This window comes from Podarcis raffonei, chromosome 4 (genome assembly GCF_027172205.1).
Source record: "Podarcis raffonei isolate rPodRaf1 chromosome 4, rPodRaf1.pri, whole genome shotgun sequence".
NCBI classification, from domain to species: Eukaryota; Metazoa; Chordata; class Lepidosauria; order Squamata; family Lacertidae; genus Podarcis; species Podarcis raffonei.
The window spans coordinates 106070287-106142375 of NC_070605.1; positions in this window are offsets into that span (position 1 = coordinate 106070287).

The window sequence follows — 72089 nt, forward strand, 5'->3', positions numbered from 1 at the left end:
TAGACTTAAGCATGTTGTTTGTTTGAGGCTAATTACCCCCCAAATAGGAAGTGAGTGTTAAGGTGATAAGCAGAAATGCATCACTACCCATTCTATTTTCATTTTGCATAAAATACAGAAATGTTTTTATCACCAGCTATCCTAAGTACAGTGTGCTTTGAATTGCCAGAAGTTCTGCAGAAATCTGGCCTTCAGTTTCTTAAAATGTTCTTTGCCAATGAAAGATGCTTCTCTCTTTCTTCTTCATTCACAGGGTACTTTAGAATTTCTGTTAATACTAGTTTTAGATTGATAAACTCTTTGCATAATAAATCAGTATTTGAACTTGCTTCTAACCATAGAACAGCCAACTTAGGAAGCTCTTGGTTTTAAAATCCTTGTTTATATGGGTGTATTTTATGGGGATTTTGGAATGATGGTCAAGGCTGCAATCTCCAACACTTGTACTTGGAAGCAATTCCCATTGAAGTCCATGGCCCTCTCTTCCCAATTAAAGGTGTTGCTATAAATGCACATCTTAATCATAGGGATATGAGAGCATCATAGGCTTTCAACAGCAGTTTGAGAGCCTGTGCTTTTAAAAAATTGGTCCTTTGGTACAATAAATTCGCATCTTTTGAATGAAGGCCAGGAAATTCTTGAATAAATTGCCTAATGGTCTTCCTTGCCTCCTCTTAACAAGGAAGATGGAATCAGTTCCCACAATTAATCTATACACAAGTACACTTGTCAACTAAAGGACAAGGTTATTTGGAGCAGGGATGATTATGCATTCTGTTGAAAGATGTGGATGTGGATGTGGATGATCTAAGAATAATAGAAGTATCAAGGAGAATGGAAAATGTAAAGAGGTGAAAACATAACTTTTCAGGAACTCATCAGCAGCACTGGAGTGCCCCAGTCTCAGTTCAGGCAAGAATGTAAATTATGGCTATTTGGAGAGTTGTTTATAAATAACAATTTCCAAATTTAAAACTATTACTATATAATTTTCCTTCCTTGTTAATCTGTTCATAGTATCATTGAGCTGAACTCTGACTAATACCATGTTGTACCTTTTATACTTGGGTACGAAAACACTATTTTTATTATTTTTACCCCATCCATCTGACTGGGTTGTCCCAGCCACTCTGGAGGGCTTCCAACAAAATCTAAAAACACAATGAGACATCAAACAAAAAGAATCTTTGCCAGTTTTCAAAGCCAAATAAGTCTACACATTTATCCACAGAGAGGTTTGGGAATGTTGCTATGTTTAAGACAAAAATCCCTGGGCATGTGTGCATAGGAATATTATTCACAACTGGAGCTTTAAATTAGGCACTTTGGACCAGAGTTTTAATGAATAAAGCATAATTTGGCTCCATGATGATCCTGGCCTAATTGACATGGCAACTGCCATTTTGTAATCCTCAGATTTCTTTTGGGGAGTCAGCAAAGTGCATCTGTCTGATGTGCATCCCTGTGTCTGTGCCTAAATATCTTAAGGAGTTGCACCTCCAAGTTTATTACAACTTGTCTCCTAGGAGAAGAAATGAAAGTTCCCAGGTGAGAGCTGGGTCTGGGAGGGTCGACCACTTTCAGTGGGCAGCAAGCTACCTTTGAGAGAGGACTCTCTGTTTTCTTCTCTCTCTCTGTTTTTGTTTTTATTTAGATTGGTTTCTTTTCTTTTCTCTTATTTTATTCTGAAAAAGCCTCTTAATAAAATATTAAGGGTGGGGGAAGCATGGGATAGCAGTGGAATGAAAAGGACGTCATATGGATGGCAGAGTTAACACAAGTGCAAACCGCTTCCAATCTACATTTAATTCTGGCATGGATGAGTGCAGGGTAAGAGCTTTATAATCGAATTTCTGCATGCATTGTATTTGCCTTCCTTTGCCTCTGTCCCTATCCAAATGTAGACTGTAAACTTTACCGCACAGAAACCTGCCTTACATTTGTTTTTTGGTGATGTTACTCTAAGTGTCATGTGTACTGATGAGGCTATATGAATATGAACTAAATTATTGTCCTCCAAAACATAGGGGTTGTGGTATTTGGAGCACCTTTTACTTGACTTGCACAGGATTCTTTAATCCCTTATTAAACTGAAAAAGTTGGACTTTCTTTCTCCTGTAAACAGCTCTCACCTTCACCATGTATTCATCGCTCTGCTTTTGAAACTAAGATAGTGAAAAAGGATAATTTGGGCTTGACAGCACTGTTTGTAACTGGACGACTCTATGTTGCTAGGATACCACTTTGGTGGTCATCTGCCTCTAGAAGTGCATCTATTACTTGCTAGACTGACAGATATAATATAGCTTTTATCCTCTCTTAATGCTCGGACTATGAGAAGCCTCCATTTGCTCTTTATATTCTAACTGGACGTGTTTTTGGGTTATTTTCTTGTTCTTTTTCTTTGTGCTTTGCAAAGGAAAAAAGGAGGAAGGAGATGGGGAGGAAACTAACTTCTTTCTCCCCCTTTTATGGTCACCTGGTGCCAAGAAACATTAAATCTACAATATGTCATTGATCCAAGAATGGAGGCTCCAATACCCATTGAATCCAAACTGAAGCATTTCTATTGATTTCACTAAGCATCAAATACGGCTCATGTAGAATTTTTCATAAGCTTCTAAGAAGAACGAGGAAGAAATCCATTGTACTAGGAAAGAAAAAAACAGCATTAAGGTTTTTTATTAAAACATTTTTAACTCCTTTTCTCTGGAATTGCCATTTTTGTTCACTTATGTCAGGTGTGGCTAACCTGTGGCCCTCATAATACCTGTACTGGCTGGAGCTGGTGAGAATGGACTCCAGAAGCATCTGGGGGGGGGGGCGGGCAACATATTTGCTACCCCTGACTAATGTTTTACAGAGAACCCAAAGGACATTATTCCCGGTCCATTTAATTCCAGCATTCTTGATTATCCTCCCATGCTTTTCATACCTGATTTGCAACATTGTTTGTTATCGTTCAGCCTTGACACTGAGGTCCTCCTCCAAGGGTCTTCTGGTGGTTCCCTCACTGTGGAAGGCCCTCTCCTAATGTGCCAAGGAGATAAAGAACTACACAACTTTGAGAAGACATCTGAAGACAACCCTGTATTGGGAAGTTTTTAATGTTTGATTTTTTATTATGTTTTGATATATGCTCTGAGCCACCCAGAGGGGCTGGGAAAACCCAGCCACATGGACGGGGCATAATTAATAATAATAATAATAATAATAATAATAATAATAATAATATTATAAAGTGCTGTTGGACCCCTAGTTTGTTTAGCATGATCAAGCAAAGCTCTACTGAAGCTTTTACATTTAAAGGGATATTATGGTTTAATGAAAACATTTCCAGTTTGTAGTTTTGGTTTGCTTTACTGCATTCTGATGAGGTAAGTGGGGGATTAAGGATGACTGGCCTATTAATTGCCCCATTGTTTTCTGCTACCATGGACCAAAGACTTCAGTGAGTTATTTCTCTGCAGTATATATAGTTTATTTTTCCATTTTTAGCACTATTGGTATTGTTATGACTGCTCTTGCCAGGAGTGTTTCTGCTGAGTTTCCACTGGGGCATCAGTTGAACCCCTTCCTGGAGAAGGTACCGTATATCTGGCCACAGTCATCCATGCTGCAGTCACCTCTCATCTCACCTCTGAAGGCTGTTTGAAAACTGCAGCTACTTCAAAATCAGGATATAGCACCAGTCTTTTATCAACTCTGTTGCTGTCCCATTTGTTTCTGAGCACAATTTGGATGCTACCTTTACCTGTACAGCCCTAGATGATGTGTGGTCAAGATATTTGAAGCACCCCCCTTTTCCCTATGGGCCTGTCTGAAATGTACAATTGCCCTCAGAGGCCTTGCTCCATGCCCCCCACCCCCTCCCACCCAGAAAGGCTAGCGTGGTGGAGACTTGGACAGGGCCTTTTCTGCAGTAGCTCCTGCCACCTCCACCTGTGCAGTTGCCCCCCTAAGGAAGTCAGGCCAGCCTCAAGTTTGCCTTCCTGGGCTCTGCAAACAATTCTGCCTTATCTGGTTTTGGTGGGTTTTAAATTATCACCGTCATGGTCTGTTCTTAAATTCTGCTTTTGATTTCTATTGTTGTTTTTAACTATTCTTTATTACCTCGGTGGCTGGGAAAACCCAGCCAGATGGGTGGGGTATAAATAATAAATTATTATTATAATAAATTTATTATTATTATTATTATTATTATTATTATTATTATTATTATCTTTAATAATAATTAATAATAATTAAGAGAGCCTGTCCAGTGAGCAATTCAATACTAGGCTGTTCCTCACTAACCCCCAACCACAAAGCAGGAAGGAGTAAAATGGACAGCACCTTTAAGGAGAAAACTCCTAATTTATGTTACGAGGGGCGGGGGAGAGAAAACATTGCTGAACGGGACTGTCGTATGAGTAATTGTCAGTGACTTCAGAACTGGATTACTGCAACACGCTCCTTGAGGGGCTTCCGTTGCACTTAATCCAGAATCTGCAGCTGATGCAGAATGCTGTAGCACAGTTCCTGACAGTAGTGAGGCCTTGTCAGGATATGACATCCCTGCTCAGAGATCGGCACTTGTTGCTAATTTGCTACCGGGCCAAGTTCAAGCTGTTACTATTAGTAGACAAAGCACTTAACAACTTGGGGCTGAATAAGAATATGTTGCCCATCTGACTGGGTCGCCTCGGCCACACTGGGTGGCTTCCAGCAAATCACTGAACATAGTAAAGCATCTAACAATAAAAACTTCCCTATACAGGGCTGCCTTCAGATGTCTTCTGAAAGTCAGATACACTTGTACCTTGGTTGTCAAATGGAATCCATTACGGAAGTCCGTTTGACTTCCGAAAATGTTCAAAAACCAAGGTGCGGCTTCCAATTGGCTGCAGGAGCTTCCTGCACTCAATCGGAAGCTGTTGAAACCGCGTCAGACATTGGCTTCCAAAGAATGTTTGCAAACCGGAACACTCACTTCCAGGTTTGTGGCGTCCGGGAGCCAAAACAGACAAGTACCAAGGCGTTTCACAACCAAGGTACGACTGTAGTTCCTTTTCTCCTTGACATCCGATGGGAGGGTGTTCCACCGGGAGGGTGTCACCACTGAGAAGGCCCTCTGCCTGGTTCCCTGTAACTTTACTTTTTGAAGGCAGGGAACTGCCAGAAGACCCTTGGAGGAGGACCTCAGTTTCTGCGCTGAGCAATAGGAGTGGAGACACTCCTTCAAGCAAACCAGGTCAAGGCTGTTTAGGGCTTCAAAGGTTCACTATCACTTTGAATTGTACTTGGATTTACCTTTGAGATTACGTTACCCCACATTCTTGTTTAGTCATGCCTACCCAGATACTTAGAAAGTTGATGGGAATTTTAACCTTAGTATTTTAACTCTCTGAATGTTTAAAACTGGTAACACGGTAATTTGACTTCACCCTCAGAGGCGTACTCCATTTTTTCTCAAGAGTGACAGATGCCAACCACAACATATTGTAGATTTTTCTTGATCTTACTATTTTAGTTTTTTGTAAACCATTTTGAGCCCCCCCACCCTTCTTTTTAACACCTAGTGTCTACATTTGATGAACCAAATAAAAAATAAATTAGGAGGATCTGGGCCATGGAGAAGGATGTGGCTGGAAAATAGGTGCTTGGGTGGAATGTTCGTTTGTTGTTTTAACTGTAGAAAAGCTATGTTTCAGCAGCACTAAAGCACTGTAGAGTGGAAGCATCTCTGGATTCAAGGAGGTTCTGGCTTGAGGTTCCTGCTACCTAGCTCAGTGTGCCCATACAGTTCCTACTGTGTCACAGTGAATTCAGGAGCAACTCCTAGTCCCTTAACGTTTTTCATATTCATTCTCTTCTGCACCAAAGCCTGAGTGTGTCCACAACTTGCAGTGAATACACACGGTATAGCAAATCTTTTTGCGAACAGTGCGTCTTCTGCATTGTAGCATTCAGTTGTTAAGGCTAGCAATGCAAACATTTCACTCTTATTAATAATTGCTGAGAATTAATATACAGGTGAAACAGCAATGCAAAGGCCACCGACAGCTAGTGGTTATTTACATAGGAAAGTGCAACTGTGTGCTGTGTGTCTTGTCTCAAAATAATTGGCTCATTAACCTTAAGCATATCATTAACGTGATAGTAGTATTAAGGTCAAATGCAAGAGCAGATAAGTATTGTGGGATCATGTTCTTTCATAGTCAGGTACGTGCGATTTTTAAGGTTGAGTGTTACTAGGCACTCAGCAAGAGCTGTTCAAGATGAAGAAAATTGCAGAGTACAATTTAGAGATACAGGACAAGAAACACTTAGAACGATTTGTTGATTTGAATGACAATCCATGCGGACTGGCTGGCTGCTGGCTTTACTACTGCACTGGCATCAATTGCAGCGAGAACTGCATAACACACCTTCAGTGTCACATTTTTGAAATGGTGTAGGGGAAGCTGTAGGGGGAGGGGAGGAATGGGCCAAAGTGGACCTGATTGGATTTGGGTGGATCATGAAGTGGATCTGTTCATGCATTCACTTCAGAATCCACAGTTCAATGGATTCCTTTATGCAATGTTCCAAGGGTTGCAACTCTGCCTCCATTGCTTCAGGGCAGGGTGGTCCAACTCATTATGTTTGGTCAGTTTGGTCAGCTACAACCCCACCCCACCCCACCCCCGGTTACTTAGTATGGCAGCCCCCTCCTTGCATTGTTTATTCTTTTTTCACCAGGTTGGGTACTGCTTTTGTTTTGGGTGAAGACAGAGGCAAAGTAGGGGTTGAGCGTTCTGCCTTCTCTCTGTCACCCAATGGCATTTCTCTGGCTTCTCCACACAGAGAACCTAACACTTGTTTGTTCTTCCTCTTGCTTCAAACATAGCTGAAGAAAGCATTTTAATTATTTTTAATCTCTCTTGCAAGCCTGAGCTTATTATGATCTTTAGTCTATCTAATCTTCTCCCTGAAACTGTTGGCTGCTCATGTATCCTCTACTTTCATAATTTTCCCTTTCTTCTACAGTATACAAGTTTGACAAGTTAATGGTTTACTTACAAACTCTCCAAAGGTCAAATTCATGTGCTTTTCCATACTGCAGTCAGAAAATACAGAGCCATGTGGCTAAGCTGTGGCAACCAGCTGAGCTTCTTCACATGCTGAGCTTCTCTGATAGTCTGAGGTACAACAATAGGCTTGATTACCTTTCTCTGTACTCTATGGCATTACAGTACTCTATGGAATTAACTCCTTCACGCATTAATCAGACGTAAGGAAGTTGGTTATATGAAGCTAGTTATCTCACAGTTCCCCCACCCCCACCCAATGATCCACTCATGCATATTCCTCAGGCCAATCAGGGAGGCCAGTTGTAAGGAAGAGTCATGCATGTGTACAGCTGTGTGTGCCTAGTGCCCTTTTATTTTATTTTTATTTTTTTGAATTTTTTTATTTTCAATGCAGAATCATAACAAAAATTACAAACATTGAATCCAAAATAATACTATACAAACAAAAATCCCCGGAACATATAGAAAAAAAAAACAGAAAAGGAAAAGGAAAAAAAAAGCAAAGGAAACAAAACTAAACTAAACAAAAACGAAAAAGCACACATCTACAGAAAAAAACCATATCATTACATACATAAACACAAATTGACTTCCTTCCTTTGTTCTAAGACCTCAAAAAATTTACTCTTACTGTATTGTTGTGTCTTATTAGATTACTTCCACCTTGGTACTTTTTATTTTTTTTACACCATTTTTCTTTTTCTTTAACCCTGTAAAGCATCATTCATTACATACCAATATACTAACTCCAGAACAATGTTTTTTCATATACTCTTTAGCACAACCCCATTCTTTTAATAATTTCTGGTCCGATTGTCCCCTTATGTAAGCTGTGAGTCTTGCCAGATTTATGTATTCACATAATTTAATTTGCCAATCTTTCAGTGATGGAATTTTTCTGCCTTTCCAGTTTTTAGCTATAAGCATCCTGGCAGCTGTTGTTGCATAAAGGAATACTTTCCTTTGATTTTCGGGGATATCATTTGTAATTAAACCTAAAAGGAATGCCTCCGGTTTTTTACTGAAAGATATTTTAAACATCTTTTTGAGTTCTTCATAGATTTCATTCCAGAATTGTTTAATAGGTCGGCATTCCCACCACATGTGAAACATTGTTCCTATTTCTTTTTTACATCTCCAACAGGTATTCGATTTTAATTTGTAAATTTTAGCCAATTTTACCGGAGTTAAGTACCATTGGTACACCATTTTCATAAAATTTTCTCTTATTGTATAACATGCCGTGAATTTAATATCATATTTCCATAATTTCTCCCATTGGTCCAGCCGAATTACATATCCTATATCACATGCCCATTTAATCATAACTTCTTTTACTTCTTCATCCTTTAATTCCCATTCTAATAATAAATTATACATTTTGGATATATATTTTTTTGAGTTTTGTAATAATACTTTTTGTAATTTTGATTCTTCTTTTTCAAATCCTATTACTTTATCCTGGTTGAATATTTGTGCAATTTGGTGATATTGTAACCATGTGGTACAGTATTGGGTCACCTCATCGTATGGTCTTAGTTTTAATTGGCCCTGTTCTTCCTTTAGGAGCTGCTGGTATGTTGCCATTCTTCCTATAGTATTTTTCTTTTTAACCGATATTACTTCTAGCGGTGAGACCCACCATGGGGTTTTTGGTTCTAACAACCTTCTATGTCTCACCCAGACCTTTTATAATGCATTTCTAATTACGTGGCTTAGAAATTCTTTATGGACTGCCACTTTGTTATAAATTAGATAGGCATGCCAACCATATCTGTTATTCCATCCCTCCAAATCCAAAATGTCACTGTTATCCAATTTGATCCAATCCTTAATCCAAGTAAAGCATGCTGCATCGTAATATAGTCTCAGGTCTGGGAGTCCAAAACCTCCCCGCTCTTTTATGTCGGTTAATAATGTATGTTTGATCTGTGGCTTTTTGCCTTGCCATATAAACTTTGTTAGGTCCGTTTTCCATTTTTTAAAACAATCATCTTTACCTATTATGGGAATCATTTGAAAAAGGAACAGAAGTTTTGGTAAGATATTCATTTTAGTAGCCGAAATTCTACCCCAGAGTGTTAATTTCAATCTTGTCCAAGTTTCCATTTCTCTTTTTGTTTCTTCCCAAATTTTTTTATAATTATCTTCAAACAAATTTATATTTTTCATTGCTGTTTGTATACCTAAATATTTCACTTTTTTTACAATTTGTAATCCAAATTTTTCTACCAGTTCCTTTTTCTCTTGATCTCCCATGTTTTTTACCGTTAGTTTTGTTTTTTCTTTATTCAAAGCAAAACCTGATACCCTTCCAAAGTTTCCCATTTTTTCTAGAGCCTTTGCTATGCTTTCCTTTGGATTTTCCACCATTAAAACTAAATCATCTGCAAATGCCCTTATTTTGTATATTTTCTCTCCTAGGGATATTCCATTTATTTCTTGATCCAATCTGATTTCTTGATTTAATATTTCCAAAACCAAAATGAATAATAAAGGTGAAAGTGGGCACCCTTGTCTGGTGCCCTTCTGTATTTTAAAATAATCAGTGGTGTCATTATTTATTATTATATTTGCTTCTTGTTGTTCATAAATTGCTTTTAGCCCTCTTGTAATTTGGTCTCCCATGTCCATCTGGTCTAATAATATTTTTAGAAATTTCCATGATACTTTGTCAAACACCTTTTCCGCATCCACAAAAACAAAGGCTACCTTCTTACTTGATTTCATGTCTAAATACTCGATCATATCAATCAGCCTAGTGCCCTTTTAAAAAAGTCAAATGCTTGGCCGCTGTGGGCACAGATAACACACAGGATGGCATTGGGGGATGTGGATAGTCGTCACAATCCCTTCCATGTTCACACATTTGATAAATGGGTCAGGGTGGTCATTGAATACCTCTAAAGGTAGAACTACTACTGTAGAACAGACATAAGAGAAACAAAATACACTCGGTTGCAACATTTTTTTTGTTTTTTGTTTAGCTGCACAAAACTGTCATGTTATTAAGGTTTCAGCTTTTATATGAGATGTTTAATTACTCTTTAAAGACAGAGTTCAGCATGCACTTTTGAAAGAGTTTCCCTCCTTGTCTATAATTGAAGGAGATTAGGATATCGTTTCTGCTACATGGAAGCATAATATTGTTATCTGGTGCCATCTGTCCCCTTTCTGAAATATTTACAGCAAGTGCTTTATTTATACCTCTTTTGAGGAGATGCACCTGGTGGAGCACATAGAGGTGGAGAAAACGGTTGTGTAGATACGGGAAGGCTAATTACCTTCAGTATAATTAGCTGAGAGTTCCCATGCAGCCTAAAAGAGGTCAGGCAAAGGAGGCTGACATAGTTTAAAGCATATTTATGTATCTTTGTTAGTCAAGGGACACTTGGCCACATGCTGTCAAACACAGGCTAAGAATGGTCAGGAACTCATGTACCTCACATTCATTTTAAATATTGAATTGTTGTCTTTCCCAAGCAGTGTCATCACCGCACATTTTGACAGTCAGCACAGATACCACATTATGGGCTGCAAATGGAGCTCCAACACCACACACTTTCCAAAGGACTTTCCAAAGGTTGTTTTCTGCTGCTCCAGAGAAGCGGACACGGAGCAATGGATCTAAGCTACAAGAAAGAAGATTCCACCTAAACATTAGGAAGAACTTCCTGACAGTAAGAGCTGTTCAACAGTGGAATTTGCTGCCAAGGAGTGTGGTGGAGTCTCCTTCTTTGGAGGTCTTTAAGCAGAGGCTTGACAACCATATGTCAGGAGTGCTCTGATGGTGTTTCCTGCTTGGCAGGGGGTTGGACTCGATGGCCCTTGTGGTCTCTTCCAACTCTATGATTCTATGATTCTATGAATGGAAACTGAAGCCCCCCGATGTCTTCGAAATCATCACTGAGCAAGTTAATATAGCTTGCCAGATACGTTTCAGCTTCCACAGCCTCAGAAAAATCTGTGATTGAAACAGTAACAGAATGAGATTCTTACTTCTGAGAAATAAAATTAATGGATAAGGACACAAATCTCTGGAACTGAAGTTTTTCCTCCAACTGAAAAGTCCCGAGTCAATTACTAGGCAAATGCTGCAGCTGGCAGGAAGAAGCACCAGAGAAATAACTGTGCAAAAGGAGCTTGGAATGATTCCTTACTTTATTGCCTAGAAAAGTTGACATAGCCAACTTAAGATAACATTGGTAATCAAACCACACGGGTGCTAATTGCACTTTAAAATGAAAAGTACTCTATTTCATTCACTAATTAACAAGGCCATCACCTAATGATGATCAGGAATTTAAATGGCCTCTTTGGTTCACCTTAGAAACATTGGGTGGGAGATGGCAAATGCACAGAGAAAGTAATTGTGGGTTTCTTTATTTCTTTATGCATAATATATTAGAAATGTTCAGAAAATGTCAGCTGAGAAATTTGGAGTGTCAGTTATGGAAGTTTCCATGAGGATTAATTAATCATGGAATATGGACCCGCGCTATACATTTGTATCAATCACATTCAAATCGTTGACAGGAATTGAAACTATAAAGCACATTGTCTTTCCATGTCAACATAGACAAATTACTTAATTTCACAATAGCTAAATATGGGTGTTCAGCATTTTTTATTTTTTTACTTTGAAATGCGTCTAGCATTGTAAACTGTAGAAATATATCCTAATCAAAATAAAATAAAATAAAATAAAAAACAAAATAAACGCCTGCAGTGTTGCTTTAATAAACGATAGCCCACAAATGTGCATATTAGCCTTTGTTACTCCTGCTGCCCCTGCTGGTTATGTAGGCTTGCGAATTGCCACTAGGACCTCAGGGCACTTTCACCTCTCTTGGCAGCCCCGGCAGAAGAGTGTTTTGCCACAGTAAACATCCACAGAATAGGCACCAGGGGCCTGGTAGTGGGCAGCCCTGGGGCCTGAGCCCGGCATCTTTTGCCCTGGGCCCCGTATCTCCTTCTCCAAGCGCCTCTGCTTTTTGAATGAGAGTTTGTTTTTGTTTTTTACTTTGCTCACAGGGTAGTTGGGTGCACCTTTGAACACACTGTGTTCACAGTCTCTTTTTGTTTTCTTTGGTTCTATCTAGCGGCAGAGCATGCTTTCATGGTGCCTGGGGGGCGTGCGCATGCACACACGGCAGGGGGCCGGGGCCCAAAATGGCACCAGCTCAGCCTTTGCCACTGGAGCAACACCAGCCCCAACTAGAGATGGGAAGGCCTGAATAAAACCCCTGTTTTTTTCCAAAGCCATTTTTTCTGGAAAAATAGGGAGGGGAGGAAGTGTGTGGAATAGTCAAACTATATCAAACTGTTTCTCTCTCTCTCTCTCTCTCTCTCTCTTTTTAAAAAAAGGCTTTGGGAGGAAAACAGTCCTCCCCCCCCCCAATTTCCTTGGTTTTTTCCCCCCAGGCCTTCCCACCCAAGCCAAGCAGCACTGCCATCTCCTTGGGGTACTCAGAGCAGGAGCTAAGGAGGAAAGATGCACAGTGTGGGGTGCTCACACCCCAGCCCCACTCCTTGGATTCTGTCTGACAACCAGCTACAAATCCAATTTACCTCAATCAACCCCACATTTTACCAGCTTCCTTATCAACTTATTGTTGGGATTTTGCCTACATGCAGCTTCACACAAAGCAATTAAGAGTTGGCCGATGGCCAAGAAGACTGAGCAGAGGGAGTTATTCTGCCTAGAGATATGGGACCTTGGATACAGCTCTAGGATTGGTTGAGGTCTCCACACAGGCATGATGACTTATGACCTTCCTGACTGGATTGTTGTGTTGGTCAGTGTGGTGTTCTGAGGGTCGTTAGGAGTTTGTTAAGAGAGCTAGTTAAGATCCGTTTCTGTTCTTGTATATAGTAACTTGAAGTCTGCTGTAAATAATAAACACCTCTAAGTAATCAAGTTACTGACAGCAGCGTCTTGTTCCTGCTTCATCCTTCTTGCAACTGATTGCTTCTGGAAGTCTGTGTATGCTCTGCTATACTGGGTCTGGCTAAGATCCTAAAACAGGTCAAAGTTGCGAAACACCAATACTTATAATGCTATACATTGATATACACTATATCCTAATACAGTGGTACCTTGGGTTACGAACTTAATTCGTTCTGGAGGTCCATTCTTAACCCGAAACTGTTCTTAACCTGAGGTACCACTTTAACTAATGGGGCCTCCTGCTGCCGCCACACCACCAGCGCACGATTTCTGTTCTCAACCTGGGGCCAAGTTCGTAACCCGAGGTACTACTTCCGGGTTAGCAGAGTTTGTAACCCGAAGCACTTGTAACCTGAGGTGTTTGTAACCCCAGGTACCACTGTACTGTAAAAAATGCATAGTGGTGTTTTTTTTTACTTGTCGTTATGTTAAGTTGGATAGTTATGTAATTTATGTTGGAAATCAATAAAAATATTATTAAAAGTTTTATATATAAAAACTTTGTATTCAGAGTATTTATATATTGCCTACTTTTTAATGCCCTTTAAGAAAAAATGTGTTGAGGGGTGAGGGTAGGGGGACGTTGGCATGTGTATGCAAACGTGGGGGGGGCCAAACTGAGCCTTTGACCTGGGTGAAAGAAAGCCTAGTTTTACAGATGTTCCAGAGGCCTCTGCGTCATTGCCAATCCCCGAACAGCATCCCTGGTGCAGATGCTAAACAAGTTCAGTGGGGCACCCTGTTGTTTTGTGCAGGATTTGACAGAAAGGGAGTCACTAGGTTGGAGGCAGGGAGAAGAGTCAAGAATTCAGAAAATTTCTGTAAGCTTTCCAAGAAACAAACAGGATACATTATTCTGCAAGAGTTATCAGTGGGGTGGCCCTGTTAACTCTCTCACAGAGGGCTGTTCTATATTTGAAGGTACCCTCTCTCTGAAAGCCAGCCTGGTCCAAGTCTTGCTTAAGGCACTTGGGAAGCAGATGGAGCAGACACACAACTTCCCTACAATAGTGTTTTTAGTTAATTATTGCTAAAACAGTAAGTATTTTTACTCTTAAAGTTGCATATCCAAGTGTTATGCAAATCTGTGAGCTCTTTTTTATCCCCTTTTTGGTAAAGCGTGTTCTCCATCACGGGGAGCACGTGTTGTGGTTGGGGATGCCAAGACACCTTGCTGTTTCTGGGCAGATGGTTTGGCCAACTCGTAAGCAGGGGCGGGCTCTTACTGGGGAAAATTAGATGTTGCCATTTAGTGATTGACAGCCCTATTTGTTAAATACAAGGCACGCAGCAACGGACGTCCTCTTTCGCTGCGTGCTTCGGATCACCCGCCCTCCCTTCCCTAATGTTAGGCTGTTTGCTTGACCTTGCTATGCCTGTCATGGGGTCGTCTGCTTTGGGGCAGGGGCCCGGTTGGAATTTTGCCATTTGGCTGATTAGTGTGGGCCACTTGGTTTTCACCTACCGCGTAGCAAATCGTCACAACTTGTAAGGTTTGCGGTTAGGCATTGGTCTGGAATTGGTTGCTGGAGGGGTATGGATTCGGCTGTGCCTGCCCCCCAAAATGCTGGTGGTGGTGGAGGGGTATGGATTTGGCTGTGCCTGCCCCTCCAAAATGCTGCTGCTGCTGCTGAAGGGTTTTACCGTTAAAGGAACCCAGGGGCTCCCCATGCTTTTGTCTGAAACCCCCTGGCAAGGGGCTAGGGCCACGCAAGCCCCTGGGAGCATTCTGGGGAGAGGTGAGGCATGGTTCCCAGTCCTGTCTCTCTCCCCAGGTGACTTACCCTTCCTGATTTCGCGGGGGGTGCGAATGTCAGAGCTGTCCCCGTGCGGGGGCAGTTAGTGCTACCAATGCCTAAGCAACCACTCACATTGCTGTATTTGAATAAAGTTGTGGCCAAAATTATGCCAAAAAATTTAAACAAAAATTAAGTGTCAATTGTGTTTTCCTTTGGGGTGTATTGGGGACCTTGACACACAATGCCCCATTACCATTCCTAACTTTCATTACATTTTGGTTTTAAAAAACTCCTAATGGAAAGAACTCTCCAAGTTTTTCCTACAGTTTAAAGTGTCTAGCAAAGTTTAGAGATATTGGGGGGGGGGGAGAATATATGCAAGAACTTATTTTGTGTTGTGTTTGTTTGTTTTAATCTCTCTCTCTCTCTCTCTCTCTCTCTCTCTCTCTCTCTCTTTGCTCTGACCACGCTTTTAAATTTCCATTGTTTTCTTTCTGTAAGAATAAAGATGGCAGTTTTTCACTGGAAGCAGGCACATTAATAAGTAACGTGTTCCAAATTAGTGAGAGAAATATGCTTACCTCTAAAGGACTAATACAAAGGCCCTTTTCAAAACTTGCTCAGTCAGATGACAACTTTTAAACTCTGCAATTTATGAAAGGATTCTGCATATTTTCTTGAATTTCCTCTAACCCAAAATAATGAAATTACATTTGGATGTGAATGTGAGCAGGCAATTCAATGCAATTGTCATTAAATGCTTACATTTTTAGAGAGGTTATGAAAGGAGAGCTCAAGAGGAAAGTGGTTAGACTAAAGGAAAATAAGAAGGGTAGAAAATGTAGCTGTCCCCCCTCTAATAATGTGGTCCCTATAACTTAGATAAGTGGGGTTTACCCACAGAGAAACAGCTGTGGAATCACAGTGGGGAGGAATTTTATAAAATAAATAAATATGTTCAGCAAAGCTACAGGGGGATAAGAATAAAATTTGGATGCTGACTTTTAAGGGTCCTCAGCTGTCTTCCCTATTTGGTTTCATCGCATGCCTTACTTTCTTGGGGTTTGGAGGGGGGAAGCTGAGTCTTTTCGTTTCTGTTCTTGTCCCCACCCCTTTTATTTGACTGCTGCCTCTTTTCTGGAAAGCTCTGCCAGCCAAGATGTCTCAAAAGATTTAAAGAAACTGAAGTGAAATCTGTTTTACCATTAGCTTAGTCTTCATTTCACTAGTCTACTCAAATCTTTTCTTTTTTCAGTTTTACCCCTTTTTCAATTCATCTTCTTATTTGGATTTTGAACATGTAGTAGGACTGTGTGTATTTCAAAATTTGTCATGCTTCTCATTGTCATTGTTGCTTTGGAATTTGTTAGCATCTGTATAGCACAAAGTGGAATGTCTCGTGCCCACATGGCCCTGTGTGGACAGCAGAAAGAGTCTCAGCCGTAACTACCAGGCCACATCCCAGCCAAAGCCATGTAAACACAGAACATCCTAGGAATACTCAGAAGGCTCTCCTGCTTTTCCCAGTAGGTGGCATGAATGTAATTGGCCCCTCACCAAATTCAGTCTAGGTGCTCCATTAAGCAAAGAGATAGAAACAAAAAAGACCAGAAATGCATGATTTAGTCCAGTCCAGTTCAGGATAGGATAGGATACAGCTGGATGCTGCTGGGGTAAACAACAGGACATGTCTCCTGCCTCAGGCCTTGCCTGCAACCTTCCTGCAGCATCTGGCTGACCACTGGAGGAGGTAGACAAGACCCCTCGTCTCATTTATCCACAGATTCTAACAATCCTCATCATACACATTAGAGCAAAAGAAGAAAACTAAACACGTATCAAAATAGATGTTAGACTTCGCTTTAATCTGTTCAAATGTTGCTTAATCACTTGATGCAACAAATGTAATGGGAGAAATTACCATGGCTGCTCTGGTGTGCCAGCTGTTCCCCAACAAGGTCTTGTTCAGCCATGGCCTCTTGTACTGGCATGACCTGTGCAAAGCATTTTCTAGTGTTAAGTCTGTGGGGAGGACTGACCTTTTGCTACAAAGATATTCAACATGAGATACTACTCAAATGGGGAGGGGATCATAATGATAATTCCATAGTGCTGAATCAGATAGACGCTGTTAAAACTGCTGGGATGGCAAAACTGTGATGAAATCATAGACTAGAAACTCTCCTTCCCAATGTATCTTCTTTAAAATATTTGTCTTGAGGTAAAGTGCTTAACTTCAGCTGGTTTGGGACTTAAGTGTTTAATGTTAACAATGTTGCCCCTAACTGAAATACCCCCACACCAATTGCTTAAGAGCTGCTTGCTAGAATACAGGATAGGCAATATGTAGGGCTCTGGGTCACTCATGGAATCAGATGGTCTACATTCTTCCTCAACCTGGTGCCCTCCACCTGATGTTTTGGTGTATTACTACCATCATCCCTGAACCTTGGCCATGCTCACTGGAGCTGATAGGAGCTCCAATAGTGTCTAGAGGGCCCCGAGTTGCAGAAGGCCAATCCATCATGGATGCTGCTGGAATAACATTTTCAGCAACTTAAGAGTTCTGCACTCAGACCCAGAAGAAAGAGGGGCAGCTGGGTGGCTAGGGTGATAACTTTTATTTAAACATGCAAAAGAGATCTGTCGTGCTATAGATGTGCATGAGCTACTGGCTGCGTGAAGACTACCTGTGGACCTCTTTGTCTGATGTTAAAGAAAATAAGCAAGATTCAGTTGTGGAAGGAGGACTTCTTGACTCAGTGGCCTCCCAAACTCTCTCTCCACAGCCCAATGGCCCTGTAGTCCAGGGAATCCCTTGACTGTAATGATTCCTCAGGATGCTTCTCAGTGTCTTGCTGTCCATTTTCCTTACTGCTCTGACCTAAAAAGCAGGACTAACCCCATTTAACTGACACTACTCCATCCAGTTGTCCCAAATAATTCCATAAGTAGTTGAAAAGGGACTCACCATCCATGGTCAATTAGGACATGGAGCACAAAGTTCCCACACGGCTTGAAACAACAAATGTTACCTATGTTAAGGGGCAGGAGGGTGGGTGCTCCAAGAATCCATGTATCTCAGTGTACCTCACGTCTCACCATGAGTGGGCTCAAAGTCACCACCACACCATGCCACACCATGGATGGCTCGGTGAAGAAGAGAGCACTTTTCTTTTGATATGTGTTGGTGACCGTGAATTCCATGTGTATTGAATTCCCCAAGCACTCAAGTTCATTGGGGGACCATGCAGGAAACAAATAACAGAAGTCAACAGGGAATCCACTTTGTTTTTAGTGCAGGTGGTGCATGGCGGAATGTTTCATGACTCTAGTCTAAATGAAAGCAATTGAGAAGAGAAATAAAATACAGGTTTCTATGATAGAAGGAGCAACTATTGACATTGAAAAGGCTAAATTAAAATGAACTGTTTGGCCCTTTTTTCTAAAAGCAGAGAGAAGGAGGAGGAACCAACTGTGGTTCTGAAAAAAGAGAATATGAAGAACTCCAAAAGGACCTCTCCAAACTGAGTCAGTGGGTGGTAAAATGGCAAATGCAGTTCAGAGTAAACAGAAGGGTCAGAAAACAGCAAATGATATGATCAAGAGGACAGAGCAAGAGGAAAGGTTACAACATTTGGGCCTTTTTAGTTTAAATAAAAAGTGAGCAAGCTACATGGGCAAAGTGGCTAGAGAGAAGTTTTTCTCCCTCTCTCATAACATTAGACTTTGTGGGCATCCAAGGAAGCTGAATGGCGGGAGATTCAGAAGAGGCAGATGCAAGGGCTTCTTCACACATCACATGATTGAACGATGGAATTCTCTCCACCAGGAGGCAGGGATGGCCACCAACTTGGATGACTTGGAAAGAAGATTTGACAAATCCATAGAGGAGGATCTGGCTATTAAAGGCCACTAGCTACAGCTGGAGGCAGCAATGCTGCTGAATACCACTTTCTGAAAACCACAGGAGGGAAAATGCTCTTGTGCTCGAAGGCTGCTTGCAGGATTCCCAGAGGCATCTGGTTGGCCACCGTGAGAACAGGATGCTGGACCAGAGAGAATTTTATATGTTGTAGTACAGGGGTCAGCAAACTTTTTTTAAAAAATAAAAGGACATATTCTACTCATGTAAAAACATGCTGACTCCTGGACTGTCCACAGTCTGGATTTCGAAGGCGATTGGGCCGGATCCTGCCTCCGGGCCTTAGTTTGCCTACCCTTGTTGTAGTGATTTGGGACTAGCAAACTCTACAGTAGTTTAACAAGAAGCTGATTCCACTTGAACTCTCCTGTTCCTGTTGTCTTTTCTGTGAAAGACATTTGTCCTCTTCTGCTGCTGCTGAGAAAGTGACAGCCAGCCTACCCTGAAGAGTTATCCATTTCTCAGCCTAGTGATTCACCATGCATTCTTTTTCAATAGCACCATAATTTCAATTAGCAACCAAGGAGGAGCCTTCTGCCCCTTCTAAGCTTTCCATTATCACTCCCCAGGCTTGTAAGAGGGCTTCCCTGGGCAGATCCATCTCTGCATGGATGAAATGGTCTTATCGGGTTCTTCACCCTTGTACATGAGTAGACCAGTAAATCTGTTCTGTTGAATGGCTGTGCAGATTTTTTAAGCAAAATGCTTTAAAAAAGCATGCTTTTAAAATGTAAAAGAGAGAGAGAGAAACAGAAAAATAAAAGAAACAAAAAACCTATATAATGCTTATCAGGTGGCCTGAGGGATTTCTGGGATCTCCTTTCCCTTTCAGGGGCATATTATTCAAAACATTTCCACAAGCACAGCAAAGGCCTCTGTGAAAACTTGACTATGGCGTTGTTGCAAGGGTAGCAGTGAATTCAGAAGAGATCTCATAATACCATAGCCATGGACTTCACAGTTTAAGAGCTAGTGTCTGTTGCAAAACACATGGGACTCATTCGTTACATATTTATTAAAACATTTAGACCACCTTTCATATAAAATAACAAAGCAGTTGTTTTGTTGTATGTTTCAGAGTCCTTGACTCTTTGTTATCTTAGAGTCTTTGACTCCTTATTGTAAATCACTTTGAGATAGTTTTACATATAAGTGGTTTATGTATTGGCTAGATAAATAAAAAAATGCCAAAAACAAAAGAAAACAGAAATACCGCAGAGATATCAAACTTATTACAGAGCCAGCACTCATACAAAAAAGTGGTACCATGCTGAATTTACAATCATTCTCCCGGGACTCATTCTTGCAAGTCAGATAACTCTATTTCAAAGGCTTCTGAATTGAAACTCTGCTGCTGTGTTTGTGCTTTGTGACTGTAACAAACCATTAAGGCCATGTGATGAGTCCCCAACCTCGTCTTACATCACAGCTGGCCGCCTCATGCATATCAGGGCCCATTGACCAGCAGCTGTCTGTCTGAGACTGTGGTCATGCCAGACCATTGGAAGTTCTGTGCAAAAGCAGCGAATGGCAGTGTTGAGTGAGCAGAGAGCAGAAAGCAGAGAGAGCATGCTGAGTTGAGGAACTAATGGAGGAATAACTGGTGCTGCAGAATTTCCCTGCAGGCCACTCTGGAACTGGCTCTGTACGCCATGCAATGAACCGAGATTCCGCAGAAATGGTGATGGGGTTAAGAAGGATGGGATGGGTGCCCTTCCCAACTCCCCCTTTCCCTTTATTTACTGTGAGCATAGTATGAGCCTCTGGGCACGTTTGCAAACCAGAGAAACTATTGTGGGCACCACACACACACACACACACACACACACACACACACACTGCAGCCAAGCACACACCACAACCTACAATAAATGCTTCTTTCAAGCCTAACTTCAGCCAGAGCAGGGAAATGCTCATTGGGTTCATGTGCAGCCATGGACCACATGTTGGTGGACTCTGCAGCTTGGGTTAATGAGATTGGAATAATTGCTTACAGTTTCTGGAGCTTAAATGCTTTATTCATGCAGAAACTATTTACAGGATGAGAGGAAATGAGAGAGGAAAATAGTAGACATCTTATATCAACAAAATGGGAGAGAACAACAAACAAAATGGCTAAGTGTTTCAGGTGGAATTAACGTAAAGAGGAGTGCTGGCTGGAGTGCCCTCTGGTGCTTTAAAGTAACACATGCATTAATTACAAACTCAAAAGAAGGATATGTAACACTATGATTGATTTCCTTCAACAGACTCTAGCCTTAAAAAATACAACATAGTTAAATATAATGCAATATAATCAACCCGCCAAACATCCAATAAAGAAAGATCTGTCTAGTCCTCTTCAGGCACCCTATGTCTTCAAGCCCTGCCTCTTCTGGTGCACCGCCTTCCCCTTAATTGCACACATCCATGGGGAAAACGTCTGCAGCAGACAGCTTTGTGTGTTAGAAATCAGAGTCCTGATCACACAGGGCTGTAAATGGTGTTGGAATCCTTCACAAGCAGAGAAGGTCTCCCAGAGTGGAAGTTCACCTTTCAACTTGTCAAGGGCAGTAAGCAAGTGGAAGGTGAGGTAGCAGAAAGGATGGGGCGTTCCATCACACCTACACTCTCCCTTATTGCACATGGGAAGAAAAGGGAAGAGGGGCTCTCTTTCTTGACAATCTACCATTATCCTTCTTCAAGACCAGGGACTTCTACCATTATCCAAAGGCAGGCCTCGTCCCAGGCAATGGTGTACTGTACTGAACCGAAAGGGACGCGGGTGGCTCTGTGAGTTAAACCACAGAGCCTAGGACTTGCCAATCAGAAGGTGAGTGGTTCGAATCCCCGTGACGGGGTGAGCTCCTGTTGCTCGGTCCCTGCCTGCTCCTGGCAACATAGCAGTTTGAAAGCACGTCAAAGTGCAAGTAGATAAATAGGTACCGCTTCGGTGGGAAGGTAAACGGCGTTTCCGTGCACTGATCTGGTTCACCAGAAGCGCCTTAGTCATCCTGGCCACATGACCTGGAAGGTGTACGCCGGCTCCCTCAGCCAGTAAAGCGAGATGAGCGCCGCAACCCCAGAGTAGGTCACGACTGGACCTAATGGTCAGGGGTCTCTTTACCTTTACCTTTCTGAACCAAAAGCATATCCCCTCCCTGCAGGTCTGTTATTCTTCAGAACTTAATCCCTGACGTCCTGTGCTCTTCTGGAAAATCGCCTACTAAATTGAGAAATCATGCCTTAAGGCAGGGTGGAAAACTTCCACAAAATCACTATCCAAACTCCCTTCTTCCTCTGAAAACCTCCCCTCATCTTTTTTAAAGCGAGTCTCCATTTTCTAAAAGCATCCATGCATGCTTTTTGAACCAATAGCTTAAATGATTAGTTTTAACTAACTAATGACTAGTTTTAACTAACTAACGGCCTAAACTGCCTTGGCGCAGTATACCTGAAGGAGCGTCTCCACCCCCATCATTCAGCCCGGACACTGAGGTCCAGCTCCAAGGGCCTTCTGTGGTTCCCTCACTGCGAGAAGGGAACCAGGGAACAGGGAACCAGGCAGAAGGCCTTCTCGGTAATGGCACCCGCCCTGTGGAACGCCCTCCCATCAGATGTCAAGGAAATAAACAACTACCTGACTTTTAGAAGACATCTGAAGGCAGCGCAGCCCTATTTAGGGTTTTTAATGTTTGACATTTTATTGTGCTTTTAATTCTCTGTTGGGAGCTGCCCAGAGTGGCTGGGGAAACCCAGCCAGATCGGCGGGGTATGAATGAATGAATAATTACTGCTACTGCTGTTATATCATTATAAACTGTTTTATAACTGTGTTGCTTATGAAAGTCTTGGTCAGCTGATTCTGTTTAATATCTTTCAATAAATATGCTAATTCCCTGCTAGATACAATAACATTTCTTGAGATTTATCTTTGTTGTCCTTGACTATGTTAACCCTTGAGGTGCATTAGGGATGAAGGTCAATATATCCTAAAATGGGTGTCAGGATTGCATGTGAGAACTGCAGGCTTGCATGCAAACTGCGCATTCCATGAAACTTAACAGCATCTTGGCAATTTAAAAGATGGAGCTTTGCATTTCATACACAAACTATTCCTCAATTGACAAGATCCAGCTGTTAAACAGGGATTTATATTGTAAAGCTTCACATGTCTACTCAGAATTAAGTCCCATTGACTCACAAGTAAGTGTTATAGGTTTCTAACTAGCAGTTTTCTCAGATGTTTCTATGTTGAGTTGTTTACAGGTACTTCATTGATTTTGCTTGGGCTTCCACAGCATAGGTGCTTGAAGAACTGCAAACTAAATCTCTTTGTCTGTGATTGATATGTCTTAGGCTGCAGTTCTAAGCCACTTAAATGGAAGTAAGTTCCATTGAAATCCAGGAGACTTAATTCCAAATAAATGTCTTTAGGAGTAAGGTGAAAGTCACCTTCAACAATATGAACAAGATTGCCTTGTGTAGTTGACTGCCAAATAGATTTTTTTGGGGGGGGAGTACATATAACTGGTATTAATCATCTCAACTCTGGATTCTTTTGTTCTCTTTAATTTTGCAAGCTTTGCAAGTGAAACTCTTGTGACAGTTTCCTCAAAATGGTAAACCATTGTTTCCCATTCATGTGACACAACCATGGTCTGAATCAAAATTGGAGACACACTTCATCTCTTACACTTTGAAATGATTTACTTTGTATGTATGGTTTTCCTGACCGTGTATTTTTGCTTGAGTCACTGATCTGGAAGGATGCAGGTCCAGAGCAGTATCTCATGCAGAGGTACAACAGGCAGCCTGTTCTGAGAATAGGCAATTCCCAGGTATCTGTGATTCAGATTACTGAATGATTCTGTCACACTAGATGGATCATGCAGAATGTTCCACCCCACAGCGGAAACAGATTAGAAGGAGGCAAAACCAGAGCAGTAACTCTTATAGATACACAGCTGGCTGTCTTGTGTGCGGGTTCACAAGGAACTATTCGTTATCATTCATATACTAGTTCTCTCATGCCCCAGTGAAGTCAGTGAGCAGAAACAAGCGCAGCTCACAATGAGAAAAAGCCTTCTCACATCCTTCCGTTGCCATTATGATTATTTTTCTCCAATGCTAAATATATGCCTTCCCCTAGTTTGTAGCTACTCAGAACATGTCTCTTCCAACAGATGACAGACCCACAAAAACTCCATATTTGCTTACAAGTCTATTAGTCTGGGTCACTGGAGTAGCTCTACTTCTGCATCATGATTTTGACCTGCTGCATCTCTTTTTTCAGAAGGGATTTAAACATTTCCAGGTCAGCAAATCCCTTGTCATGCCTATGGGAAGATTTTTGGCAACACCAGCATGCATTTTGAAGTTGGCATCGTTTTTAAGGCCCTGTTGGCCAAATTCCCAGCTGTGCAGTTGCTTGTGGGGGTTTTTAAATTCTAATTTGTTCTGACACAAAAGGGAAACTTTTCTGTGATTTCAGGGAGGGCTCTTATCATAACTAGCTTATATCTTCAAGCTGTTGAAATTGTTCCATGAGGACAAAATGGAACAAGGAGGAATCAAAGCCAAATTCTTTATCTGGGAAAATAATAACATATCACACAGTTCATTGTTTTATGAATTTTTTAGTCTACATTCTTTCTGTCATGAAAGCATATTCGTTGATGTCTGTGAAATGAGCTTCATTGAAGCAATTAAAAAGACTTAGATCCAAAGAACTGTGGGTGGAGTCTTGGGCTGTATAAACATTACTAGCTTAAAACACAGCCAGGTTGTTCTTTTTTTCTGAATTCAAAGTGAAGCTGGTTTAGGAAGAATGCATCAAAGCATAGCTATTCCATAAGAAACTGTAGGGTTCTAGCCTCATATAACTCTAGGGTGTTAGAATCCAATTAGGGCACGAAGGGGTTAAACTATAGAGTAAGCTGTCATGCCAGGCTTAGCCTATGTCACCACTTCCCACTTCAAAAGGAAATGGGCCACCAAGCCTTTGTTATATATCTCTCCCCATTCAAGAATATAAGGAGCTCTGAGCTGCTTATTCCAGCCAACTACATGGCTTTAACCAGCCTGTTTTGTTTCAGACTAGAATGAAGTCTAAACTAGTGTACCTTCGACACCAATAGTTTAGAAACTTCTGCCTTTGGTAACTAAGCAGTGTTTTGACTGCCTGTGCATCTTTTCTGATTGCTGAATGGAAAAGCACATGCACCTGACCTTTGAAGTGTTTTATAAGTAAACCATTTTATGAGTTATCAAATGTGTGGTCTATTTCTATGCTAGGGAAGTGGCATGGTGTGGGATGAGCTTTTAAAAGGGGACATTTTGGGAACTCACTGGAAGGGCACATGTTAAAGGTTTTACAGATTACATTTCCATGCTTTAATTTGCTGCATGTTTTGTGATGTTAAATCTCTGCTGAGGTTCTCTCATCAATACTTTTGCCCCAATCTTGATTCTTGGCTTCCAGGATTCCAGAAAAACAGCCTTATAGAGATGGATTGTGTAATTTATACATGGCTTCCCAAAGCAACAGTGGAAATCCCACACACGGGATGCAGAGGAAACTGGAGTGCACAGTTGTTCTCTCACAAAAAAGTTTTTCTCTCATCATTCCTACTTTATCCTGTGTTTAAGAGGGTGGGAAAACAAATGGAACCAAAATTGTTCATAATTCGTTTTGTTCTTTTATATATAAACATAATGGCACTGATGTTTAAGACAAAATGTGCCAATGAGGTCATTTGACTTGATTTTCTCCACTTTGCTGGTAACTGGTTTTCAAATCAATATTGTAGAAAGCCAGTCACATTATGCAGACCCCCAGGTGTCCCTATTTCCCAGGGGCAGCCCCAGATTTACAGAAACAATCCTGGTTTCTGATTTGATCCCAGAATGTCCTACTTTTCCCTAGGACATCCCTATTTCCCTCAGAGAAATATTTGAAGGGTATGGTAGGAAATTCCTGTTTTTATCAGAGAATTTAGAGTTATGCAACTTCCATGCCAAGAAGATAAGTAACTATACAACCTTTAGAAGACAACTGAAGGCAGCCCTGTATAGGGAAGATTCTTAAAGTGGTGGATAACTAAATACCAATCTGCACATCAGTCCTGTGTGTTTGGTTCAGGTCATTTCATATCAGAATTTGAATGGTAGGGGGAAGAATTGTTGAAGTGTCTCTACTTGGAGGAAAGTATTAGAGGATGATAGGACTGAAGACCTCTTGTCCATAATCTTCCCCCTACAAATTCCTACTGCCATTTTACACCGGAGAAATAGTGGCCCAGGTTGGCAGAGCTCTGTTTATTTTATTATTATTCTTCATGTATCAGTATTTTAAAGCTATTTTTCTAGGCAAGCCACCCAAAGTATCTTACAACGTTTAAAAACCACAGTGGTGGACTATCAATGAGCAAGATAATAAATACACATACAAAACAAACATCCACCAGTAAACCAGTAAACTATCAAACACCTTTTTTAACCCAAAGAAAGTGGCTTAATAGAGCCAAAAATATATACAGCATTTTTTCCCCTTTTTTGTAGCAAAGTACCCATAATGATCCTTGTTTCCCGAGTCCATCACTGGAATTAGTCCTGCTCAGTTATTTATGGGGTGGAAATACCAGAGTAATGTTGCAAATCTATGATGATTCTAAGCAACTGTGATTAATTAGTGGACTCTGACGAATAGTGCAGCTGATCTTCCTCAGTTGTCAGAATGCGCAAGAAACATAACCCCAGAATAACTCAGGAGAGACAGTTCTTATTAAAATGCAGTCAAGGAAATATTCAAGAACACCAAAGTTATTTTTGCAGGATCAAAGAGACCAACAATGTCTTTCTCATCAAGGAGCTGAGAAGAGGAGAAGCAGCTGGTGCTTCGGCTGATTCCAAATGAGTTGCTGACCAGCTAACCTTCAGTTGGTGGAAAAACTGGCACAAGAAGCCATTGCTGGTCCCTTGATGGTAAAGCTTAATCTCTCTCTCTCTCCCCTTTCTTTTCCAGAATATCTGCAATGTAAACTTAAACTGTCTTAATAATCACTCCCCTAGAAACCCCGTTAGCCATATGAGGACAAGATCTAACCAAAATTTCAGCAGTGAGCACCCGCTCAAAACCACCTCCCTATTTTCTCTTTATTGCATTGTTGCTTGGAGGACACTCTGCCTCTTTCAAACATTTGGTTTGAAAGTGAATCCTAATGGCAGTATCAAGACAAGAAGTCAAATCAAGTGTGTCTCTTATTTACAGTACAACAGATCCCTTTTGGTTCCTTTAAGGGGAGCTTAATTCAGTTAACAGTCATCATGCTTGCTTTTGATTCCTTTCAAATGCTTTGGCTTAACAAGGTTGTGGTTCAAGAAGACACCTAATTTGTAGCACTGTGACTGAATATTAATCCTTGTTAAAGATTGCACAAAAGATAACAGAAGAAAGGCATCTGCAGCCATTAGATTTTTCATATGGCTTGTTTCAAGATAGTGCAGCAGGGAGATGATCAGGAAAGATAAGTGAAGAGCTCGCAGGATGGAGAAATAATAGCTGCAGGAACACACTTTTCACCCTATCATTTTGAAGTATTTAAATAAAGACTTTCTCTCTGTGTGCCTCTCCTGCATCGTCATACAAGTGTAATAGAGAGCAGAGAAGAAATGAAATGGCAAGTGTCCATTATGGTTGATTAACCCTTCTTAACATTGGGGGAAAGTAAGCATGATTAAAGATGAGTAAGGAAATGCACTTCCCTCGGGGTGCAGCTGCACAACAGGTTGTCTCAGTATCTGCCAGCTTTGCAGGTTCTTCGGATCTCACAGGTTTCAGAACTTTCCATTTTCCGTCTAGTTAAGCACGTCAGTCAGGAAACAAGGAGTGTTGCAAATACCTGTGATTTACCCCCCATGATCTGTGTCCAGAAGAGCTTGCTAGCCTGGGATGACCATTGCTGCATCCACAGGGGGCGGGCAGAGGATGGGACCTGTTGGTTGTTTAATTGTTGTGCTGAACCAAACATTTGACAATTAGGGCATTTGTCTGGAAATCAGGATGTCTGTGGAACTGGGGTCGGAAGCTGAAGAAGAGAGTGATTAGGGGGCTGTGTGTGCAAAACATTTCAGAAGAGTCTGGTGCTTGTCATAGGTGGCAGCCCAGTGGCATCCCCCCCTCCCCTGCCTTCTTTTCCAGATTTTATTATAGAGTCACCTGTGAGAGAGGCAGCATGGGGTTCGTTATGGCAGCAGCTGGCTGGCATCTGCTCATGGCCAGAACATTTACAATGCCATTTCCTTGCATATGAACCTGCCCATAGGTTGTGGTTATCTTTGCAGGCCCCATTGGCTGTGGTAACCCAGTGGCTGCAGAATTACCTCCCAGAGCCATCCCTGATGGCTTTTAGGTGGACATTAAAAACAGCATGGCTTTTTAGGGTTTTAAATATATGACTGCAAGTTTTAACTTCCACATTTTAGGTTTTTAGTACTTAATTTTTGGTATTTGTGTGTGTGTGTGTTAAGTGTGTTATGAACTGAGGTTCTCATTCTGGGCCAGCAGGGGGATACTGTAGATAGTTTTCACTCAGGACCACATATGCAAATAAGGAATTGAAAGGGACGTTCAGTGATTGGATAGTTACAGAAAGTGTTTACTGTTGCGTTGTAGTGAAGCTCTATATAAGCAGGTTGGCTGAACCCTTCAGCCCAGTTCTGTTCTGGCCTGTGAATAAACAAGAGCTGTCTGAAGAATTGCTGTGTCGCCTGATATGTTCACCCACAACTTAACACTGGTGACGAAGATGGGACTGATCGACATCAGAGCACAACCAGATGCGGCCACCCTCTGAGCAAAGAGCGAAATCACTGAGTGAAATCACTGAACAGAACCAATTCAGAGCTGACCATACTGGCTAGAGCACTGTGTTCCATCCATCACCCTCCACGTCGGCATCAGAACCATGGCTTCACTTGTGCCTCTACCACCGTTTGCCCCAGCCTCTGAATCATGGGACTCCTACCTCGCTTGGTTCGACTACTACCTCCAAGCAAATGAGCTGACAGGAGGGTCTGTAGAGCGTAAGCGGGGCCTCTTTCTCAGCCTTTGTGGCCACGAAGTGTTCGCGATGGCCTGAGCATTGGTTGCACCTCTAGCAGTCCAGGCAGCGCTGTGGGACAGGATTCAAGAGAAGCTCCGCAACCACTACGCGCCAAATCTATCCAAGATTTCTGTCTGCCATGCGTTCTATGACCAGAACCAGGCAGAGGGGGAGTCAATTAACAACTACACCGCCGCCCTCCAACAGGCCTCAATGCACTGCGAGTTCCGAGACTTAGACGATGCTCTGATGGATTGAATCACCTGTGGGTACGGGACATCCGTCTGCAATAACATCTCCTCGCCAAGCCAGACCTCACACTGCAGAAGGCCACTGAGGAGGCTGCAGCCTCGGAAGCTGCTGAACGCTCCGCCCAGGAGATCTGCAAGGCCAGCAGCCCGCGTCTTCCTAGGAAGCCAGTTCCAGTGCATCACAAAGAGGCCAGCAGTGACGAGGCATCCTCCAGTGAAGACGATGACATGCACCAGACAAAGCGGGAGCGTGGGAAGTTCACACAGAAGTCCAAGGGTCAATTGGAATGTGCCGGCTGAAGACTTCCGGGTCAGCGCCATCGGCAATGGCGGAATTCCTCTGATTCAGAGGAACCCGCTCCGCTAAAATCGGGTCTTGCCGCCGCTGCGAAGGCGGAGACCCTCTAAAAATCCCAGGCGGAGGAAGCCTGGGAACGTGGGATTCAGCTCACACCAAGAGCATCCCCCCTACTCACAGGGAAACCCCTTTTCGGGGGTTCCGAAGTGACGTGGGGTTAGTGGCGCGGTGTTTGAATCGATCGCTATTTTTGCGGAGTGAAGCCGCACAGCCGTTGTCAGAGAGCGCTGACTTTTTTCTGTGGACATTCGGATTTCAAACAACAACCCGTGAGTAGTACGGAAATTGGATTTTTAAAATATTTTTCAATTCGGCACTGATCGGGGAAGGTCCAAACAGGAAGTCCACCTCCCCTTTCTGTAAACAATCTAAAGCAGAGAACCTCCAACTAAGGTCGTGGAGAGTTTTATTTTTTTTTCCTGTAAAAGACTTTAATTCTACTGATTGAGATTATAAGAAATTTTATTTGGAAGCAGGGGAGCCTGCAGGAGAAGAACTAAATTTGGGAATTGATGTGCCGCCACCCCCCCCCGGACTCGGGAGTGGTCCGTGAGAGCCCGTTGATGAGGAATTGAACAATTTGACAGCTGTCAAGCTAGCTGTCAAGATACAAAAAGAGGACTTTGTTTCTATTGTCTACATTTGCTACAAGCTTATGTTTAAAAAGAAGGAAGGACTGTTACAATCTAACGTATGGGACTTTTGGGTCTGTGCTGAGAGGAGTAAAAAGAAACTTAAATCCCCCTAGAGGGAGCTTTGGGACATTGCATTAAGAACCAGCTGAGAAACTGTTTTTTGACCTTGATACGCTTAAGAATGGCAGTCGGAAAGGAAATCCAGTTTGAACTGAATAGGACATTTTTTCTCTTGGGAAAGTTGCAAGGTCAAATAGGTGTTTTGACCACAAATGTTACAACTTTGAATACAAGAGTGAGTACCAGCAATGAACTTGATAAGAACTCGGCACAGGAATTCTATTTAACTGAACAAACAGGGAAATTTGAGAAGGAGAATAATGTGGCACTTCCGGGTTAGCGCCATCGCCTAATGGCGGATTCCCTCCGAGCTCCGGAGGGAATCGGCTCAGCAGGGGTCGGGTCCTGCTGCGGCGGCGACGCGGGGACCCTCAGAAACCACAGGCGCTGAAGCCTGTGGACCTGGTGACTCGGCGGGCACCATTTGCGCCCCCCCGACCCGCAAAGGAGCCTTTTTAAAGGCTCTGGAATGGGGGACGGAGGGGGGTGTGGTGCTGTGAGTCGACTGCTTCCCCTGCTGAGTGAAGCCGCATGCCATGGACGGAGAGCGCTGACTTCTTTCTCTGAACATTTGGATTAAAAGCAACAACCCGTGAGTAACACGGAAATTGGACTTAAAAGGGAAATTTTCTTTGGAAATTAGGCACGACCGGGTAAGGTGTAAAGAGGAAGTCCGCCTACCCGCCTTGTAAACATCGTAAAGCAAGGATTTTATTACTAAGGTTGTGAGAATACCTTTCTTCTTTGTGGAGAAAAGCAATTAACTCTAAGTTGGGGCAATTTAAGTGATTATGCTGGAGGATAAGAGCTAACATTGAGAATGGAATTCACCCCTCCCCCAAGACCCGGGAGCGATCGGTGAGAGAGCCTGCGGAAGAGACATAAAGACTTTGACAGCTGTCAAACTAGCTGTCAAAGTTGGGAAAAAAGGAGAACTTTGTTTCTGCTGTCTTTGCTGGTTATATTCGTTACAATTTGGTAATAAATTGTTAAAAATAAAGAAGAAAAGGCTAACTTGACTTTTGGTTTGGAACTGGAAGATATTAAGAAACTAGAATCCCTCTAGAGGGGGTTTAGGACATTACAAAAATGGCTGTAAGTGGAAAAATACTGGCTGAACTGGAGAAGACTTTTTTTCTCTTGGGAAAGTTGCAGGAACAGAGTGATGTTTTGGCAACAAATGTGATAATACTGAATGGAACAGTAAATAAAGTTGCTGAGCCTGGGAGGGACTTGACTCAAGTTTTTGCAGTTGAACAGGAAAGTTCTGCAGTTGATTTAAAAATTTTTGCAGCTGAATATGAAAAGAAATTTGAGAAATCTGAGAATGTGATGAAAGAGGAACATGATGATTTGAAGGAAAAAGAAGGAGGAGCTATAATGCCACAGATGATTGAGGAGAGCCAGAGGCCGGTTAAGATGGATATAAAGGAAAATAAGATCAGGATGATGAAAATTTGGTTTGAATTGAAGAATGGAGAATGGAGAGATCTCCCTATGTGGAGATCTGAAGACCTATGGAATACAAACTTGGCTAAAGTGGAAACTGGAACTTTTGGGACATTTGGACTTAAGAGAAGTAGGAAACAAGATTTTGGCTCAATTTTTAAATACGGAGGCCTGGCTGGAAGAAACATGGACCTTATCGGGACAGAGCTCCTTCGAGATTCGGAGTTTAATATAAAGGACTATCAAAAAAACCGGCAGAGGGGAATTGAGAGAGAATTGAGAGCCTCAGACGTGAGGTCGCCAGGCTGACTGCAGATGGACTGATGGACTTTTTGTTGGGGTTCGAAACCGGGAAAGGGGGTGGTGGGGCTTTGGGAATCCAAAGGGTGTATAACTATATTCTGTTTTAATTAATTTGGTTTTGCCACTAACATAAAAATGGGGATTTCGGGGAAGGGAATTGGGGCCGACCTTAGAAAAAGACTTTTAAGAATAAGTATTGATGTATAAAGATTGAGGTTTATAAGTTAAAATTAGTTAATTAAATTGATGGGGTGAACCTAGAAAAAGATTTTGAAGAATAAGTATTGATGTATAAAGATTGAGGTTTATAAGTTAAAATTGGTTAACTAAAATGATTTAGAGAAAATAAGGCAAAGTTTGGGGACAAGAACTTGCTGAGCTAAAAATTGGAACTGGAATACAAGAAGGGGAGGTGTGGGGAAGTCAAGGAAATTGGTCATTGACAGTAAGAAATGTATATTGTATACGTGTCTAATTGTTTTTTTTTCTTTATGTTTTTTTTTATTTTTTTGAAAATTTCAATAAATATCTTTTAAAAAAAAAGAGAAGGAGAATAATGTTGTCTCTGAAGAGAAGAAAGGGGGAGCCGTAACTCTGCAAATGCGAAAGGCGAGCTGCAATTCGAGGCCTGACATGATGGTAATAAGGAGAAATAAATTTTCGAAGATGGAAGCCTGGCCTGAATTGGAAAGTGAAAGATGGAGAGATCTCCTTATGTGGAGATCAGATGACACTTGGATTATAAATCTGATTCAGGTGGAAGTTGGAGTTATGGGGACATTTGGATTTGAAAGGAGAATGAAACAAGATTTGGAATATCCTATCGGCCTTACCTTCAAGTACGGAGGTTTGGCTGGAAGGAATGTGGATGCTGTTGGGTTGGAGCCTCCCCGAGATTTGGTTTTCAATATCAAAGACTGTCAAAAAGACTGGCAGAGGAGTCATGAGAGAGATTTAAGAGCCTCGGATTTAAGATCTCCGGGTTGATGGTTTTTTGAGATTGGCGGATTTATGCTGGGGACTGAAACCGGGAAGGGGGTATGGGTGGAATAAAAATTGGGAACTCAAAGTGTATATAATATAAGTTTTGTTGTTGTTGTTGTTGTTTTATAAGAGTTGGGAAATTCGTGGAAGGGAATTTTTTTTTTTTGACCTTAGGGAAATGTCTTAAGAATAAGTAGGAAGGATTTGCTGAAACAACAATTTAAATTAGAATACAAAAATGGGAGGTGTGAGGAGGTAAAGGAAATAAGTAAAGGAAGAAAGTTATGTAAAGGTTTGATTTGTTTCTTTTTCCCTTTTTCTTTTTTTAATGTTTGTATTTTTTTTGTCTTTTTTAAAATTTCTTTTTTTTCTTTTTTCTTATTGTAACTTTTAAAATCTTGAATAAATATTATTTTCAAAAAAAAAATAAATGTGCCGGCTGCGGAGGCAACCATTCCCATGCCAAGTGTTGATTCAGAGATGCCATCTGTTGGAAATGTTCCAGAAGGGGCCACATCGCTAAGGTCTGCCGATCAACTCCATCCGACACCCCCCCTTCACCGACTTGCAAGTCCAAGTCTTCACTCCAGTCCGTCAAGGAAAGCTGTTTTGCTCTCACCAACTGCCACTGCCCGTCTGGAACCACGATTGGCCAAACCGACTCACCTATGCGACGCAAGCTGAACATCACTGTGCTCATTGAAGGAGCTCCATGTGACATGGAGATCGACACCGGGTCTGCCCTGTCCATCGTGTGTTGAAGCACCATCAAAAGATCAGAGTACCCAGAGTGTTTAAAAGGGAACTCGATTCTCACGCATACACCTGAGAGACTGCCAGGGAAATGACATTCTCGTGGTAGACGATGGCCGGTTCCAGATCGCCTTCAAGGATTTTTCGGGCCTGCTCCGACTGGTGGTGGTCGAAGGTCAGCGGCCAAGCCTCCTAGGGCTAGACTGGTTTGATGCCCTCGGCCTGGAAGTCACCGGCATCAACTGCATCTCTAACGCAGAGACTGAGGGTCTGGTCAAAGACTTTGCCAAGGTTTTTGACAGCACTTTGGGGCAATATACAGGTACGCCCATCTCCTTTAGCCTTGATCCACAAGTCGCCCCCATCAAGCTAAAGCCACGCCGGCTTCCGTTTGCTCTCAAGGCTAAGGTGGACGAACAACTGCACAAGTTGATCGCCCAAGGAGTTTTGGAGCCGGTTGACCACGCCAAGTGGGAAACCCCCATCATCACGCCTGTCAAGCCAGACAGGTCAGTGAGAATCTGCGCTGACTACAAGTGCATGATCAACAAGGCACTTCAGCAGCACCCTTACCCAGTTCCTGTTGTTCAACACCTGCTGCATTCCCTGGGTGAGGGTAAGGTCTTCACTAAGCTGGACCTTGCCCAAGCCTATCAACAACTACCCGTCAACGATGCCACCACTGAAGCCCAGATGATCGTCACCCACTGAGGGGCATTCCGTTGCCACCGTTTGCAGTTCGGGGTGAGTGTGGCTCCTGGCATCTTCCAAAGCCTTGTGGAGCGTCTCCTGCAAGGGCTTCCGGGTGTGGTACCATATTTTGATGACGTCTTGGTGTCCGCAGACTCACACCAGCAGCTGTTTGAGCGCCTCCGTTCCAGGAGGCCGGGCTCAAGGTAAAGAGGGAGAAGTGCCAGATCGCCGTTCCACAGGTGGAGTTGCTGAGCTATCTTATCGACGCCTCTGGCCTTCACCCGACCACATCCAAGATCCGCGCTATCCAGCAGGCCCCCATCCCAAAGAACAAGACGGAGTTGCAGACATTCCTGGGACTGCTGAACTTTTATAACATGTTCCTGCCCCACAAAGCCACGGTGGCTGAGCCTCTTCACCGCCTCCTCAGCATGAAGACACCTTGGTCCTGGGGTCATCGGGAGACAGCAGCCTTCAACGCGGTCAAGGCTCTCCTTTCATCGGACAGTGTGCTGGTACAGTACAGTGAAGCCAGGCTGCTGGTCCTTGCCTGCGACGCCTCACCTTTTGGCATCGGCGCTGTCCTCAGTCACCGTTTTCCAGACAGTATAGAAGCACTGCGCCTGGACCAGGATGATCTAGCCACAATGATCAGTTATTGATCACCTTACCAAGTTAGAATCATCCTACACCTGAATTGCATGACCTGCACTCGCTGCCTATTCACTTCTAGACTGAATCGAAGGTGTTAATGTTAACTCGGGGCCAAAGTATGCATCTTTCCCAGTAAGACTTGCTGCCACAGGTGACTGCCCCAAAATGGAGTTTTAAAAAATGGGAAAAGGAGGCTGTGCTTCTGCTTAGGCTTATTATGGCAAGCCCCTAAACCTTTGCAATAGTCCATAGGTGCAGTCAGCAACATATAACTGAATGTCACTTAGCATGCACATAAGTCCATTTAAATTTTTTAGAAATTGTATTTTAAAAAAGAAGCTACCTTCATAATGGTCTGATCTTAAAAATGATCTGGCTTGAAGTCGGAATCCAGAAACATAATCTTCAGGACCAGCTTCATTCTCCAGTTCTTCCTGTTGCACAATGAGCTTGTTCATTTCACAAAGCCTATTGGGAAGGAAGTTCCGACTGAGTAGAGTGGGAACAGTTCAAGTTCCTTAACTCAAATTCCTTTATAGAGGGTTATTTCCAACAATTTTATATGTTATGTTCAAGCTCCTTCAAAAAGACAGATGTCTCTAATGCTTATTTTGTCTTTATATTGCACTTTAGAAATGTTAAAAAGGGATACTGTTGCAGAAAAAGCATTTTAATCTGCTAAGGATTATGAAGGATTTATTCTTTTCATTTTGAGAAGCCAGGCATCGCTCCCACTTACATAATATATTACTCAGGGGTGGGAGGATCACTTTTACTCTGTGGAGTATTGAAGCCTTAGTATGTGAGATGGCAAAAATATCACCATTGGAAGAAAAATAGTGGTATTAAAGATGCTTATAAAAGACATTTATTTCCTAATGATAATTGAAGCAGAAGAGTTGCATGAATTTGAAAGAAGAGGAAATAATTGATCCAGTTCCAAAGTTCACTCACTTATTGAGATTAGGGTTGTAGAAAAATGAATTTTGTAGTAGTCAAATGGATTTTATGCTCCCATAATGTTTTCTGCTCCTTTCTGTTGGAATTCATATACCTGTACGATTTGTTTGGGAGAATGGAAACAAGTTTAGCAAACTGGAACGACTGTTGGCTGGAGAAGGTATTTTAAATTTCCATACAAAAAGTGAATAATGAAAAGGAGGAGCATAATCTGTTGCTGTAATTTCCTGAGAGAGCCAGTGTAGAGTAGTAGATATAATGTTAGACTAAAACTAGAAGAGAGCTGCATTCAAATGCCTGCTTTCTTGTCAAACCTGCTGGGTAGACTTGGCCAAAGTATACTCCTCCAGCCTGTCTTATTATCCTGCATGGTGCCTGCATCAGGGTTCACACATTTTGGTTGAGTAGGAGGGAAAACACATCTTTCTTGTGCCTTAAAGCACACCCACACTTATGCTTGACCTGTATTTTGACTATATTGTGTACCAATAAGTTCCCCCGGGTCGGAGAGATTTTCGTGTTGTTCCATGGCTATGCCTTGCAAAAATCTGATCTCACCCACTGAACTGATGCTTGGTTAAGCAAAATCTTTCTTTGGATTTGCATCTGATAAGATCCAAATCAGCGGGAAAGATCAGATATTTGCAAGGCACAATGAAAAAAGCTTTGAAACCTGGAGTAATTCATCAGCGCACTATGATCAAAATACAGGTCAAGCAAAAGTGTGGACGAGTCCTTACAAGGATCCTTCACGCACAGTCCCTGGCGCAAAAAGATAGTGCCTTTGAAGATTTCAGTAGGTGAGATTAGCAATTTGGTTTCAATGGTAAACTTTCACTAGAAATACTATGTATACCTATCACTTAAATAAAATTTTGATTCTCAGTAGTCACAGAATGATAACTATAAGTTCATTTATATATTTATGCATTTATCTATTATTATTTATTAAATTTGTATACCACCCTTAATCTGTAGATCTCAGGACAGTTCACAATGTAAAAAACAATATAAAACACAAAATACATGATCAAAAGAAGAACCACAGTAAACCTCCCTGTCCCCACAACCATGTTGCTTTAGCAACACCTGAATAGCTTTTGAGTATAGAAAAATACAAAGGGAAAATAGTTAATATAGCATACACTGTACCTACAAATGTGCAGGCAGCATCATTGATGTGTGACATCACAAGAGAGAAGCCAGACACTCACCTTGGAGCATTTTTACACACCTTTGCTGCATTCTGAGGCACTTGCTTTCAGGGCGAAGAATGTATGTGGAATGTATGTGGAATCAGCTTTTACAACTTTTAGAATATATATGCAAAGTCTGTCTGACTTGCTGTTGTTGCTGAGTAAACCCTTTCAGTAAACCCTGCAAATGGCGTTTCCCAAAACAACCTTATGTTACAGATAAAGATATGGATTTGTAAGTCTGAAAATGTGTATTGGGAAGGGGGGAAATTTAGGGAAGTGTGTACTTTGCTTTTTTCCAGAAAAATAGGAGCCGGAACTCATCATGAAGTTGTTATAGTAAGAGTCAAGCTTTTTAACAAAAAACAAAAAAAGGATAGGTGCTGGTACCCCCTGAAAAAAAGCACTTTGTCTGGAAGCTGTGGCTGGATGGTTACGTGGGAGCCGGTTGAAGCTAAATCCTTCGAAGACAGAGGTCCTGTGGCTGGGACGGGACGATATGGGATTGGGGGGGCAACTCCCATCTCTTGCGGGGGCGCAGTTAGTGCCAGCACCGTCCGTTAAGAGTTTGGGTGTAATCTTCGACACCTCCCTTTCCATGGAGGCGCAGATTGCAGCTATAACAAAGGCGGCATTTTTCCATCTCCGCCAAGCTAAGCAGTTGGCTCCTTACCTCTCTCGCCCTGACCTAGCCACTGTGATCCACGCGACGGTCACCTCCAGACTGGATTATTGTAACTCGCTCTACGTGGGGCTGCCCTTAAGACTGACCCAGAAACTCCAGCGGGTGCAGAATGCTGCAGCGAGACTCCTTACGGGGTCTTCGCTGCGAGATCACATTCATCCGGTGCTATATCAACTGCACTGGCTCCCGGTGGAGTACAGGATCAGGTTTAAGGTGCTGGTTTTAACCTTTAAAGCCCTATACGGCCTAGGACCCTCGTACCTACGGGACCGCCTCTCCTGGTACGCCCCACAGAGAAACTTACGGTCTTCAAATAAAAATATCTTGAAGGTCCCAGGCCACAGAGAAGTTAGGCTGGCCTCAACTAGAGCCAGGGCTTTTTCGGCTGTGGCTCCGACCTGGTGGAACACTCTGTCCCAAGAGACTAGGGCCCTGCGGGACTTGACATCTTTCCGCAGGGCCTGCAAGACAGAGCTGTTCCGCCAGGCCTTTGGCCAGGGCACAGCCTGACTCCCTCCCTCGGCAATCTTCGCGGAGCTCTGGCCCAATAGTGGCCAGTGGCTTGAATTTAATTAATTTTATAATGAATGATTTTAGAGTGTTGTTTGTGTTGTACTTTTGTATTGTTTTATTGTTGTTAGCCGCCCTGAGCCCAGCTTCGGCTGGGGAGGGCGGGATATAAATAAAATTTATTTTTATTATTATTATTATTATTATTATTATTATTATTATTATTATTAAATAGCATGTATTCTGTAATCACATAAGATTACAGTTAACCGCTAGGCAAGGTAGAAGACTGGAAGGAGACAGTGTTCCTTCGTCCCTAAAACCTCGTCCCCAGGTTAGCCTCAAGGTGAGCCTAATGTGTTGTTCCACCTTAGAGATACTGATACACTGTGCAGAGATTTTTCACTTTACAAATAGAAACAGCTCCTCAGCTGCTGAAGCATGATGCCAATAAAATCAATAAGCCATTTCTAGTCCTGAACTATAAACTCAACATCTTTTAATAAACTATCATTTTGGGGTCCACATGAATCTACTTTGACACAGAAGGCTAATGGCTGTTCTCTCTTCTGTCTCTAGAAACCAATAATTACTCTTCTGTCTCTAGAAACCAATAATTACTCAATAGTCCCAGGGCCTTATCTTTTTTTTTGGTACAATTCTCATGACTGTAGCTCAATTGTTCCTTTCTAAGGTTGTGTAATGTTTATTATTTAACAAGTCAAATCCATGTGCGTGTGACCACACCTAAATTTGGGTTGCTTTTTGAGGTGCCAAGGAAACGTAAGATGACTTACGCAATAAATAATAGCTTTGATAATGATAGGAGAAGAGCAGACATAGAAAGAAATTAGAAAGTGAGAGAAAGGTTTGTTTATCATGCATAAATCTACAAATAAGCTAGGAAGAGAAAAAAAGAGATGAAATGTGTTATAAAAGGGATAAGTGAATGTTAAAGGACCAGGCAAAAGGGATGAAAGGAACTGACAGTTTGGGGGAGGGGCTAAAGTGCAAATTGGGAATGAAGAGAGAAGAGCAGAAGAAATGATAGGAGGGGGGGGGATGCTTTTGGATCAAAAAATTCTGCCTAAAACGGGGAGGCTGAATCACAACACCTGCAGGGCAAATGTCTATACTTAGCTTGTGGGCAGCTGAGCTACAGAACTCCTTACACCAAAGGAAATGCTGTGACCAAGAATTTAGCCATTTGCAAAGGTGGATTAGACACCAGCAGAAAATGATTCCTTAATTGCTGGCTGATTATGCCAAACTCTGCCTCCCATGGTGATCATTTTATTGTCTCATATTTTTGGTAAACTGCTTTGAGGTTGCATTTTTTTATTTTTTAAGTCAAGTAGTATATAATTTTTTATAAAATAAATAATAAACAAAATAATTTTTGTGAATGGCTCTGCACCTGCAGCCCCACTTAGCTACTGATTGGTTTCTGTCATTTTCAAGTGGACCCTGGAGGTATAAAGTCTCAGAGCCCCATTATAGGGCATACCTACAGAGCAAGGAGCAGCCTCGGATGTGGCCTCTGCACCTTCCCCACAACCACACATTGTGCACAGTTGTGTGAGCAGAACCCAGTGTAAGAGCAGCTCATTGTGATCAGGACACATGAAGCATTGCATGGCTCTCCTGCTCATGAGCAGAAGCTCCGTTGTTCAGCTCTCTTCTCACCCAACTGTGAAGAGCATAGAGCTGCTGAAAGAAAATGGTGTAACCCTGAGAGCCGGGCTAAAACCATGGTGCCACTCCTTCCTCTACACAAGAGTAGCGCATCACTAGGGCTCCCAATTCTTTAAACCAAATTCAGTTCTGTTTTGAAGTGGTACTTCATCTATGACACTGAAGGTTTGTTAAAGTTTGACCAACCCTTGCTACCGAGATCTTAATCAAACATGAATAAAGATATGATAAAACTGCATAGACTTTTTAGATTATGGAAATTGTGCCAACATCTTCACCCTCCATATATTTATGCAATGAATTTAGCTAGATTGAAATTCAATACAGAGTGTAAAACCACCCTGTGTTTTCCACTGGAGACTTGAAAATCTGTTTCTGCGCCAATATCCCAATTAAAATGTACAGTACAACTGGGATATTACAACTAAGTTACACATCTACTGAATGTTTAACAGTAATTGCAGCTAGTTTCAATAACAATCTCTCTGAAGGGTAGGATTTCATAGTTTAGAACACACAAATTGCTAGAACATTAATAAGCACACCTATTAAAATTATCTATTAGTGTTAGCATGATAAATTAGCTAACAATTAATAGAGCTGAAACAATCAAATCCTAAAAATTCTTAGCAAAATTCTACTTTCAAGTTGCAATATTTAATATTTTATGGCAGGTAAGAGTATTCAGTATCTGACTATATTTGAATCTTATTTGGTTTGCAATATTTCAAAGAATTAATTTAAGAAACTTCAAGATTGCTGAGGGAGTTCTGATAAGCCTCTGAAATGTCTTGGAGAATTCATAGATCATTTCATGCCATCTAACCATAAGTCAGCAAACTTGCAAAGGTGAAAGTAGGGATGAGCAAATCTCTCTTCTATACCATATTTCTTCTGCATTTTTTAAAACATAATCCTGTTCCAATTTCTGCATTCATCCACATTTTTTTTTAAAATCCTCTCTAAATATTTAGCCTTCACCCAAAGTTGGAAAAATAATAACATTGGTCTTTCCCTGATCATTTGTTTATGAAAAACAATGGGGTGTTTTACTACCCCAATCTACTTATATTGGTAGATGTAATAAATACAGCCCAATGGCAAAATTCAATGCCCTTCTGGGGCATTTAATGCCCAAAGTGGTTTCTTCTTGTTGTTGCTTCCAGAAAAAAATCAGTAAGCAATAAGGATTGTACAGATGGCAGTTTGTGACAATGTCCTAAAAGGACCCTGCACAATGCAAAGTGTGCTGCGATAAAAGTGACTTACCCCGGAATTCTGGATAAAGGTTAAGTATGCATTTTGTCCTAGAATATGTATTCACACACTTAAATGTGTCTTCCAATGGAAAATTGGACAAAACAACTTCCTGAGAAGTGCAAACTCCAGCAGAGAGCTAATTTCCCATTTGCACATTAATCTGAGAGGTCTGGATCAGTTGATTTCATCTTAAAGAGCTGGCACGTGCTGCCCCTGAATGCCTAGCTGGAAGATGGCTAGGAGTGGGCAGTCAAGCCAAGGTACAGAAGAAAAAGAATAATAGCTGAGATTAATATTCAGGTAGGTAGCCGTGTTGGTCTGACACAGTCAAATAAATAAATAAAATTAAAAAATTGCCCAGTAGCACCTTAGAGACCAACTAAGTTCGTTCTGGGTACAAACTTTTGTGTGCATGGACAAGAACAAACTTAGTAGAACAAACTACTGGATAAATTTGTTTTAATTATTTTTAAAATGAAATTAATACTACTATCCTTCTTGGTGGACAGGCTCCGAAGCCAACAGTAACAGAATCTTTGACAGATTACAAAGTTTTCTGCCCCTCCTCTTTGGTGCTTCTTTCCACAAAAGTATAATATGCACATGCTTTCTGTACAGCATGCACACTATAGCTGGCTGGCGAGGTGTGAGAAATAGAGGCAACAGAATATCATGTCAGATATTACAAATCAATCATTATCATGTCTGGCAAATCTTGTGCCTGGATTTGGACAGACAGACTATTCTTCTGTCAGCTGAGTAAAGCATTTCTTCTTAGAGCTGACAGGGACACCATGACATGCATGAGATGTGTTTGAGTTGCAAGCCTTAGTCAAAGGAGTTATGCTTTGTAAAATATAGCCTAATCCTCACCTACTGCTGCCATGAGGTCTGCTGACATGAATAACACAGTATTTTGAAGGAAGGGTGTTTGACCAGTACTATGAAACATTAGAAATAATTTAGGATTTGGGTAACTCTCTAAAACTATAGAGATTTACTAAGAACAATTAATTATATCCTGTCTTCTCCATGCATAAGCTTCCCACGCTCTCTGCACCAGTTTGCAGCAACCCATCTGCATACAAACAGTGGGTCTTCCTAACTCCTCACTTGTCCGGAATTTTGGCTTTGCAAGTGCTACCAATTTTTGGCACAGTCTTTAGAATGCCAATTTGCTAACTATAGTTAATTAATCCACTTCAGCAAATTGTGCACCTGGAATTATTGCCAGGTCAATTCATGTGTTGTACAACAGTAGTTTATAGTTTCAAATCTAAACAAATAAAGTGATGCAAAGGGAAAAAAAGTAAAATAAAAATGTGTTCATACAAAATGCAGTAGGCTATTAATATTTACATATGTATTAGGATAATAATAAAAAAATTATATAAGAATATATGGGTTAGGGTGTTTTTCTTCTATTAGGTAAAGGTAAAGGTACCCCTGACTGTTAGGTCCAGTCGCGGACGACTCTGGGGTTGCGGTGCTCATCGCGCTCTATAGGCCAAGGGAGCTGGCGTTTGTCTGCAGACAGCTTCCGGGTCATGTGGCCAGCATGACTAGATCGCTTCTGGCGAGCCAGAGCAGCGCTCGGAAACGCCGTTTAACTTCCCGCCGGAGTGGTACCAGGGACCAAGCAACAGGAGCTCACCCCGTTGCAGGGATTCGAACCACCGACCTTCTGATCGGCAAGCCGTAGGCTCTGTGGTTTAGACCACAGCACCACCCGTGTCCCTTTCTTCTATTAGATATGTTCAAATCTTGACTCCACCATAAGTTCATTGGGGCCTTTAGCTGAGGCGCTGCTTGATCTGGACCATGGAAACGACAGTTCAGGCAGAGCTGTTGTATGGATTAGCAAGATAATGCTGTATGAAGTCCTTTGAATACTCAAAAACAGTATATTCATTCTTATTCATTACCCAAATATTGCATGAAAGGAAACAAAAGTAGCCCTTAAAAGAAATCTTAATAATAATAATGGTGGTGGTGATGATGAATATGACATTCCCTTTCTTTGCAAAACACTTATGAAATGCAACACAGCCTTCCCAAACTTTCACAAATAGGCCTTCATTGCGTTATGCTATTTTCTTCCACTGGCAGAAGGTTCAGACTGTTTCTCGGCCAAGACCTCAATCTTTGGAGCTGAATTCAATTTCCAATTTTGCAGCCTCAAGCACTTAGTGACAACTCCCACTCTGTGATTCCAATCCAGTTGGCCATACTTCACTTTCCATATAGATGGCAAGGACTCCAATATCCAACATGTCAGGCTTCAATATGCTGTACAGTGTTGGCTTGAATTTATTCTCCAACTTTCTCCAAGAAATTGGCTACCACGAGACAGCTCTTGTAGATATGATTGAAGCTGACAGGTTCCCTATTGTATCTCCAGCACCTCTGGACCATATTCAAAGAGAACTACTGTTATAACTACTTGCTGCCCAAGGCTGTACTGCAAAGGTAAATTGAGCAATTGCTACAATCCTGCATGCAGCTACAGATTTTATGGATTGCAGCTATAGGTTCAATTAGCTTTGCAATATAGGCTTAGGCAGCAAGTATGGGGTTTCTTTGAGTAAGATATGGACCATTAAATACATGAAATTTTAGGCTGAATTACAGGCAGTTGATGCAATCCAGCAGGTATAAGATCCGTCCGAGTAAGCCCAGCTAAGCTAGTAGCATCACTTGCTGGATGACATCTAGTTTTTCTTGATGTGCTGCAATTTGCAATTGATTGGAGTAGCTCAGGCAGAAAATAAGGCATTCGTACACATCCATAAACCAGGATCTCAAGACATGTGTGTCTAGTTTTGTGTACCCAATGAAACTTTGGGCTTGCATTTCTTGACCCATATTCCACAGGCAAGATGACAAAGCAATTTTGGAACTGAGGGGACTTCAACGTTAAGAACAACAAAAATCCTTGACTGGACATGCCTAAAATTGTTCTTCCAAAGCTAGATTGTGTTGGATCCAAACAGTGCTTTTTTCTGGGGGGACGCAGGGGGGTGCATAGCCCTAAACATTTTGTGAATCTAAGTTTGGCCTCACTGAGGGACAGTATTTCAATATGAGTAGGAAAATAAGAGTACCTCTAAACATTTTTTTTTTGAAAAAAAGCACCAATCAAAATCCAGCCAAGCAGGAGTGGCGGGGAGTAGAGAGCAGGCGGGGGTGGGGCTGGTGCGTGTTCTGGGGGCGGGATACGCCACCTACAGGGGCGTGGAACCCAGCGCAGGCGGGGGGGGCAGCCGTGATGGCACCCTACCGGGACTGCGCTGCCGGGGGTGGTGCATTCCTACTGCACTCCTCTTCCTCCGCCAGTGCCAAGCAGTGACTCTGGGACAGGGTGGTGGCATCCTGTTGTTCAGACTGACCAGGGGGAAGGTGAAGGGCAGGCAAATAATTGCACTAGATTGGGTCAGATTCATGGGTGAGACCCTTTAAATGTCTCAACCCCTCCTCCCTCTTGTGAAATCCCACGGGCCAGTCACCTTCCCACAAGATCCTGCAAAACCATAAGAGGAAGATGCAACTCCACCTTCCCACAGCTTTCCAGAACACTCACAATTGGGCAAAGCCACCCTGAGCACTGTTGCACCTGGAATGCAGCTCATACACAAATTTTATATGCAAAATTATTATATATGTGTTTGTTATGTACATGTATGAAAGACCCCCCTGCCGCCGCCCTAAGTGAATGTGTCAACCCTTTCCAACAAGTCATAGGCATGCTTAAAAATGACTGATAGATTTCTGGCCTGGGGCCTTGTGCTCTCATACTCTTTCTCCCTGAGCACTCTTGACATCTCATCATTGCAGTATCTTGAAATCCTTCACTCACTTATAAATATTGAAAGAGAACTATATGCTCAGCTACGAAAAGAAAACCTTAAAAGTTTTGCCTTCTGGTTCCAAGACACAGAAAAGGCAGAGTTCTGCTGGTGTGGTTGCCTTCTTTTGCCTACATTTGATCAGCCTGAAAAATAAGTAAACAGGAGCGAAATGCTTGATTAGTCTAAGCATATGCAGATTAATATAAATACTCCCAGATAATGTAGAATTGCTCATGAAACTTAATGATATTTGGCATTCTGATTTAGGCATATGAGCAGCTGCCAGAAAGCTGTCAGTCAGGGGAAAGAAACAAAAGATTGAGATGCTAGTTTTGGCACTGCTAAGCATTATTTAGATTCTTTTCCATTTCTGATATACAAATTTTATTTCCATTATTTTTAATACTAGTTCTATCACTTCTGCCACATCAAGCTCTTCAGCTTGGAACATTGAACTTGTTCTTGAATACATTCTGAAGGAAGGAATTAATATTCCTTACTGTTAACTGAATGGTAGAATCCCCACATACCACCCCTCTGTTCTTGGTATGAAATACATAATTATATGGGATGCAGTTGGCAGCTCCATCTCAATCCAGCTCTTGATGCCTGACTTGGTTGTTGCTGGCGTGTGCATGGCTGGTGGCACAATATTGCTCCGCTCGGGTTCTTTTAGACTACTTGGTAAAACACAGGGTGCTGTTTAACATTCTAATGAACTGATGAGAGGATAAAAAGGCATTCTGTTCCCTTTATTGATTTCCATCTCATCATCTTAAATGTACAAAACCTTTTGTGGATCTCTTTTCCCCCCCAATTCCTGTACTCTTAGAAGCTGTAAGAACCTTTCAGGATCAGGCCAAAGGCCCAGCTAGTCCAGGACCTGCTTCTCTAAATAACCTATTAGATGCTTCTAGACAGCCCACCAGGAGCACCCAAGGACAAGATTCACTTCCCACTCTTTGCTCCCCGGGGCCTGGAACCCAGGGACTAGCATGCTGAATCTGTTTTTAATTAGTCGGTTTAATTTATCCAAGTCCATGATCCATCCATCACTGTGACTAAGGCCAAGTTGGGACCCAGACTGAAGTGAGTTAAATCAGTAACCTCCAAAAATGCTTGCTGCTGTACCTCCACGACCCTCTGTGCTCAATAAGGAAAAATTAGTGACCTAAGTGAAGCAGATACCACTTCCTCCAATATTCTCTCCCATCCCTGCCAAGACGGCTGAAGGGCCAGAGGGCACAGGGTTGACCATATTACTGCAAGTACCTTGTCTGTATCTTCAGATCACAGTTGCAAATAGATGCAAATAGAACAAATCAACAGAACAGGAAAGAGAAATCAGGCAATTTTTCAGCTAGTTACAGCATAAATAAACCAGCAAATCAAATGTAAGCACCTTTGAAACATGTTAATTTCAGTAGAGGAGTTTTAAGCGTGTGCTAATTCTGAACATATATATAACATTTTGTAACCTGTGCAGCAAAGTGGCAGTGGCACAGGTATTCTCCTGGGTCACCTGATTGCTTTGCTATAAGGAAAGACCTTCTTTTCCTTGGGCAGTGTTCAAGCACTGCTGTTGTGTTGTGTCGGTGGTGGCAAACACAAACCCTGTGTTATGAAATTCCATACTGTCTCATACGACCACCTGTCTCCTTGATCCTTGCCCATCTGCGGGGTGGTGAATGCTTCCCTCTGTGAGGAAGCCTTCCCAGTCCTGCTGAAAGAGGCGGTCATTAAACCGCTTCTTAAAAAAAACATCTTTATACCTGGCCAATTTGGCGAACTATCGCCCGGTCTCAAATCTACCATTCTTGGGCAAGGTGATTGAGTGGGTGGTTGCCGAACAACTCCAAGCACGCCTGGAGGATGCGGACCATTTGGATCCCTTCCAATCGGGATTCAAGCCTCACCATGGGACTGAAACTGCCTTGGTCGCACTGGTTGATGATCTCCGGCGGGCTAGGGACAAAGGTGAGAGCTGTTTCCTAGTTCTCCTGGATCTTTCAGCAGCCTTTGACCTATTGACCATAACATCCTTCTGGGCCGTCTTGAGGGGCTGGGAGCTGGGGGCACTGTTATACGGTGGTTCCGCTCCTTTCTCCTGGGCCGTGTCCAGAAAGTGGTGTTGGGGGATGAGTGTTCAGACCCCTGGGCTCTCAGTTGTGGGGTGCCTCAGGGTTCCGTCCTCTCCCCCATGCTTTTTAATATCTATATGAAGCCGCTGGGAGAGATCATCAGGGGGTTTGGGCTGGGTGTTCATCAGTATGCGGATGATACCCAGCTCTACCTCTCGTTTAAATCAGAACCAGTGAAGGCGATGAAGGTCCTGTGTGAGTGCCTAGAGGCGGTTGGAGGATGGATGGCGGCTAACAGATTGAGGTTGAATCCTGACAAGACAGAAGTACTGTTTTGGGGGGACAGGGAGCGGGTGGGTGTGGGGGATTCCCTGGTCCTGAATGGGGTAACTGTGCCCCTGAAGGACCAGGTGCGCAGCCTGGGAGTCATTTTGGACTCACAGCTGTCCATGGAGGCGCAGGTTAACTCTGTGTCCAGGGCGGCTGTCTCTCAGCTCCACCTGGTACGCAGGCTGAGACCCTACCTGCCTGCAGACTGTCTCACCAGAGTGGTGCATCCTCTAGTTATCTCCTGCTTGGACTAATGCAACGTGCTCTACGTGGGGCTACCTTTGAAGGTGACCCAGAAACTGCAATTAATCCAGAATGTGGCAGCTAGACTGGTGACTGGGAGTGGCCGCCGGGACCACATAACACCGGATCTGCAACATCTGCATTGGCTCCCAGTACGTTTCCGATCACGATTCAAAGTGTTGGTGCTGACCTTTAAAGCCCTAAACGGCCTCGGTCCAGTTTACCTGAAGGAGCGTCTCCACCCCCATTGTTCAGCCCAGACACTGAGATCCAGCGCCGAGGGCCTTCTGGCGGTTCCCTCATTGTGAGAAGTGAGGCTACAGGGAACCACACAGAGGGCCTTCTCTGTAGTGGCGCCCGCCCTGTGGAACGCCCTCTCATCAGATGTCAAAGAGATAAACAACTACCTGACATTCAGAAGACATCTTAAGGCAGCCCTGTTCAGGGAAGTTTTTAATATGTAACACTGTATTGTTTTTAACACTTGATTGGGAGCCGCCCAGAGTGGCTGGGGATACTCAGCCAGATGGGCAGGGTATAAATAATAAATTATTATTATTATTATTATTATTATTATTATTATTATACATGAAAGCATCATCCATCCAGTACTTCAGATGTCCTTTCCCACCGGCTTTCCCTGACCTGTAGGAATGGACCATGTTATTACTGAATTCCTGTTTTTATCTGTTTTTACAATATGGTTTTTGTTAGGATATTTCCGTTCCACCTTAAAAGGGAGCAGGATGTTTGTATAACAGCCTGCGTAAGTTCCTGTCTCACAGGATGTTTATGTTGTAAGTTCGTTTCGTTTTCTGCTGTCTTGCCTGAGCAGTCGGAGCAGACGGTCATGTCTCCTTTGTTCTGACCAACGCCTAATAAACTGTAAATATGCATGTTCTGCTCTCATGCTGTGCAACTTCTTGCTGTGTGAATTCTGCTGTCAGAGTGTGCACTAAGCCTGAGGCTTAGTGTCGCTGAATTGCTGATATTGCCTGACTACGGGAGGTCGATGGATCGTCCGGCACCGAGCTTGGGGGCTCAGATGGATTCTATCTCCCTGGCAGTATCCCAACAACAGGTTTCGGGCCCAGATTCACGGCACTTGCAGGAGAGTAAGACTGCGACAGACTGCTGAGGTATGTGTGGGAAAAGCGAAAGCAAAGGCTTTTCGTTGCCGCGGCAAGAGCTTTTGATGTCTGGCAAAACTAATTGGCCTGGGAGCCGAGCCAGAGGCATCGTGATTTATGGGCTGCCGAGATAAGAAGTCTTAGAACGCATAAAGGCTCACGGCTAAAGTAAAAAGCTGGAATGGAGTTTTTCCAAGCTTCAGAAGCTGCTGAGTGCCCAAAATTAAATCGGGACAATTATCAGACCTGGGCAAAATGGTGTGAGAGTTTGCTGCGTCAGTATGGAGTCTGGCATACTGTATTTGAGGCCACTCCAGTTCCTCGGACAGAGAAATGGCAGGGCCAGGATTCGAAGGCCATGGATATTATTGTCTTATCCGTCTCTCTGGAGGAAATAAAGACGCTTGCTGGAAATCTCACGGCACGTGACATGTGGGATGCTTTGAAAAAGGCCCACCAGCCAATAATCCCAGCCCAGTGTTTGAATGCATCGGAGGTCCTGGCTGTTTCCCAGAATGCTAGTGAATGCAGGGATGCTGAGGGCACCGATTGCAAGCTGCAGGGGGAGCAGACTATAACGTCATCCCAGGCAGCATTCCAGCCTCCAGGGGGAGCCAAGGAGTCGGCAGCTGAGAGCTCTGTTTCTCGTGAGAACCAAGGTCAGAGCCTTTGCAGAGGCCGGAAGACCAGATGTAAACAGAGCAAGATGCTTGCAGGTGGCCAGGAGCAGGGGGGCAAGTTGCAAAAGCCCACGCCAGTGGAAAACAAGGCTATGTTTGCTGGCACAGCTCCACCAAAGGCTAAAGGCACGTCTGATGGCCAGGAGCAGGGGGGCAAGTTGCATAAGCCCTCGCCAGTGGAAAACAAGGCTATGTTTGCTGGCACAGCTTCACCAAAGGCTAAAGGCAAGCTGCAAAAGCCCACGCCGGTGGGAAACAAGGCCAAGGCCAGGTTTGTAATTGACTCAGGTTGCACGCGCCATCTCAGCAAAGACCGCCATCTGTTTATCTCCTTCACACCTCAAGATGGAGAGGTCCAGCTGGCTGATGGAAGGACTTTGCAAGCTACAGGAGTTGGGACTGTGAAGCTTGAAAGTCTGCATACTACCATTAGTAATGTACTTTTTGTTCCAGGAGCTGCGGACAATTTGATTAGTGTACCACAGCTGACTGGGCGTGGTTTTGAGGTTTCCTTCAAGAGGACTGTCTGTGTCATCAGAAAAGGCAAAGAGGACATGTGGCATGCAAAGTTGATGGATGGTTTGTTCTGTCTAACTTATGATGACAATGCAGTTGTATCTAATGCTGATTCTTGTTGTGTTGCACAAACTAACAAGGTTCTTCATGCAGGATGCATTCATGATGCACATCGCAGATTTTGTCACCTCTCTTGGCAAGCGCTAGCCAAGATGCCTGAGTTGGTTGAAGGTTTGAACATCAAACCTTGCAAATTTCACATGAAATGTGTCTCTTGTGCAGAGAACAAGGTGAAGGTTGCTCCAAAAGGCAAGGAGTCTAGCAGGCAGGCTTCCAAACCCTACCAGCTAGTTCATGCAGACCTGGTAGGTCCTCTAGCGCCCTCTTTGGGAGGAGCAAGGTACTTCATGGTTCTAATTGATTCTTTTTCCAGGTACATTCATGTGTTTATGCTCGAGCAGAAATCGCAAGCATTTCCTAAGTTCAAGGCATTCTGTGCTTGGTTGGAGAATGCTCACGGTAAACGTATTGGTTGTCTGTTTACTGATCGAGGCGGGGAATTCACTTCTCAGCAGTTTGAAGCTTTCCTGACTGAGAAGGGAATCCAGCATGACTTGTCAACGCCTAGATCGCCATGGATGAATGGGCTTGCGGAGAGAGCAAATCAAACGTTGCTGCAAGGGATAAAAACCTTGTTGCATGATGCCAATCTCCCTGAGAAGTTTTGGGGGGAGGCTTTGGCAAATTTTGTTTATACTTTTAACAGGAGACTGTCATCACCTATTGGCTGCACTCCCTATGAGAAAATGTTTGGTAAGCAACCTAATGTCAAACACATGAGAATCTTTGGTTCTGACATGTGGGTACACACCCCACAAAGCAACAAGCTTGGGAAGCGTGGGGCACATGGTTTGTTCATGGGGTACGAAAAAGGTGCATACAGGGTATGGATGACTAACTCTAAATCCATAAAGTTCACAAGGAGTGTTGAGTACAATCCTAAGTGGGGGGAAAATGTGGGAATTTTCCAGAGTTACCCAGAGGAGGATGAAGGTGATGTGAAGAAAGCAAATCATGCTGAGAAAGCTGAGGAAACTGAGGATGATGATGATGATGATGATGATGATGATGATGATGATCAGAGTTCGGATTCCAGTTCAGTGGGCGGCGCTGCTGCTGCTGTCAGTGACAGTGATGACACAGCAGACTACAAGAGCGCAAAGGCCTCAGTCAGACCATCTGATGAGTCTGACAATGAACTGGAAGAACCACTGTTCACCATTGGTCGTTTTTCTCCTAAGAAGGAGGAGATGAGTCCAGAAGACTTGCGTCTGGTTCGCAGGTCTGAAAGGGCGACCAAAGGCAAACCTCCAAAGAGATTTGCTGATGAGTTTGCTAAGACGGCAACTGCTGTTCTTAGTAGCTCAGAGAAGGTGTGGGAACCTTCAAGCTTCAAAGAGGTCCAGGAGTTAACCTCTAAAGATGCTGAGCCTTGGCTTAATGCCATGAAGGCTGAAGTTGATTCCTTGAACAGGAACCAAACTTGGGAACTGGTACCGGTAGTCCCAGGGATGAGACTGGTTGGCAGCAAATGGGTCTTCAAGGCCAAGACAGACCAGAATGGCAAGGTTGTCAGACACAAAGCCAGATTGGTTGCCAGAGGTTTTTCACAGGTACCAGGGCAGGATTACCACGAGACCTACTCGCCCACGGTCAAATATGAGAGCATTCGAATGATGCTCAAGATCGCTGCGGAGGAGAAACTGCATGTTTCCCATCATGACATTAATACAGCTTTTTTGTACGGGATTTTGAACGAGCAGCTGTACATGCTTCCACCTGATGGGATGCAGATACAGAAGGGAATGGTCTGTAAACTGCGGAAATCCTTGTATGGTCTCAAGCAGAGTGCCAGGTGTTGGAACAAAAAAGTCACTGAAACGTTGCTTTCTCTAGGTTTTCACCAGGGCAAAGCTGATCCATGTGTGTTTGTCAAGGAGGAGGGGCAAAACAAACTGTATTGTTTATGTTTTGTTGATGATCTTCTGATGTTTTGGAAGAATCAGGCTTTTTACAAAAGCACCCTAGCTCAGCTGAAGGAGCACTTTGACATGAAGGATCTTGGTGAGGTATCCAACTATCTTTCTCTGCAGGTGGAAAGGGACCAAGCAGGTAATTTTCTGGTACACCAAACACAGAAAATTACTGATGTATTAACCAGGTTGAATTTGGTTGATGCAAACCCAGCAGACACACCGATGGTGACAGGTTACCAGGTAGACAGTACTGCTGAAGCGTTTTCTGACACAACGCTGTACAGATGCATTCTAGGCAAGTTGAATTTCATTGCTAGATGTTCGAGACCTGACATTGCTGTAAGCACTAACCTGCTTAGCAGACATGCTAACAATCCTACTGTTCAGGATTGGAAAGCTCTGAAGCGCATAGCCCGGTATTTGAAAGGGACTATGCACTACAGGCTGAGGTTCACCAGTCAGAAGACTGGAGGTCTTGAAATCTTTGCAGATGCAAGTTTTGGAAGTGACACCACGGATGGTACAAGCACTTCTGGAGTATGCTACATGTACAACCACTGCCTGTTTGACTGGTTGTGCAAAAAGCAGACGACAGTTAGCCTAAGTTCCTGTGAAGCAGAACTCAATGCTCTGTCATTTTCACTCATGGATTGTGAATGGTTGATGCAACTGTTTAAGGACATTGGGGTTTCTGTGAAATGTCCTATACAAGTGTATCAAGACAATAGATCTTGTTTGGCTTTGCTGAACTCGGAGAGTTGCAAGCAAAGGACCAAGTGCTTGCAGATTAAGCTACATCGTGCAAGAGAGTGTATTCAGAAAGGACTCATTCAGGTGTCCTACATGCCAGGAAATGAAATTCCTGCTGATCTGTTGTCTAAGGTTGTTAACAGAGAACAACTGAAGGTTTACGCACAAAGGTTGCAATTGGGTTGAACCACAGGTACTACAGGTTACACGGAAAGGGGGAGGATGTTAGGATATTTCCGTTCCACCTTAAAAGGGAGCAGGATGTTTGTATAACAGCCTGCGTAAGTTCCTGTCTCACAGGATGTTTATGTTGTAAGTTCGTTTCGTTTTCTGCTGTCTTGCCTGAGCAGTCGGAGCAGACGGTCATGTCTCCTTTGTTCTGACCAACGCCTAATAAACTGTAAATATGCATGTTCTGCTCTCATGCTGTGCAACTTCTTGCTGTGTGAATTCTGCTGTCAGAGTGTGCACTAAGCCTGAGGCTTAGTGTCGCTGAATTGCTGATATTGCCTGACTACGGGAGGTCGATGGATCGTCCGGCACCGAGCTTGGGGGCTCAGATGGATTCTATCTCCCTGGCAGTATCCCAACAGTTTTACTAGTGTTCACGTTGTAGCTCTGCTTTTATGATACTGTTTTATTGTTTCTATCTTGCATTTTTGTAAACTGCTTAGAGAGCTTTAAATATTGAGCAGTTTGGGAAAGCATTTAAGTAACTGAATAAAAACAATTTTAAATAAAACAGAGGGAGGCAGAGGAGAAGGAGTGTGGCAGCAGTGCAACCCTTTGCCTCTTGATATTTAAGGTAAAAGGGAAGAGAAAGGCACCAGTTTGGGGACAAACCAGGTAGCAATATATACATATTTATTTCAACAATTTGTATGCCACTTAATCACAGTCATATTTAAGCATTGTACTGGAGACCCAATACTATGAGACTAATAATGGAATAAAACTATTAAATTAGAATTCAATTTAAAAGCCTGCTGGAATTTTTGAAAAGTCTTCAGTAAGTTCCAGATGTTCAGTAGGGAAGGACCAATTGAACCTCAGTTGGAAGAGAGTTGCATAAAATTGGTCCCACAATGCTGAATGCATGTGCAATGCACCCGAGTCATGGGGGAAGTGACTCCCCTGAAGACCTCAGTGAATGAGCAGGGATATAAGGGGTCATGTGGTCCCTGAGGTATCCTGTACCCAAGCTTGTAATTTAATACAAGAACCTTGAACTGGCCAACTAGTGCATGTGTAGCTTTTTGTGCTGGTGATGGTTTGTCCCCCTTGGGGCGGCATTCTGCAGTCTAGCTGCAGGTATTACCATCTGCACAGCAACAGGACATTGTCAGCAGTGTAGTGGTAAAGTGTGACATGCAGGATCTCATCCTGGCAGTCTCTATGGCTCTTCCCATAAGGAGGAGGTGGCTGTGTTGATCCCCTATACATCGCAAAAGAGCAGCTATGCATAACATATATGGAATCAGTTGGTAGCCATAGAATAGTGAGTTATTGCTATGCTGGAGCAGCCTTTCTGTAAGCCCCCAGATATTGTTGGACTACAACTCCCGCCATCCCTAGCTAGCAGGACCAGTGGTCAGGGATGATGGGGGCTGAACTTTGAGAAACACTGACTTTAACTATGTGGAATGCAGTGATTTCATTAAAACGTGCACAGAAGTATCTGCAGTGGTTCAATGATAAATTAGAGCTTGTCAATTAATCATTTTGTGTTTTATTCCATACATACATTGCATTGTACATTCAATTGCAAATTGCCACATCATCTGATGACCATAATATATTTGCACTGATTTAAATGTGTCAAAACACCCACATTTTTTTTTAATGTATGCAGTACATTTTCAAGAAATACTTGTTCTAAAATTGAATTTCATACAATCAGGAGAAACTCTCCAATCCCCTCAGGCTTTTTCTTCTAGAGACTCTGTCAAATACATGAGTAGGAACTAGTTTCTTGTGTTAAATAACAGAATTCACTTAATTTTCAAGGAGAAAGAAACAGAGACACTAGAAGTTGGACTCAGGAAGGTATGCTAACATCTCACAGGTGAAAACAGGGACAGTCCTATGTACTGTATGAGCAAGTGGGTCAAAAGCCAGAGACCGAGAGCTCTGTGTCTCATAGACTCTTGTGCAGCTCACACAATCTGCACACATATGTGTCACAGGTAGAAAGTGCATGCAAGCAATTGACCCTAGGTAACAAAAGCAGTGAGGCAAGGCACACACACACAAACCAGAGTCTGTCTATTACATATCACACACTATCCTGTTCTGAGGGCTTTGAATCAATTCTGCAATAGAGAGCTGCTGAGGTCAAGTCTAGGCCAGGATCCGAAAGTGATTCCATGGCACAGAATTCTTAAACATAATTAACAGTCAATAGTAGAGTGCCTCTGTGCATATGCCGAGTGATTTCCCCTTGCTATTGAACAATAGGACTCTCTTCCTTGCACACTTAGATCTCATTGTCAGCAACATAAGACAGCCACCTGCTAATGGATCCCTTCCAGGCCTGTGATTCTGTATCCAGTGAGGTCTAGAATCTTGGTATAAGTTGTTAAATCAGTCAGATCAGTTTGTTTGTAAGATAATGGCCTGAGTTGGCCAGTTAAGTACTGCCATTTACATGTCCAAAGAGATTGTCCTGCTGTCTTACAGACAAATTGGGTAACTCTCCACCTCTTCACCTAGTTGGAAGTGACATCATCTGGTAAGGTAGAAGTACAAGAAGTACAAGAAGCAACAGTTTTTTGTGTGATTTGGGGCTGGGGCTGGAAGCTGGAGATGCACAGTGGCGGAGGAACCCTCTCTGGCACCCAGGGCGGGGCAGCCCATATGGACTGTGCATGTGCAGCATCCTGTATGGAGTGCGCATGCGCGTCAGCCCATATGGTTGCCATGTGAGAGGCAACCGTACAGACGCCCATATGGATGGCACGCGAGAGCGGCAGCCCGTACAGATGCCGTGCGAGCAGCACCCATAGGGACTGTGCATGCCCTTGGCCTCTATACAGCTGGGGGGAGGCAGGGGCCATCCTGTCACCCCCCAAGTGGCACCCAGGGTGGACCACCCCCTCTGCCCCCCACTTCGTACGCCCCTGGAGACACAGAGCCATCACACCCTGTGATGGACCCAAAGCTATGGCTTGGCCAGCTCCATGGAAACCTAACATGGAGGCAAGTTCTGTTGGCGTATTAATGCTGCAAGCCCTTCTATCAGGTTGCATATATGTGCAAAACCATCTATCCTAAGGACACCACAGTTTCCACTGACCTTTATTCCAAGAAAACTGAACCCTGGGTAAGCCCTGGAAGCCCTAGAATTTCTTGCTACTCAGAAACAGGAGTGCAGTAACATTATTATAGGCAACTTGTTCCTCCTCCTGACTTTACTTATGCCAATAGTTCATCAGAACTTAGCCCAGAGACCTACTTCCAATACCACAACAAAGTCATAAAACATAGGAAGAAAAGTACCCTTGCTGTGTATTTCCCTCACTGCAGTCTCAAAAATAATTTGCCACACAGCTTAATCTTACAAAAAGGTTGTCTCTGAGCTCAGAGGAGACTTATGATAAGAACTGAATTCGAAAGACTTTCTCTTCACCACCCACAAGAAACCCAAACACCTTTCCTTGTGCTGTAGCCAAGGCTAGTCCTACTCAGAGTACATCCACGCAAATTAATAAACATGACTAATGTTGGTACACTCATTTCAGCTAGCCTACTCTGGTTACAACCCCTGTTTTTTTCCCTGTCCTTACATCCCTCATTTGAGCAGCTGCCCCCCCATGTATTTTTAAAAGAACTTAGCAGCACTGGTGAAGACAGGTTGCTGTTTTTAATGTGCATCTTGATTATTTTTATCAGTTTATCAATAAATTGAGTACTGAAGCAAGCACTTCCTCCTGCCTTCAATTTCCCTCCAGCTTCCAACATTCATTGCTGCTCCCAGCTTGGGCTTGGGAGATACAGAAACAGCGAGCTTGGTAGTAAATGCATCTGATTTGCATTTAACACTAAGGCCTTGGGGGAAAACATCAGTGGGGAAAAGAATGTATTCACAACAATGCAGCTTATGACAGTTTCTTTGCTTCAGATGAAGTACTTAGCTGTTGTGTGACAATTATAGTTTATGGCATTTTTCTAACAAAAGTTTTGTTTTGTTTTGTTTTGAAGAGGTGTTGTCGTGGACTGACTTGGATGCTGAGGAGTGATGGGAGGCACCAGCCAGGGAAGTCCCAGGGAAGAAGATTCGGAGCCATGGGACTGGTGGTAGGACAATGATGCATGTTCAGAGGGAGAAGATTGGGAAAAGGAAGTAACAGGGTTTAGTGAGCAAGAAGAGGCTGTGGCAGAGAGCAGTCCAGAATCAGAAGTGGAGGTTGGAGAGGAGGAGGGGCAAGAGACAGAGATGAGTCAGGCAGGTGAAGAAGCCAGGCTGTCTCCCCCTCCTGTGATGGGCAACTCGCCTCCCCCCCTGGTCTCCCAAAACCCAAAGAGGTGTGAAGGGAGTAGAGCAAGGGGGGGGGCAAGACAAAGGAGCCTCTGATTGTTTGGGAAGGAACTGGGGGAGGAGGAGACTTCGGGAACTGTGAGGAGGCAAGGGCCTTCAGTCCTTGCAACTTGCCTCATTGGGGCAATTCCACCAGAAAGACTTGCTGTGCTCACTGGGCCTGGCCTCCTGAGCTGTTTTGTATCATTGAACAAAGAGAGTCAGCTTCACTGTGTGATCTAGTCCTGACATCCACCCTGACAGATGAGGAGGCACTGTATTTTCTGGGTGGGGCTTCACACCACTTCAGGGAACTAGCCTCACATTACAGAAGGGGTGGGTGGGAAACACCATATATTAACATTTACAATTATGGAAGGAGCTTTCCTTTCTATTTCTGTAGCAATAGCATTGCTTTGCTTCTTATGCTTCTCCACAATTCATCAATTAGTCTGTAATCTGTTTCCCTCTATTTTTGTTGATGGTAAAGCTAAAAAGGTCACATCTTTCTTTCTTTTCTTTTCTTTCTTTCTTTCTTTCTCTTTCTTTCTTTCTTTCTTTCTTTCTTTCTTTCTTTCTGTGTCAAATAAGCATTTAATGGGTATCTTACTTTGTGAGCCATCTGCATGCCCTGAAAACTATGTATCATCAATTATAACTGTGCATTTGTAAATTGGATGCACACACACATGGAGGAAATAGAAGTGACTGATTGCAACCGAGCCATGGTGTGAAAATAAGTCTATTTGCTAATGTCTACATTTTTCATATGCCAACCACAAAAATATCATTAATAATAATTTTAAGGAAAACCCTTCCACTTATTGTCCAGTCACCTGGACAATATTACAACTGCTTTTGTGTGATTGAGAAGTTTTAATATATGAGATCAATCCCCCCCCCCGTAGCAAGCAATTGTGTAGGGCACATGGAACCAACAGTGATAGGAGCACAGTTTTGCACGTTTTGTTATCTTTTCCTTTATTCTTGGCCAGATATAAACTACGCTTCTATGGGTGTAGTGGTAGTTAATCAGCCTGGGCAGGTGTCCAGTTTGAGTTCTCCTCCAATCATTTCCCCTCATGAAGAACCATTTGTGGCAAACTGCCTCACCTGTTTTTTTAAAAAAGACACAGGAAAAAAGGCACACAGAATTCCATATAGTACAGCGAGACTCACAGAGTGAATGAGCCTTGCAGTCACATCAGCTTAGACTACGGAGATTCTTGTTCATATCTCTGAATTCTTTAATTTCTGACAAATTACAACTGTCAGTGGTCCTGGGAGAGAAGAGTATAAGCTTTTCCTCCATACAATTTTTCTGAAAATCTCCCATCTGGGGAAAAACACCCCACTGATACGAAACATACTGAAGGAAAACAACTTTTGTGAATTGATCTCCACCTGATCTCCACCTCTCCAACTAATGTGAGAATCAACTTTCAAATTTTCAAAATGTTCTGATGCATTTCTCAAAAAGAAATAAAGATTGAAGAAGTGTATATTTTATTAGTTTATTTACCCCCCTTGGTATTAAACCACGGTAGCACAAAAATATGACTCCTTAGTAGCTGTGCCCAGAATGTCATTTTCAGTCCATTTCATGGTGTGGGTTGGGTTAGTGTAGCCTACAGTTACTTAGGCTACCAAGCTAAAATGGAGGACTTGATCCATCATAAAAATGACAGTGCTGGATTACTTCCTGCAAAATCTGGAAGTCCAGGCAAGCAAATCTTCAAGGGATCGTTTCAGATGAGATGCCAAATGCCTGTCTGACTGAAACTGTAGGATACATGTGGGAAACCATTAAGCACAGTATGCACCTGTTATTCTTTACAGAGTAGTTGGGGTGGGTTGGAGAGAGCAAGCTTCCCTCAAAGGGTTAATAGCACCCCCCCCCCCGTTTTCATTGAGGTGACAGTGCATGGGGAAAGAGGGTTTCATTTATTTATTTATTTACTGAACTCTCCCTGCCACAGTCCTGATCTTGCTTCCTCCCATCCACTTTCATGGCTGTTGTTGAAAAATAAAATAAAAAAGATTCACATTAAATGCTTGCAATTAATGTGAGATGCTGTTGGGCACTTTGCTACTGCTCACTAATTAGGCAAATTTACAACTACAGTTTGCATGTTTGAAAAAGGAAGCTTCCATTTTCTTGGTTGCTGTTTCTTTGAACTTTATGGTGACCTGCCAAGGGCAGTCATGGCCAAACTTTCCTTTAAAGCTTTTCAAAAACTAAGGAAACCCCCATGATGTTGCAGTGACAGGTGGTTGTTGTTTTTGGTTTTTTTCTACACTGTGGTACTCCTGACTTTTTATGGGCATGTGGTCCTTTTATGAAGTAAAACTGCTGTTCTGTCCTCTCTCTTTTGGGTGATGTATTTCCTCTTTTACCTTTGAAGAACTGTAGCACCATCACATCATCAGGCAGCCCCACCCATATTTTGGGCACCTGAGAATGTCCTTTGAAGAAACACTTGCAGAGCTTTTCCATGCAAGGGCAGATCCAGATTGCCCCAGGGTGCCCTCTTGTTTGGAACGACAGGCCTTCCTATAAATACACACATAGTTATTTCTCATGGGCCCCAAATGCATGGAATAAAGCTGCTGAATGGGCAGGGGTGGGGAGCAGTTTAGCCTGAGTGCTCTGTGCCCCCCCCCGGCCATAGCAGGGAAATTTTGCTTGTCAAATTTCGGTTTCTCACACAACTGTTCAACCAGGGGGGGGGGGGCTAACAAATCATCTGCATATGGCCTCCAAGACCTTCCAAAATCTGTCATGTATTTTTAAAAAGAAGCAAATGAAGTTTTGCATTTTGGGGCTTTTTCATTTACATTTTTGGCTGCTGCCAAAAGTAATTATTATTATTTATTATTATTTCTTGAATTTATATACCGCCCTATAGCTGGAGGTCTCAGGGTGGTTCACATAAAAAGATGATGGTATATCTTGTTTCTTGTGCAACCCTAAAGCCCCACATTTTAAAAATCAAATTTAAATAATTTTTAGAATAATAATAATATGTTACTTTCTGGTCCCCTAGGCACTCCTCTGTGATGCCAAAAAGGGTTTTTGTGGTTCCCCCAAGCCCCACCTGTCCTTTAAAGAAAACCTCACACATTTAAGTTCACCACACCTACTTTGACATTGAGCCCCTGGAGGTTGTGTGTGTGTGTGTGAATAAATCAACATATTTACAAAAGAAAGCAACGCATAAAGCAAAGTATCATAGTAATGAATATCTGTCATTTACATTCTTCTTTACTTTTGTAGCATTTTGTTTTGGTTTCTCAGATGTTCAAGTCATTTCAAAGAGAGTTTAGCTCTGTGCATCTTTCCATTAAAGACTATGTGTGTTCAGAGATCTCCACTCATGTTCCTTGCAAGCAATATATTTAATAAAGCAAAACCAGGTTACATAAAATGGGACACCATGGAGGGTTAACCTAGAGCAGCCTTTCTCAACCTTGGATCCCCAGATGTTGTTGGACAACCACTTCCATCAACCCTGACCGCTGGTCTGGCTAGCTAAGGATGAGAGGGGTTGTAGTCCAACAGTAGCTGGGGACCCAAGGTTGGGAAAGGCTGACCTAGAGTGTTTATGTGGCCCTTGGGCTGAAAAGGGTTAGCTCCATCCCTTGTTAAAGGAGCAGGTGAACAAGAGAATCACTTTGTGTGGTTTCTTTTCAGCCACCAGTTTCTATTTTTTGTATCTCAAGAAAGGTTTGATTTTTTTTGGGGGGGAGGATATTTCGATATTAAATTATAAGTAGATTTCATGCAGAGTGGGTGCTGACCATGTAAACCCCGATCCAACCAGTCCCCTTGCTTTTGAGAAACTTTTCCTTCTCCCATATGAGTGCTGCCATTTCAGTGAGATCTTTGTGGGAAAGGTCTGTCAAAAGGCACAAAAGCAGGCCAGGTCCCACCCCAATACATTGATATATTGACAGCTCCAGCAAGAGCAGCAATGCATTTACCAGAGAGAAAGTATTCTCCTGGATAGAAGCACCGGCCAATTTAAATGTTATTCTGAGCAGAGAATGAGAAAAATGCCATGCAGTTTGAGACATCCTTTTTAATTACATACATACACTGACTGGGGAATCTTTGCAAGTAGGATAGGCTAATGCCCCTAGTCCCCTTTTATTGATACAATATGCTATATAATCTTTTATTCTATCATATCCTTTGTCTCTTGTAAGGATGCACATAACTTACAGCTATGCCTAACATTACCACTTGACATGGCTTGTGCATGTTATGCCAGCATTATTAATTTTTACTATTTTTAAAAAACACACACATAGATTTGAGCCTGAGCTGAAGAATTCCCTTAGCAAATCCAAAAGCTGCAGCTATGTATGTCTAAAAACACTCTTCAAAAATAAGCTTATGGCTTTGCAAAGGGATGATCTGACTCTGAACGTTTCTGGTCGTCTGCCAAGTCAGCCTGGAGTATCGGTCACCAGGCTAGTCTTTAAGGGCACACACAGAAGGCTCATCCCCAGATTAGAAATAGAAATAGCCATAATTCTCTCAAAAACAATGCTAAATCCTTTCCAGAGCTGAACAGAAAAGCCAAACCTGCAGTCAATCATGCAGCCCTTACTCCACGGGATCAGGGCGACCAAAGCTAAATTGACACCTCAGATTTACACTACAAAAGCCTGAACAGATTGGAAAATAAATTCGGCAACCGATCAGCAAATCCACAACCTGAAATCAGCAGACAGCATCACTGTAGTAAGGCTGTGAAGTGCATCAATATGCAAAACATGTCTTTATGATCTCTAGGTTGGCATTATCAGGAGACTCATAAAATTCCATATGAAGATACACTTATAGCTGGTGCTCACAGTTGTCCTACAATCCCCCCCAAAAAAAGTCTTCTCATGCAAAGGAAGCTTCCATTCTTTTGCCTTGTTTGCAAAGCAAATCCTAAATTTCTTTTTAAAATTATGTGGGTATAGGGTTGAGCTTATTTTATGGTTGTGAGGTGGCTATAGGGTGGGGTGTGTGTGTTTCCCATCAAACTTTTCTCTAGCACTCAATCGTCTTCTTTCCTGGCTGATCCTCCTGATCTCTTAAAGCCCCATGTGATGTGTGCAGCTGGGGAGGCCGGCCACAGAGGGCCTGAGAGCAGTGCACTTTCACCTAAAAATAAATAAATAAATCTGCACTGATAGCTCTTTCTATATGACCAACGGCCAGGTGCACATGTGGACTTTTTTTTAAAAAAAGTATTGAAGTACATTTTAAAATGCATACTTTGTGATGTGATTCATTTCAGACAAGGCATGTTTAAGAGGAATCTGAGCAGAATTAAAATCAATTGATCACACACTAGTGTGGAAATGGGATGGACCACGTGGCAAAACAAGGGATATCTGACAAGCAAAGTTGTCCATCATTACATAGAGTTTGTGCCCAAGAGTGAGAACATCTGTAGAAAGTGATGACATCACTGCAACAGCTTCCCATGGGCTTGAAGCCAGGAAGCATTAGGTTGGAAGAGCCTGGCCTTGGTGGATCAGCCAGGAACTAGCTTTCCTGCTGTGATCTGTGAGTGTTCTTCTCTCTCCACAGGTTACTTAGCTGCTTTCGGGAGCTATGGTGCTTTACTATGTGTCAGTTATTACTGAGATAGCGTAATGAGCTTGTTAGCCTGTCAAAGAGCATGTTAATTTCACTTCAGCTTTGTTAATTTCCCTCCCTTTGGTAAGTTCCCTGACGCTGCCTCTGATCTTGATAACTTGACAGCAGTGCTGCTGTTTATGAGCAGTGCCAAACAAAACACATACTCCGGGGATAAGTGCCTATGGGGGTGGGGGATGACTACTAAATCAGGAGTATCCATAATGTTTACTGGAAAGAGACATTAATTAAAGCAGTATTTCAGGGCTCATAAGAAATATCTGGATGAGAATTCACGTAAATGAGCACACAGATGAATCAAGCAAAGCCCAAAGTGTAGTTAGCTTACAGAAGGCAGGATTCTTCACTAGTTTCATGCACATACTTGCATTATTTGTATGTGAATATAAAAGATGGGAGGATCCCTTGCTTAGTGAATGGATCAGCTGTGCTCTACACCTGAAAGGTGTAGAGCACAGCCATCCAGTTAAACAGATCTCAGCCATCCAGTTAAACAGATCTCAGGTGGCTGAGATGGAAGGACCATTCAAGACTTTGCCGGGAGGATAGGGTTGGGGTGAGATGGAGGGTGGTGTCCCTTAAATTGTGAGAACTGAGCCTGGGATCTTGGAGACCCGTGGCCAGATAGAGAGATAAGCAAAGCATGGGCTGAAATGGTCCAGTGGTCTGACTCAGTATGCAGCAACTTCTACACATATATTGTTCACTTATTTTTATTTATATTCTATTCTGTCCCAAGTTGTGAAAATGGTGTACAAAACACAACATTCACAATCAAAATGATACCACCTCAAACTATAAGGATTGCAAAAAATACCCCCAACAAACCCATATGTTACATTCTGGGTGGTCATTAAGTATATTCTTTCAGTTACTCCACTTAGTTAACAAAACCATATAATACAATCCAGGAGATACCAATCCTGCATTGCCAATGTGCTTGCCTCTGCCATGTAAAATACACTAGCAGAGAAAGCTAGTAGAACTTGAAGCTTGCAGAACTAGATGTCCCTTTACCACCTCCCACTCCTACTGTGGAAATTCTGGAAGTGTTTGGGAACCTGTAGCTGTATCCGAGGCACTTCTCTGTAGCTGTGAAGAGATGTATTTTTGCTCCTGAAAACAAAAATCTCAAATATTCATTAGATTCATGTTCTGTCCACTGTCAGGCTTCTCCTGCATCTCTCCAGCAAGGACTGGCACCCAAATTGATAAAATCAGCTTGCACATGACAAAAGAGAGAAACTATTTGCGTGTATAGGTCCCCAGGCCGCCCCTCAAATAACTTCACACATAACACGTAATTTTAGTTTTGGTTTTGGGGCACTATTTTGGCCACAACTTTATTAAAATACAAAATCAGTGAGTGGTTGTTTAGACATTGGTTATGACTATCTGTCCCCCCGCCTGGGACAGAACTGACATCCCGAGGTCCGATCGGTAGCCAGTAGAAGAGAAAATCAAACTGGGGGGTCATTTGAGCTAAGCGTCGGACCCACGCCGCTCACCCCAGCAGCTCCCCAAAATCTTGCCTGCCCGGTCCTGTAACAAGGATTCCCATAACAGGGATTGGACGAAATCGTGGCAAGCCCCAGGATTCCTTTAACGGAATTCCCTTCAGCACAATAGGAGGGGCAGGCCCAGCCTGACCCCTCCACCACCAGCATATTATAACCAATGCCTAACCGCAACCTTACAAGTTGTGACGAATTGCTGAGTAGTAGGCAAAACCAAATGGCACAGCCAATCACCAAATGGCAAAATTCCTACTAGGCCCCTGCTCCAAAGCAGACGACCCCATGACAGGCAAAGCAAGGTCAACCGGAAAGAGGGCAGGCGGGCGGGTGATCCGATGCACTCTGCAAAGAGAAAGAGAAACCAGAGTGCACCAATATTTAAAGACTATGGTCCCACCCACCCAATTTGCAACATACAATTTGCCCCAGCAACCCGGTTACCCAATCATGATGCCAGGCAACAACTATTAACCTGCCTGGCAACAAGAGGCCTGGCCTGGTGGCCCACACCGCAACACGTGCTCTCATTTATTGGAGAACACGCTATATGAAAATGGCAGGTCTGACACAACATAATGTTAAACAGCTGCTCAAGACAAAGGGAAAGTACGTTTGGCCATCTCTTTTGTCCTTGAATATGTTCCAGGCACAAATGATGCATTTCTAATCAAGGAAGTGTTGCATATTCCACTCATAGCCCAGATCAAATCTTGTCATATCTTGAAAGGTACATAGGAGATAAAGGGATGGGGTCCCCCCCCTTTTGCAGTCATCCAACCATAAGTGACCACTGCCACCAGACTTTTTCATTATTCTTCATTTTCCAAGGATATAATATATCCCAATTTTATAACTTTATGTTGATCATAGTTTTCCTTTAGTAGCTTTCTAGATCTTAATCTTGTGGTCATTGCTCCCAAAGAATGGCGCCTTTCTTTATCATGGAAAGTTCACAGGCAGTTTCAAAGCAAACTTTTTTCCTGCATATTAAGAGTGAGTTGGTGCATAATAATGCTGCAAGAACTAGTAAAATCCTGAAAAACTGAGCTTACTCTGTGAGGTCTCCTTTTTCAAAAGTCATGATTTCCAACACAGAAGCTGACACTTGTGAAATTCTCTGGTGCATTTTATTTTGGTATATGCCAGATGTCATTATTCATTGCTAAGTAAGACAACTGCAGTCATGAAGGGCTTCTGAACTCCTGATCAGATTAAGCATCATTTCTTAATTTGACTAAGGGGTCATCCAGAATTGCTTTTGTGCTGCGCTTTCCAGGCACAGGTCTGTGCTTTAAAGCTCTATGTCCAAGTGTTTTGTTTTGTTTTTATGTCCTGGCACTCTCCCCAGGAAAATCTGTGTTTTACTGCTGAATTAGAGCAACAGGCATCCAAGGAAAATTTGATGGCACTTTTCTGCAGTGGCTCCCCACTTGGGGAATGCTCTCTCCAGGGAGGGTCGCCTGGTGTGTTTATTAGATACCTTTAGGCACCAGGTGAAAACCTTTCTCTAGAACTACTATGCCTTTGTCTGATTAACATTCTATATTCTTTCAAATGTGTTTGTGGGGAGTGTTTTGGGGGTTTTATGTATTTTATGTCCTCATTTTGCATTTTTATGTTGTGAACTCTGATCTTTGTATGAAGGGTGGTATACAAATTTAATAAATAGTAAATACTATTACTAATAATTAAAGCCCAGACCTGTGCCTAGAAACGCAGCACAAAAGGAAGTCAGAATAAGTCTTTATATGTAACTCTGTTATTCTATTTCATTTTATTTTAATGAATTCCACTGTGCTGCTAAGGCTGCATTTTAAAGTGAAATACTTGTGTGGGTGGGGAGACATCTTAAAACATTTCCATTATAGTATTTTCCCACCGAAGAATCTCCCTCAAGTTAATTTTATCCATGTTGAGGGGGGAAATGTGGTTATTCATGTTTTCTTCATTGTGGGGGCATATTGTGTGTGTAATTTGCCAAGGAAAAATAATGCAAGGGAAAGGATTAAGAAACTCCTCTGTGCCAGTCTCATTCTTCAAACGGCAGTCTTAGGCATTGTATTGTTTAAAAGAGAACAATCTCTGAAAATGCTTTCCCCTGTGTGCATAGATGATGTGAGCCTATTCTTGTTATCCAAATGTAATTTTATTGGTGCAGTTAGCGCTGTGCATTCAATACTCCAAGTAGCTCTGTGCATGCCAAACTACTTTCCTCTGCTTCTGGGATAAGCCAAGGCATGGAGTCATCAACCTTTGGGGGACAGCGGGCACGTTTCCACTTTTGAGAAAGTCCTTTGGTCACAAAAGAGCCGCCATGGGGTGCAACATAACAGAAAATAACAGATGCTCTGGGGGTGACATATCTAAGGGGAGGGTGCAGGCGTGCTTCCTTCCCTCCAATTAATGGAATATAAGGCAGCTACATCAGGCACCACGGCTCTTGTTGCATGTTGAGGTCCCCAAGCCACCTCCTAAATAATTCACAATTTACACAGAATTTTTCTTTAGGGGTTTTGGCATAATTTTGGCCACAACTTTATTAAAATGCATAAATGTGAGTTGTTGCTTAAGTATTGGTTACGACTATCTGTCCCCACCCCGGGACAGAACTGACTTCTGGATTCCAGCGAAAGCCAGTAAGGGAAAACAATATTGGAGAGAGAATGGGGCTGGGCACCATACCCTCACCTCTCCCTGCATGCTCCCAGGGGCTTGCGTGGCCCTAGCCCCTTGCCAGGGATTCGGACAAAAGCATGGCAAACCTCTGGATTCCTTTAATGGAATTCCCTTGCAGCAGCAGCATTGGAGGGGCAGGCACAGCCAACCCTTACCCCTCCACTAACCAAATTTTAACCAATGCCTACCCACAACCTTACAAGTTGTGATGATTTGCTACGCAGTAGGCAAAAAGCAAATGGCACCAGCCAATCTGTCAAATGGACAAAATTCCTACCAGGCCCCTGCCCCAAAAGCAGACAACCCCATGAGAGGCATAGCAATGTCAAACACAACAGCCCTAAATTAGGGAGGGTGGGCAGGCGATCCGATGCATGCAGCAAAAGAGACTGCACCAAGCTGCATGCCAAGAATATATAACCTTCAGGCCAACCCTCTAAATGGTAACATCAAAATCTCCCCAACAACCCAACTTGGCCCAATCACAGTCATGGCCATCCAAATGGTCCCGCCCAGCAACTAAGGGGGTGTCTTGCTAGACCCCACCGCAACATGTGCTCTCCATGAAGGAGAACACGCTCTCACAAAAGAAGCTCAGAACAGAAGGGAGGGCATGTGCACAATCCTGGCATCCAATTAATGTAGGCATATTTAAGGTGGCATGTGCCATGTGGGAGGTCAAGCCATTGCAAAATAAAAAAACTATAAAAAAAAACCTGAGCAGAAACAAGTCTCTTGTGCTTTGTGGATTTTTGAGGGGTATTTACTTTGATGAGCATACTGGCCTCTACAGGGACTGTGTGGCAATGAGCACTCACACTTTACATTGTGGGTGCCCTTTGCGGGATCGTGCGTGGTGCTACAGTTCCCAGGGAGCTTACTGGCAAACAGGGGCTGGCTTGCCTCTCAGTGTTAATTTTTGGAGGTTCATGCCCAGCCTCAGTAATCAAATTTCTTGCTGGAGGTGGGGCAGCCCCATTTATAACTAGGAAGTGGAGCCGACAACAGCCAGGCAGTTGGCTCTGAAGATTCACTCTCCCTTTGTTTAATGTTACTTGTTTACAGATAACTTTTCCTTCTTCTTTAGCAGGCGCTGCTGTTGAAGGACTGGGAATAATTTTTTTTGCATTAGCAGGTTTTGTCTTCCCCATAGCAATTTGTCACAACTTTTGTGGTTATGGCCTTGAGTAGAATCCTTTAGTCTTTTCTTCCCTATATGGGGGGGGGGCATTGTGCCTAACCCCCTGCGGTGGCGATTCCAGGGCCCCCCTCTTAAAGGGGTTATATATATGGGTGTCACTGAAAGGTCGTCAGTGAACCACCCTGCATGCGGGGATATAGGCTTGGCTGCCTGCTACACTTACGTCTTGCAGAGCACCCCCATATCCCATTTACCCTGGTGAGCCCCAGTTCCCCCCGGCTGGGGGGCTGGGAGGGACACACACCCAAGGCCTAAGCCAAGGTCTTCGTACATTCAGAAGTTTAATAAAGTTGTGGCCTAATTTTAATTCCATATAACGTTTTCAGAGTCCTTATTCCTTCCTTACGATCCCTGGGGGCTGGGGCTGTCACTGCCTGGTCTCACAATAGGAACTAAGATATATAATATAAAAGATGAAATTAAAAAATACTTGCCTCTCCCTGATCAATCAATAAATGAAGTTTTAACTTGTAACTTCTAAGTAAATACAAAGAGAATTAACAAAGATAACCATTTACTGCTAGGCACTTGTTTTTAATCTGAAACAGCATTAAATAAGCACATTTATCTAATGACTCAGTAATGATCAAATGTAGCAATGAAGACTTTTTGGTCAAGAAGCCCAAGAATGGTCTGGAACTATGAGAAATAATTATAATAATGTTGGCATTTGTCTGTCTTGAGAGACAATGGAGTTCACCTCCAGGGATGAAGTCAAATCATTGTGTTAGCAGCGCTGAAGTGACCTCCCTGGGGCACAAGCCTGGGCAGTGTGTCTGGAGGTCCTGGGCCTCCCTGATGTGGTCCAAAGGAAAGCAGAGCAAGACATTTGGCACCAGCTTGGCTGCGGGAGTTACCAGAAGGAGAAGTATAAGGTGCCATCCAACCATTTTAGGGACTCCAGATTTGTGCAGGATTTACTCCTTAGCCTTTTCTTCTCCCAAAGATATCCCGCAGGGCAGTGGAGGTTTAGGATCAGAATTTTCCTTCTCCTAGATGGGCTCCTTTCCCAGGTTGATGAACCCCGTCTGCCCCTCACTACCTTCTACAACGTGTGCAGAAACTGCCTTCTTGACTGTTAGACCCACTATTGGTCTCATCTGCTCAATCCGCCAGAGCCGGTCTTCACAAGCAGGGGAAGTTCCAAACTTACCAAGGGTTTAAGACCCACTGGCTACCCTCTCCTGATTTAGCTGGCTCATCAAAGCCACTGTCACATGCTGACTTCTTCTAGGGGCCACAGGTGAGAGCAAACTGCAGGGTGGAGACCAACGGTAGACAAACTCCAGAAGGACCGTGACATGTCCTCCACCAGAGGTACTACCCCTGCTAACAACCCATACACCCTCTGAGAATAGCAGAGAGCAAACTAAGGTAGTAACTGTTAGCTTATATGTGCCAGCCTATCAGATCAGAACATTCTGATAAGATAAGAGACCATGCTGTCAGGGTCTCAAACAGGAATCCTCATGATCAAATGAATCACTTAAGACTGTCTTTGGCCACAGTTCAGAACCACCTTCGGGCAGAGAAAGGACTAGAGATGAGCAGAATCACCAGCCCCTATGGTTGTCAGGCAGGATGAAGTTGCTAGACTATACAAGGCTTGCTTTGATAGAAATAACCTTGTAGAACCTAAGAGCACATTGTGAGACCTTACAGTGCTGCACTTCCTTGGGGTGCCCAATTCATTTCTTGACTATGTCTCTGAGACAGTGGGTTAAGACTCCTCAAATGAGGAATCAGAACCCAATGCTCCATCCGTGTATCCAGCTGCCCAAGACCCCTTGGTAGTCCTCAGTAGAAATGCAATGTGAGTGTCAGGCGTGGAGTATCTTCTCCTCCCCCAGTAGCCTCAGAGGCAAGAAGAACAAACACAAAAGATCCATGTCTCCACGCATAGGAGACGTTGGCTACTCTGAGCCCCTCCTCTTCCATCCCCAACAACATCCTGAAAATCTACGGGAAGTCCCAGGAGTCATACTCCTTTGCATCCTTTGTTCTTGAATGTGTAGGGACCTACAAGCCCTTGGTGAAGGAGGATCTTCCAGACTCTCCAGAGAGGTCTCTGCTGGCTGCTCTCTATCTCCCCCCTCCTCCTCCACTGTCTCATAGCTAGACATTTCTTTACACAGCTGTGAAGCAGCCCTGTCTCCTTTTCCTTCTGAAACTGCTGGAGATGGGGGGGGGGGACTTCCTTCTCCCCCCTTCTTCTCAGAGGAGCTAAGCAGACTGAGGGGACCTTTCCCATCTCTCCTGTCCAGACCATTCCGTGACAGTGAGCAAGGCTCTCAGCCACAACTCAGCTTCCTTTAAGATTCTTGCCAAGACATTGGCTGAACTTGCTTTACAATTTAGGTGCTTAGCTGAACTAGAACTCACGTTGAAGTCACATCCATTCCTCCTAGGATTTTGCACTGGGAGCAGTCCCAGGTCTTGATTTGTCTGATCCAACCCTGACTATTGGATCCTTGCCGCAGCTGAGTTTCTTCCTTTCCCTGTTCACCATCTCATGGGCTCACTGCTTTGCCAGAACAGGATATACTTAAAGTCATTGAGGCAATGCAGTAAATCAAAGAAGACTCTGACATACTACGATAGGAATATATATCATGTAATGATGTGCTCCAGTGTATTGTCTAGATCTAAATGAGCATTTTTAGAGGACAACTGAAAATAGGCTGCAAGATTAGGCAATTCCTGAGAAGTTCAAAATGAAAAGCAGCAAAGAGTTTCCATTCAGTCCTAATTACAACACTAAACAATGCGTGTGGGGGCTGGGTGAGAGAAGGATGCAGAGGTTGGACAAGTGGTGGCTGTTCCCCAGTGGGACTGGTAGGACAGAAGACCCAACAGTAGGTGGAGACAGAACCAAGGACCAGGCAGCTTATCCGGACTTTTGTTGTTGTTGCTGCTGCTGCTGCTGTCCCATTGCTCTCCTGCTGAATCAGAGCAAAAAGCAATCGGGTTTTCCCTGGATTGACAAAAAAACCCCACCAAAAAACAACAACAAACCCCTACCTGGACATGGAGCTTTGAAACCTGGACCTGTGCCAGGAAAGCCCGGCTCAAAAGGAATTCTGGATGAGCCCTAACTCTAGTTTTGCCCCCATCCTCCTTCCGGCTGACTCGTCCAACCCAGACAGTAAGGAGCTTGGTGCTGGCAGGCAGTGTCACCCCTCGGCTGATGGTCCAAAGGGAAGTAGGAAGATGCGGGTCTGCTGGAGGGCACACCAGTATTGGTGGGGCAGGGCTCCATTTACCTCGGTGGACCAGGCTCTGCTGGATTTGACAATTACTCTAACAAAATCCAGTTGGTTCTCTGCCTTTACTCTCCAATAGCATAATAACAAATTGATATCAACCTAAAGCTAAGCAACCAATTAATCACCATTAGCTTCAAATGGGGTATCAAGTGCAGTATGATTGATTTCTGTACATAGGGATTGAGTGCTTTGAACAGGTGGCCAACTTATAACAACAATTTCAGACTCTGTGAAGGAATACTGTGTTTTACAGTGACATTAAAGTTCAAATGAAATATATCCTGCTGAGCTTAACAATTAGCTAATGTCACTTTAAAAGCCAGAGTAAACAAATCAGACTCCAAAGCAGGCACTGGAGGGGGAAGCAGACACTTTAT